The 72089-nt window shown below is 38.7% G+C and overlaps 1 protein-coding gene, 1 long non-coding RNA gene and 1 pseudogene across 2 annotated transcripts; 1 reads left to right on the forward strand and 2 right to left on the reverse strand.

Moving 5' to 3' along the window:
* Positions 1–4466: 4466 nt before the first annotated feature.
* LOC118720175 lies at positions 4467–9829 on the forward strand (annotated as a pseudogene).
* Positions 9830–12608: 2779 nt separating this feature from the next.
* Positions 12609–12981, reverse strand: LOC123652446. Its single transcript, XR_006741801.1, has 2 exons — positions 12924–12981; positions 12609–12679 (listed from the first exon to the last, which is right to left on the reverse strand). It is a non-coding gene; the product is annotated as an uncharacterized LOC123652446 (long non-coding RNA).
* An 18916-nt stretch (positions 12982–31897) lies between these two features.
* On the reverse strand, positions 31898–33673 carry LOC118720176 (DDB1- and CUL4-associated factor 8-like). Its single transcript, XM_036440094.1, has one exon. It carries the CDS (start codon positions 33671–33673, stop codon positions 31898–31900), a length of 1776 nt encoding a protein of 591 aa, XP_036295987.1.
* Positions 33674–72089: the final 38416 nt, after the last annotated feature.

Consider the following 72089-nt stretch of genomic DNA (forward strand, 5'->3'; position numbering starts at 1 on the left):
GGCCAGCAGTGCCTTCACTGCTTCCCTCTGCCAGCACCGCATCACTGACGCCCACCATCCCCGTTGACCAGCGCAGGTCATAGCAAGCAGTCAAGCACCCGTTATCCTGGTTGAACTCCGCCTCCCTTCAGTTGAACGACTACCCAAGGGGACAATTTGCATATTAGACTTTTATTATATAGGATGCCACACAAATGAATTCAAAAATATTTCAAAAACAAAACAGATGAGATTTTTTTCTTCAATTTTGTTCTGTATCCTAAGAGCTGTGTTCATGACCAATTGAAATATTTTCTCTGGTCTCCACCTTCTGGAAGGTGCATTACTGGGTGCACCTGGCTGCCAGTCAAAAGAGGGAAGTTTCAAGTGTCTCTTTGTCTGTTCTCAGGGGAGTTTGTTATAATGGAACTCAGCCCATAAGGGGCCTTTGTCATCTAAACCTTCCTTACTTGTTAGTGCTGAAAAAATCCCATTTCATTAACGCCTGCCCAGTGCCACAAATTAGTGCTGTTGTGGCTGGAGTCAGTTCACATTTTGTGGTAGACAAGAAACACAGTATGTACCCATAATATCCTGGTTATCTGTGTAAGGAAGGTCTGTACTTTTTCTGATATTTTTGGAAGTGAACTTTTGGATCTATGATGGACAAATCTTTTGCATTATCTTTGTGGAAATGTTTTTGCTTCCTTAATTAAGTTGTAAAAGGCTTATTGATTAAGTTGTTATAAAATCTTACCATCACTGGCCATACAGTGGCTGTTTTGAATTGAACAAAATTTCTAAAATGAAAAATTTAAAGAGCTCTCATTTTGGTATTATAGGCAGCCATTAAGATACCTTTAATAAGCCAGATTGGCATGGTTCATTTGTTGAGCATCAACCTATGAACCAGAGGTCAAGATTAGATTCCTCATCAGGGTAGTGCTTGGGTTGCAGGCTTGAACTCTTGTATGGGCTATGCAGGAGGCATCTGATCAATGATTCTTATTATTGATGTTTCTCATTATTGATGTTTCTATCTCTCTCTCCCTCTCCCTCCATCTCTGAAATCAATAAAGATATATATATTTTTAAAAGACACCTTCAATAAGATGGAAGGACAGAAATTAAAACAAAAATCAACATCCAATCAGAACCCTTCCTATTTACCTTTAGGTATTTACAGATACTGTGAAAAATTTAAACATTGGAAGTACAATAGTCCCACACTTTAAAAATAATAGATACCCAGGACTATAGATAGTCTTAAGACTTTTAAGTTTGTGATTTAACTTTTAGGGTTTTACAGATATTAATTGGGTTAATTAACAAGATATATATATATATATATATATATATATATATATATATATATATATGTATTTTTTTTTAAATATATTTTATTGATTTTGTACAGAGAGGAAGGGAGAGAGATAGTTAGAAACATCGATGAGAGAGAGTCATAGATCAGCTGCCTCTTGCACACCCCCTACTGGGGATATGCCCGCAACCAAGGTACATGCCCTTGACCAGAATCGAACCCGGGACCTTTCAGTCCCCAAGCCGACGCTCTATCCATTGAGCCAAACCGGTTTCGGCAACAAGATATTTTTAAGAAAAAGCAGAAGGGCTAACCAGTACATTTCCTAACAAGGTATAAATTTTAAAAGGTTAGTGAGATGTAAGATTTATGAGAATTGGTATATTTGAAAACTTTTTAAAGGATTTATTAACTGATCAGAAATTTGACAAATTGGAAGCTGATTTTTCAAAGTCTAATAGGAATATTTTGAAAGTCTCAAGAGGTCTTCCTGCCAGATCATCAGAAATGTAAACTGAGCTCACTACTGAGTTAAATGAAGGAAAAAAAGAGCCTGCCACTTTAAAAAAAACACAACTGGTTAATGTCTACTATGCCTGACATCTCCCCTCATCCTTAAAAATTGTGAAGGGCAAATGAAAAATATTGTGTCTTGACCAGCCCTTGTGGTTCAGTGGTTGAGTGTCAACCTATGAACCAGGAGGTCAAGATTTAAAAATATATATATTTTATTGATTTTTTACAGAGAGGAAGAGAGAGTTAGAAACATCAATGAGAGAGAAACATCCATCAGCTGTCTTTTGCACACTCCCTACTGGAGTTATGCCCGCAACCAAGGTACATGCCCTTGACCGGAATTGAACCTGGGACATTTTAGTCTGCAGGCTGACGCTCTAGCCACTGAGCCAAACCAGTTTCAGCAGGAGGTCAAGATTTGATTCCAGGTCAGAGCACATGCTCAGGTAGTGGGCTCAATCCCCAGTGTGGGATGTGCAGGAGGCAGCTAATCATCATTGATGTTTATATTTCTCTCTTTTCTCCCTCTCCCTTTCTCTCTAAAATCAATATATATATATATATATATATATATATATATATATATATATATATATATATATATATATTAAATATTGTCTTCTCTACAATTACAAGTGATTTTGTTTATGTTTTGATCTATTTGTGAGATGTGCTTATTTATATACTAGAGGCACGATGCATGAAGATTCATGCAAGAATGGACCTTCCTTCCACTTGCTGCCCTCACTGTCTTCCCTCCAGCTCAAAGCTGCCTTTCTACCTTCCCAAGATGCCCAGAGGCCCATAGTGGCTGGGGTGGTACAGAATGCATGGTGCCTGCATATGCAAATTAACACACCATCTTTGTTGGGTTAGTTTACATATTCACTCCTAAATGGGCAGTCGACATCCCTCTCACAATCCAGGACTGCTGGCTCCCAACTGCTCACCTGCCTGCCTTCCTGATTGTCCCTAACCGCCTCTGCCTGCCAGCCTCATTATCCCCTAACCACTCCCCTGCCTATCTGTTTGCCCCTATCTTCTCTCCCCTGCAGGCCTGGTCACCCCTAACTGCCCTCCCCTGCAGGCCTGGTCACCCCTAACTGCCCTCCTCTGCAGGCCTGGTCTCCCCTAACTGCCCACTCCTGCAAGCCTGGTCCCCACCACAACTGCCTTTCCCTTCAGGTCCTGTTGGCCCCAACTTCCTTCCTCTGCCGGTCTGGTCACCCCTAACTTTCCTTCCCTGCAGGCTTGATCACCCCCACTGCCCTTCCTTGTAAGCCTAGTGCCTCTCTACAGCCCCCCCCCCCCCCGCTTGCTGGCCTGATTGCCCACAACTGCTCTCCCTTGCAGACTGGGTCCCTCCCAACTACCCTCCCCTGCTGACCATCTTGTGGTGGCCATCTTGTGTCCACATTGGGGTAGCCATCTCGTGTGTTGTTATGACACTCAATTTGCATATTATCCTTTTATTAGATAGGATTAGATAGAATAGAGGCCTGGTACATGGGTGGGAGCCAACTGGTTTGCCCTGAAGAGTGTCTCATATAAGGGTTGGGGTCCCTTGGGGCATGGGGAAGCCTGTGCAAGGGGCCTGTGGTGGTTTGCAGGCTGGCCATGTCCCCTGGCTACTTAAGGGGAGGCCCTGGTATCTGGGATGTATTTATCTTCTATAATTGAAACTTTGTAGCCTTGAATGGAGGCCATGGCCCACTAGGGCAAGCAGAAAGCTTGGCTTTTTCCATTGCCAGGGAAACCCAAGCCTCCCTCTTGCTCTCTGTGGCCAAAGCCATCTTGATTGGATTTATTTGCATATTTGCTCCTCATTGGCTGGTGGGCAATGGCTTGTGGGTATAGTGGAGTGATGGTTAATTTGCACATTACTCTTTTATTAGATAGGATTTCTATTATAATGTCTTAATCAATTCCCTGATTACTTATGAAAATAATCCTCTCAGTCCTAAGAACTGAAGTTTGCTAACTCATGTTTGTTTAATACTTTGGTTGTCACTTTGAGTAAATGAATAATTTAATATTTTTTACAAATATATATGATCTTTGAATAAAGTGTGGTTTTTTTAGTATGTATTTTTATTGATTTCAGAGGAAGGAAGAGGTAGAGACAGAAACATCAAGAATGAGAGAGAGTCATTGAGGTCTGGTGGTCATCTTTATTTGTGATAGAAAAAGGTTGCCCTTCCAATGTTCCATCTCTATCAGTCTTGCCCAGGAAAATCAGGGCCAGAATCGAGTCAATGTCCAGAAATCATGTGCCATATTAAAGTCTAGTTCAGTCCAATATTTGGAGGGCCCAGCTTGTGTTCCCAGCTACAATCCAGTGCTGTGCTGCACTATCCAGGCTCCTTCAGAAGCCTGTGTTTGGAGTCTATGCAGCCATTGGAGAGCGTGGGTCACCAAGTGAGAGAGAAACAGAGAACAGAGTTATTTTGTTTACTTGAAATCATGTATTTTCAGGCTTGGGAGGAACCAGAAATTTATTCAAAGTAACTAATCAGCTTTCCAATCTTTCATGGGCTTCAGATGGGATCCAACCTCTAGAGCAGGGGGTGGGGAACCTTTTTTCAGCCAACAGCCATTTGGATATTTATAACATCATTTGTGGGCCATACAAAATTATCAATTTAAAAATTACCCTGCTGGTGGCCTGATAGAGCCTGAACCAGAGACCACAACTATTGAAGTTCCTGCCAGGCATGTACTCAGTGCCTGGGAACTCGTAGCCACCTCCGCTGGCGGCCCCAGAAGCTGCCCCAGCACTCGGCTGCCCCAAGGACTTCCGACCCTACCTACCGCTCCGCGGCCCAGGCCTAGCAGCTGTGGCCCAGGCCTAGTGGCTGTGCCTGGGACGTGCAGAGCTCTGGTAGCTGCTGGCGGAGTCAGAGCGTGCCTAGGCAGTTTGGTGGCCTCCAAACAGAGACCAAAAGAGACGTTCGTTGAGTTGAAGACTCCTGCGGGACAATTCTAGCAGACCATGGCTTTTCAGAGCAGGGTTGCCAGTGGCTGCACCCTGAGGAGGCATTGTATTTCCTGGAGTGTGAAGCTTACCAGTTATTGCTGACTGAAGACGCTGACTTTTCTGCAGGATCGGGTCTTCTGCCATCTCAAGAGCCTGGGCTCTGTGGTTCCACGTTTCCAATCAAGCTCTATTCTGTCCCCTTAGGAGCCACAGCTGAACTTGAACAGCAATGCCCAGCGGGTGGGGGATGGGAATGGCAAGAGGAAGAGGAGGAGCTCAAGCTCTGGGTCCATTAATAAGAAGCCCACGCCGAAACCGGTTTGGCTCAGTGGATAGAGTGTCGGCCTTCAGACTGAAAGATCCCAGGTTTGATTCCGGTCAAGGGCATGATATTGGTTGTGGGCACATCCTCAGTGGGTGGTGTGCAAGAGGCAGCTGATCAATGTTTCTCATCAATGTTTCTAGCTCTCCGTCTCTCTCTTCCTTTCTGTAAAAAATCAATAAAATATATTTTTCCCTCTTTTTTACATTTTTTTTATTAATTTATTATCTGTGAACATATTTTAACATTTCCCCCCTCCCTCCCAAACACACCCTCCCTCCCCAGAGTTTTGTGTCCATAGGTTGTACTTATATGCATGTATACAAGTCCTTCGGTTGATCTATTATCTCCCCCAGATCTTCCTCCCCTCCCCACTGTAATTTGACAGTCTACTTGTTGATACACTGTCTCTATATCTATCTTTTGGTTCATCAGTTTATAATGTTCTTTATTATCCATAATTGAGTGAGGTCATGTGGTGTTTCTCTTTCAGTGACTGGCTTATTTCACTCAGCATGATGTTCTCCAATTCCATCCAGGTTGCTGCAAATGATGAGCATTCTTTTTTATGACAGCATAATATTCCATTGTGTAGATGTACCATTGTTTTTTGATCCAATCTTCTTCTGAGGGGCACCTGGGCTGTTTCCAAATTCTGGCTATTGTAGATTGTGCTGCTATGAACATAGGGGTGCATATATCCTTTCTGATTGGTGTTACTAGATTCTTGGGATATATTCCTAGGAGTGGGATTACTGGGTCAAATGGGAGTTCCATTTTCAGTTTTTTGAGGAAACTCCACACTGTTCTCCACAGTGGTTGCACCAGTCTGCATTCCCACCAGCAGTGCATGAGGGTTCCTTTTTCTCCACAACCTCGCCAACACTTGTCGTTTGTTGATTTGTTGATGACAGGTGTGAGATGGTACCGCATTGTTGTTTTGATTTGCATCTCTCAGATAATTAGGGACTTTGAGCATGTTTTCATGTGCCTCTTAGCCTTCCTTCTGTCTTCTTTTGAAAATATTCTATTTAGGTCCATTGCCCATTTTTTAATTGGATCATTCATCTTCCTTTTGTTTAGTTGTATAAGCTGTCTGTAGATGTTGGAGATTAAACCTTTATCAGTGGTAACATTTGCAAATATCTTCTCCCACACAGTGGGCTTTCTTATTGTTTTGTTGATGGTTTCTTTTGCTGTAAAAAAGCTTTTTAGTTTGATGTAGTCCCATTTGTTTATTTTCTCTTTAGCTTCCATTGCCCTGGGGCAGTATCAGTGAAGAAGTTCTTTTGCCATATGTCTGAGATTTTGCTGCCTTTGGATGCTTCTAGTATTTTTATGGTCCTATAGATTGCTTTAGGAAGTATGGACATTTTGATGATGTTGATTCTAACAATCCATGAACATGGTATGTTCTTCCATCTGTTTACATCTCCCTCTATCTCTTTTTTTTCAGTGTCCTGTAGTTTTCCACATATAGGTCCTTTACTTCCTTAGTTAAATTTATTCCTAGGTATCTTAATTTTTTTGGTGTGATGGTAAACAGAATTGCTTTTTTAGTCTCTGTTTCTGTAATTCCACTGTTGGTGTATAGAAATGCCATGGATTTCTTGGCATTAATTTTGTATCCTGCTACATTGCCAAATTCATTTATTAAGTCAATTAGTTTTTAATGGAGTCTTTTGGTTTTTTTATGTACAATATCATGTCATCTGCAAATAAGGATAACTTTACTTCTTCTTTTCCAATTTGGATGCCTTTTATTTCCTCTTCTTGTCTAATTGCAATGGCTAGTACTTCCAGTACTATGTCAAAGAGGAGTGGCGATAGTGGGCATCCCTATCTTTTTCCTGTTCTTAGAGGGAATGGTTTTAGTTTTTGCTCATTGAGTATGATGTTGGCTGTGGGTTTATCATATATAGCTTTTATTATGTTGAGGTATGATCCTTGTACTCCCACCTTGTTAAGAGTTTTTATCAGGAAAGGGTGTTGGATTTTATCAAATGCTTTTTCTGCATCAATTGATATGACTATATGATTTTTATCTTTCAATTTGTTTATGTGATGTATCATGTTTATTGATTTGTGGATATTGTACCATCCTTGCATTCCCAGAATAAATCCTACTTGGTCATGGTGTATGATCTTTGTGATGTTCTGCTGGAGCCGATTTGCTAGAATTTTGTTGAGGATTTTGGCATCTATGTTCATGAAGGATATTGGCCTATAATTCTCTTTCATTGAGTTATCTTTATCTGGTTTTGGTATTAGGGTGATGCTGGCTTCATAGAAGGAGTTTGGAAGTATTCCTTCTTCTTGAATTTTTTGGAATAGTCTGAGGAGGATAGGTTTTAGTTCTTCCTTGAATGTTTGGTAAAACTGTCCTGTGAAGCCATCTGGCCCTGGGCTTTTGTGTGCTGGAAGCTTTTGATGACTGTTTCAATTTCTTCTCAAGTCACTGGTCTATTGAGATTTTTAGATTTTTCCTGATTGAGTTTTGGAAGTTTGTATTTTTCTAGGAATATGTCCATTTCTTCCAGGTTGTTCTGTTTGTTGGAATAGAGTTGTTCGTAGTATTTTGTAACAATATGTTGTATTTTGGTGGGATCTGTTGTTATTTCACCTCTTTCATTTCTGATTTTGTTTATTTGTGTCCTCTCTGTTTCTTGGTTAGCCTGGCTAGAGGTTCATCTATCTTGTTTATCCTTTCAAAGAACCAGCTCTTGGTTTTGTTGATCTTATGTATTGTTTCTTTGGTCTCTATGTCATTTATCTCCACTCTGATTTTTGTTATTTCATTCCTTCTGCTTACACTGGGGTTTTCTTGTTGCTCTTTTTCTAACTCTTTGAGTTGTACAGTTAGATAATTTGTTACCATTTTTTCTTGTTTTATGCAATAGGCTTGTAGGGATATGAACTTCCCTCTCAAAACTGCTTTTGCTGTGTCCCATAGATTTTGGATTGTTGTGTTTTCCTTGTCATTTGTTTCCAGGATGTTTTTAATTTCTTCCTTGATTTCTCTGGTAACCCAGTCCTTGTTTAATAACATGCTGTTTAGTCTCCATGTGTTTGAATTCTTTGGGTTATTTTTATTGTAGTTAATTTCCAGTTTTATGCCACTATGATCTGAGAAGATGCTTGGTATGATTTCTATCTTGAACTTGAAGAGACTTTGCCTATGTCCCAACATGTGGTCTATCTTTGAGAATGTCCCATGTGCACTTGAGAAGAATGTATATTCTGTGGCTTTGGGGTGGAATGTTCTGAAGATGTCGATTAATTCCATCTGGTCTAGTGAGTCATTTAGGATTGATATTTCTTTGCTGATTTTTTGTTTAGATGATTTGTCCAAGGGTGGCAGTGGGGTATTAAAATCTCCTACTATGATTGTATTGCTATTAATTTCTTAAAAAATATATATATTTTTTAAATAAGAAGCCCAAGACCCTGGAGAATCCCCTAAAAGGAGTGTGCCTGGAAGACCCCAGAGCCTGGCAACCTCTATCCCACCTCGCCACAACCACAACAGCCAGTATCCAGAAAAGAAACCCTAGGAATGAAGCTCTGTAAATGGCCCGGGGTGGGAGGGGGCAGGGGAGGCTCAGCCTTTGGGTTCCCTGTATCCCTGCCCTGGCCTGGCCAGGGAGGTGGTGGGATGCAACCAGGAAAGTGGCAAAGTGGAGAATGGGGTCAAGGGGGCTCAGCAGCCACACTGGAACTTTGAACAGATCTTCCCCATCATGGCCACAGATAGTCGCCACACCCTCCTGCTTACCCTAGCCCCAGAGCTGCTCCAGGCCAATGTCGCAGGGCAGGAGACAGATGCTGAGTCCTGGTGCCAGCGGAAGGAGAAGCTCTGGAGACACCAGCTGGAGGATGTAATGGCGGATCCCGAGAATCAGCGCTGCTCCAGCTGGCAGGAGTACAAACAGCTGCTGCGGAGACCCAGAGCCACACCCACCCCCCCAACACCTGTGGGACCAGTCTGTCACTCCTTTGCTGAGTCCCAGCCTGGCACACTCCCCAGCCACAGTCTTTCAACATACCTCTGTGCTGCAGACGGCAAACGTCGTTGATGGAGACGCCAGGCTGCCACAGAAGTCTGGGCACTTGGAGATCAGCTTCGATGTTTACCAGGCTGACGCTGTGGCCACGTTCTGAAAGCATAGCCGTGGCAAACTCTACGCCTGGATGTGCATCAGTGGATTTGACGAGCCAGTCCAAGACCTCTGCACCCTCAGGCCATTGTCCTACCAGAGTGGGGCTGTTCCTATGATATTTGCCCTGGTGGATTATGGAGACCTCTCCTTCCACAGCTTCAGGGACTTCCCACTGACCAGGGATCTGGGATACTGACCAGTTCTGGCAGGACCTGGGGCCTACTTAGGGGGCTTGGAGGGGCTTGGTCTGTCTACTCTCAGTGACCATGGCAGCTGCCTCCTATACACCCTTGTAGCTGCAGGGATTAGTCTGGGCCTTGGCCCTGGGTATCTGATGCTTGCAGAAGAGCCAATCTGAGCTCTGTCCCCCTACCTGGCTGCTGCAGCGTTTCCAAGCTCCAGGACTGCCTCCGCTGCTTTGCAGTGATTTCTTTGGAGCTCAGCAATGAATTCAAGAGACCCGGCGAAGTGGGACAGAAGAGGGAACTCTGTGCCTTTAAATGAGAGGGTGCCTGCTTCATATGATAAAGCCTAATGCCATAGCTATTAAAAAATAGACCCTTTTTCTTCAAAAAAATATTAGCCTGCTATATTTGGTCAAACATTGAATTAACTCACCCCTAATGCTTTGACAGGGCCAAATCAAAGGATTTCATGGGCCTTATATGGCCCACAGGTCAGACGTTCCCCACCCCTGCCCTAAACAATGATCTTTTTCCCAGGTTAGACTGACAATCCTCTATGGTTCAACACCTACCCCTGCACCATTTTTGCTTTATTGCACATGTGTTTACCCCACCTTTTGTTCTATCCTTTCCCCCAGTGATCTGTGCAGACTGGACTGGTGGTTCCCTGGAGTGTGTGTGGGGGGGGGGGGGGGGAGTGTGAACCTGTTCTTATCCTGGAAATGGCTTTGGGTTATACCAAAGGACAGCCAGAATATGCAAGATTTTTTTCTCTCTTCTAATAAAAAAAACAACAACTTTTAAGCTAATTAGGCCTTTTTGATATCCTGAAGTTACACAGAAGTTTTGTCAAATAAAGAAATAATAATTTTGTTCTATTTGTATACATATATTTTTATCATGGAAGTGGATGTTCCAGATAATGTATGAAAATCTCCAAGAGTCTACAAAGGTATGATATATTTACATTGTAATTCTAATTTTCTTGGAATATTACACGTTTTAGAAAAGCAAAAGGCTTTTAATTGCATTATAATCAGATGTCCCTTGGTTCTGTGTATATCGTCTTTGGAGAAGTGTTTTAGGTCCTTTGCCCATTTTTTAATTGGACTGTTTGTCTTTCTTTTATTAAGTTGTATGAGTTTCTTATATGTTTTGGATATTAACCCTTTATCAGATGTATCATTGGCATATATGTTCTCTCATGCAGTGGGCTTTCTTTTCGTTTGGTTGATGGTTTCTTTTGCTGTACAAAAGCTTTTTATTTTGATGTGGTCCCATTTATTTATTTTCTCTTATTTTCCTTTGCCTTAGGTCATAAGGCTTAGGAGATGTAGCTATAAACATATTGCTATGAAAGATGTCTGAGATTTTGCTGCCGATGGTTTCTTCTGGTTTGGATTTTTATGGTTTTAGGATTTACATTTAAATCTTTTATCCGTTTTGAGTTTATTCTTGTGTATGGTGTAAGTTGGTGGTCTAGTTTCACTTTTTTGCATGTATCTGTCCAATTTTCCCAGCACCATTATTGAAGAGACTCTCTTAACTTCATTGTATGCTCTTTCCTCCTTTGTCAAATATTAATATAGCGTAATGGCTTGGGTTGATTTCTGGGTTCTCTATTCTGTTCCATTGATATATATGCCTGTTCTTGTGCCAGTACCAGGCTGTTCTAATTACAGTGGCTTTGTGGTATAACTTAATATCTGGTAATGTGAACCCTCTAATTTTGTTCTTCTTTCTCAAGATTATTGTGCCTATCTGGGGTCTTTTTTTGTTCCATATAAATTTTTGAATTGTTTGTTCAAGATCTGAATTATGCTGTTGGTATTTTAATAGGGATTAATTGAACTCCTAGATTGCTTTTGGTAGTATGGGTATTTTAATGTTATTGATTCTACCAATCCATGAATACAGTATATTCTTTCACTGATTGGTGTTTCTGTATATTCTTTCACTTGTTTATATATACCTTTATCTCTTTTTTTCCAGAGTCATGTAGTATTCTGATTACAGTTCTTTTATCTCCTTGGCTAAGTTTATGCCTAAGTATCTTAATTTTTTGGTTACTATGGTAAATATGATTGTTTAGTTTATCTTTCTGAGAATTTATTATTGGTGTATGAAAAACCATTGACTTTGGGGTGTTGACTTTATATCCTGCTACATTGCCAAATTCATTTATTAAATCTAGTAGTTTTGGGGTGGAGTCTTTAAGATTTTCTATATATAATATTTATTATGTCATCCAGGAATAATGAGAGTTTTACTTCCTCTTTTCCAATTTGGATGCATTTTCTTTCTTCTTATCTGATTGCTGTGGCTAGGACTTCCAGTACAATGTCGAATAAGAGTGATAAAAGCAGACATCATTGTCTTGTTCCTGTTCTTAGGGGAAATGGTTTGAGTTTTTGCCCATTGAATATGATGTTCAATATAGGTTTGTCATATATGGCCTTTATTATGTTGAGATATGCTCCCTCTATTCCCACTTGGCTGAGATTTTTAAATAAAAAATGGGTGTTAGGCTCTGGCTGGTTTGGCTCATTGCATCCTAGGCACTGAAGGGTTCCAAGGTTCAATTCCAGTCAAGGGCATATGCCTGGGTTGTGGGCTCTGTCCCCAGTAGGGGGGCATGAAGGGGGCAACCAACCAATAATTTTAATCATTAATGTTTCAATCTCTCTCTCCTTTTTCTTTCCTCTCTGAAATCAATAAAAACATACATTTTAAAATGGGTGTTGAATTTTGTAGAATGCTTTTTCTGCATCTATTGATATGATCATGTGATTTTTGTCTCTCAATTTGTTTATGTGATATATCAAGTATTGTACCAGCCTTGCATCCTTGGAGTAAATCGCACTTGTCATGGTGTATGATTTTTAAAAATATATTGCTGGACCCAATTTGCTAATATTTTATTGAGAGTTGTAGCATCTATGTCATCAAGGACATTGGCCTCTTTCTTTGTAGTGTCTTTATCTGGTTTTGGAATTAAGATAATGCTTGCCTCATAAAAAGACTTTAGAAGTGTTCCTTCCTCTTAGATTTTTTGAAACAGTTTGAGGAGCATAGATGTTTTTCTTTGAATGTTTGATAAAACTACCCTGTGAAGCCATCCAGACCTGGACTTTTGTTTGCTGGGAGTTTCTTTTTTATTACTGTTTCTACTTCATCAGTTATTATTGGCCTATTCATAATTTCTGATTCCTCCTGATTCTGTTTTTGGAGATTGTATTTTTCTTTTCTTTCTTTTTTTAGTATATTTTATTGATATTTTTTTAACAGAGAGAAAGGGAGAGCGATAGAGAGCTAGAAATGTCCATGGGAGAGAAACATCGACCAGCTGCCTATTGCACCCCCCCCACCAGGGATGTGCCCACAGCCAATGTACATATCCTTGACCTGAATCGAACCTGGGACCTTTCAGTCCACAGACTGACGCTCTACCACTGAGCCAAACCAGTTTCGGCGGGAGATTGTATTTTTCTAGGAATTTTTCCATTTCATCCAAATTGTCCAGCTTGTTGATATGTAGTTGTTCATAGTATTTCTTTTTTTTTAGAATCCTTTGTAATTCTGTGGTGTGAGTGGTTACTTCTCCACTTTTGTTTATGATTTTATTTATTTGGATCCTATCTCTTTGTTTGTTGATGAGCCTGGCTAATGGTTCATCAATTTTATTTATCCTTTCAAAGAACCAGCTCTTGGTTTTATTTATTTATTTATTTATTATTCTCTATGTTATTTATTTCTACTCTAATCTTTATTATTTCCTTCCTTCTATTTACCCTGGGCTTTTCTTGTCGTTTTTCTTTCTGGTTCTGTAAGCTGTAGGGTTAAATAGTTTATTGTTGGGTTTTTTTGTTTGTTTGTTTGTTTGTTTTTTAAGAAGGTCTGTAGTGCTATGAACTTCCTTTTCAGGACTGCTTTTGCTGTGTCCCAGAGATTTGAGGTTGTGTGTTCATTTTCATTTGTTTCCAGGAAATTTTGTCTTTCTTGGTCTCATTGGTAACCCATTCATCCTATATAATAAATAGTTACTATGCTAATTAGACAGAACAGTAGAACAACCACATGGAAGATTTTCTGGATGACACAGATGAAGCCAGACCCAGCCAAGGCAGCCAGGGCTTTGAGGGCTGAGCCCCTTGCATGAATTTTGTGCATCAGGCCTCTAGATGTTTAATGACATGCTATTTAGTCTCCAGGTGTTTGAATGTTTGGGGTGTTTTCACTGTAGTTGATTTTTTTATTTAAATATATATTTTATTGATTTTGTACAGAGAGGAAAGGAGAGAGATGAGAGTTAGAAACATCTATGAGAGAGAGTCATCGATCAGCTGCCTCTTGCACAACCCCTACTGGGGATATGCCCGCAACCAAGGTACATGCCGTTGACCGGAATCAAACCCAGGACCTTTCAGTCCCCAAGCCAACACTCTATCCACTGAGCCAAGCCGGTTTCGGCTGTAGTTGATTTTTAATTTCATTCTACTGCGACCTAAAAATATACTTGATTTTGTTTCAATATTCTTGAACCTGTAGAGACTTTTTTTGTGTCCTAATATGTGGTTTATCATTGTGAATAATCCATTTGACTTTGAGAAGAATGTATGTTCTGCTGCTGTGGGGTGAAATGTTCTAAAAATGTCAATTAAATCCATCTTAGCCAGCGTGTCCTTTAGAGTCACTGCTTCCTTGTTAAGTTTTTGTCTGGAAGATCTGTCTAGTGAAGTCATTGGGGTGTTAAAGTCTCCTACTATGATTGTATTGTTGCCAATCTCTCTGTTAAAGTCCTCTAGAAGTTTTTTTTTTTTTTTTAATATATTTAAATGCTCCTATATTGAGTGTATATGTTTACTAGGTTTATATCCTTTTGTTGGATTGATCCCTTTAGTATTAGGTTATCTCTCATGATGGCCTTCATTTTGAAATTTAAATTGTCGGATATGAGTATTGCTACTTCAGGTTATTTTTCTCTTACATTTGCATGGACAATTTTTTCCATCCCTTCTCTATCATCTTGTGTGTGTCTTTTATTCTGAGGTGAGTATCTTGTAGACAGCATATAGTTGGGTCATGTTTTTGTATACATTCAGCTACCCTATGCATTTTGATTGGAGCATTTAACCCATTTACATTTAGGGTTACTATTTATAGGTACTTATTTATTGCCATTTTAATTCTGCATGCCTATATTTCTCTCTCTGTTTCTTCTCATTACAGCAGTCCCTTTAGCATTTCTTGTAATGCTGGATTAGTCGTGATATATTCCTTTAGCCTTTTCCCACACACCCCCTCCCCAAGGAGGCTCTTTATTTGGCCTTCTATTTTGAATTATAGCCTTGCTGTATATAGTAATCTTGATTTCACATCCTTGCTTTCCATTAAATTGTGTACTTCATGCCATTCCCTTCTGGCCTATAGAGTTTCTGATGAGAAATCAGGTGTCAGCTTTATGGGAACTCCTTTGTAGGTAACGGTTTTCTTTTCTCTTATTGCCTTTAAGATTCTTTCTTTGTCTTTAATTTTTGGCATTTTAATTATGATGTATCTGAGTGTGGGTCTATTTGGATTCTTCTTGTTTGGAGTTCTTTGTGCCTCCTGAACTTGTGTGACTTTTTCCTTTACCAGGTTAAGAATGTTTTCTGCATTATTTTTTCAAACATGCTCTCTATCTCTTTCTCTCTTTCTGTCTCTTCTTGAACACTTGGTATTCTAATATTGTTACATTTCATGTTGTCCCACATCTCCCTTAAACTATCTTCTTGTCTTTTCTTTCTCTGATTGAGTGATTTTTTTCAACCCTGTCTTTTAATTTACTGATTTGGTCCTTAGCTTCTCCTAATCTGATGTTATTCCTCCCAATTTGTTCTTTATTTGTTCTATGTTATTCTTTATTTGTTTTCATAGTTACTATATCTTTTCTCAAATCTGAACTCTGTTTTAGATAAATTTCTTAACTCTGCTTCATTTATCTCTTCTTCTGGACAATTATCTTGTTCTTTCATTTTGGGGTTGCTCCTTTGTCTCCTTATTTTGGCTGCCTGTTTGGATTCATTACTATGTATTAGATAGATCCTCTATGCCTCTCAATTTCTAGTGCAGGACCATGTGAAATGCTGTTTCTGACTAATTAAATCAGGCAAAAACTCAAAGCCTCCTCATACCACCTGCCTACAGACTGATAGGAATCCTCTTGAATTTCCCCTAGGTATTGTCCTCAGGTGTGGGCAGAATTTCTTTTTTTCTTTCATCAAGGTGGGACAGTACCTTCTGCCTGGAAGCTAATTGTTAATTTTATTTATTTTTTAATTTAATAAATCTTTATTGTTCAGATTATTACAATTGTTTCCTCTTTTTCCCCCCATAGCTCCCCTCCACCTGGTTCCCACTCCACCCTCTGCCCTTATATCCCTCCTACTGTCCTCTTTCATAGGTGTACAATTTTTGTCCAGTCTCTTCTCGCACCCCTCATACCCCTTTCCCCTTGAGAATTTTCAGTCCACTCCCTTTCTATGTCCCTGATTCTATTATATTCACCAATTTATTCTGTTCATCAGATTTTTAATTCACTTGATTTTTAGATTCACTTGTTGATAGATATGTATTTGTTCATAATTTCTCTCTTTAACTTTTTCTTCTTCTTCCTCTTCTTAAAGACTACTTTTCAGCATTTCATATAATACTGGTTTGGTGTTGATGAACTCCTTTAGCTTTTTCTTATCTGTAAAGTTCTTTATCTGACCTTCAATTCTGAATGATAGCTTTGCTAGGTAGAGTAATCTTGGTTGTAGGTTCTTGCTATTCATCACTTTGAATATTTCCGGCCAGTCCCATCTGGCCTGCATAGTTTCTGTTGAGAAATCAGCTGACAATCGTATGGATGCTCCCTTGTAAGTAATTAATTGTTTTTCTCTTGTTGCTTTTAATATTCTCTCTTTCTCTTTTGCCCTTGGCATTGTAATTATGATGTGTCTTGGTGTGGTCCTCTTTGGACATGTAAGTCTATTTCTTGCACCAGGTGGGGGAAGTTTTCAGTCATTATTTCTTCAAATAGATTTTTAATATCTTGCTCTCTGTCTTCTTCTGGCACCTGCATAATTCTGATGTTGGTATGCTTGAAGTTGTCCTAGATGCTTCTTACACTATTTTCATCTTTTTGGATTCTTTTTGCTTTCTGGTTGTTTTTTGCTTCTTTGTATTTCAAATCTTTGACTTGATACTTGCATTCCTCTAGTTTGCTGTTGGGTCTCTGTATAATATGTTTTATTTCAGTCAGTGTATGTTTAATTTTTAGTTGGTCCTTTTTCATATCCTCGAGGGTCTTGCTAAATTTATTGGCCTTTTCTAGGAAATTCTTAAAAAAAAAAACTTTATAACAGTGGTTTTGAACTCTATATCCAGTCTTTTGTTTTCCTACATTTCTTTCACTTGTGATCTGTTTCTTTGTCTCTGCATTTTCACTGATTCCCTGAGCTGGTAGGGTAGCTTTGTGTGCTAGGTGTACTATGTGGCCCAGTGGCTCAACCTCCCCAGTTACCTGAAGTAGACACTCTTGGTGCATCCCTTTGTGGACTGTGTGTACAGCCTTGTTGTAGTTAAGTTTTGATTGTTGTTGATATCACTGGGAGGAATTGACCTCCAGGCCAATTGGCTGTGAGGATCAGCTGTGTCTATGCTAGGAGAACTTCTGTGATGGAGACAGCCTTATGAGACAAGATTTGCAAAATTGCAAAAGCCTCTGTGCTCAACTTGAATGGAGTGGAGTCTCAGGGCTGAGAAGACAGTCTTGGCTTTCTGTAAGCCCTGCCCTCTCATGCCCCTGAGGCTCAGTGTCCCTTGATAATCACTGCAAACACCTCTAAGAGTAAGCCACTTTTGAGTTTTTCTCGCTGACAGACAGTCCAGTTTCTCCCCCAATGAATCTAGATTCCCAGATTCTCACCTGGAACTGGAGTTCAGCTTAGTGGGAGAGCTTCTGTTTCCCACCCACTAGAGAAAGCCAATGGCATTTAGCAGTCAGTCCTCTCTTCTGCCTTTCATGGCTGTCCTGAGTTTCTGCCTGACAGTCCAGATTCCTCCCGTATAAGCCTGGGTCCCCAGGGTCTCACCCAGACCTGGGGTTCACTGTAGTTGGAACTGTGGTTCAGCATAGTGGGGGAGCTTCCATTTTCCAGCCTCTAAAGAAAGTCAGAGGCATTCAGCAATCAGTCCTTTCTCCGCACACTCACCTGTGCCCCTCCAGACTTCTGCCTTTTGTGGCTCCCCTGATTTTCTGCCAGACAGTCCAGATTCCCCCCATATAAGCCTGGGTCCCCAGGGTCTTGCCTGGAACTGAGGTTCAGTGCAGTCAGGAGCTTTTGTCTCCTTCCTGCTAGAGAAAGCCAGCCAGGCACTCAGCTGCCCGAGCACGTATCCCTGTACCTTTGCCTTTTGTAGCTCCTCTGATTATCGTGGTGTGCTTTCTTCTTTCCTTCTAGTTGTAGAATTTCCACTCAGCCAGCTTTCCTGTGGTTCTGGATGATGTTCATTTTGTCTCTTAGTTGTAGTTGTGAAATTGTTGTGTGAGGCAGCCATTTAGGTGTTTACCTATGCCACTATCTTGGTTTCTGTGTCCTAATAGTTAATTTTAATCTCTGAAGTGGCCTCAGGGCAAGGTGTTTTCCAGTATTGTGGGTCAATAGTATTCCCCCCAGACAAGGCAAATGTCGGTGTGGGAAAGATGTCCTCTGCTGTATGAGGGAATGACTCAGCACAGGTAACTGGAGTGTCTGCCTTTTGAGCTCTGACCCCTGAGTTCCCAATCCTGACTTCTGCTCACATAGCTCCAGTCTACTCTGCCCTCCCTCTGCTGGAGCACAAAGGTGCATGGCTCCACAGGGAGTTTTGTATGTTGGCCCTTTAAGAGAGTGCCTGGCCGAAACCGGTTTGGCTCAGTGGCTAGAACGTTGGCCTGTGGACTGTAGGGTCCTGGGTTTGATTCTGGTCAATGGCATGTACCTTGGTTGCAGGCACATCCCCAGTGGGGGGGGTGTGCAGGATACAGCCGATCGATGTTTCTCTCATTGTTTCTAACTCTCTATCGCTCTCCTTTCCTCTCTGTAAAAAATCAATAAAATATATATTTTTAAAAATAAAAAAGAAGGTGCCTGAATTTCCTGCCATTGCTCCCTGGCAGGCAGCAACCTCATTGCTTTTCATAGCCAGGTGTTATGTGGGTACCCTTCTCAGTTCTGGTGCTCTCTGCTTGGAGACCCAGTGTGGTTCAGATCCCAGAGTTCTCAGTGGCAATCCTCCGCAGCTATCTCTCTGGAACTTCAGTTGCTGTCTTTGTGCACCTGACAAGCTCTTTCTCACCTCTACCCCTCCTACCAGTCTCTATGTGGTCTCCACTTTCAGTTTTCAGGTATCAGGGTTCTCTCCAGTGAGACTTCCATTGATTATTCAGGAAGTTTTTCTGTATTTTTTAATTGTAATTCCAGTTTTTTCCTGGGAGCATGTCTGTGCAGCATCCACTTATTCTGCCGCCATTTTTCTAGTCTAATTTTTAAAATATTTTTTGTTTTCCAGATATAAGTAAACTTGTTTTTCTTGGAGCAATTTGGTAAATTATACATTTGTAAGCAACATTGAAGCATTTATGTCTTCTCCCTACCTGATTCCTCCATAATTTAGAAACACTTATTGAGTATTACTATTTTCATAGCAAGGTGGTTGTTTGTATGAAATCAATAAAAATCTATTCTTTTTATATCAGGACACAGTTGGAAACTGCTTTTATTAAACACGATTTTGGAATGTCATGTTTGAGAGAGACATGCATCAACTCTGGATGTCACCAGAAAGCTTTAAGAAATTAAGATTGATTTTGGAAGCTGATATAAGCCCCTTGGGAAAATAGCCACCTGATATCTTGCTTATTTTCATGGATCACAGTAGCTTTCCGGGTAAGGAACAGAAATTGCTTTCGTGGGAGATGGCAAAGAAAGCACCTCAAGACATTTTTGGGGATCTCAAGAATTTCAAGAATTTATCCAAACCTATTGGTTAGTGCAGGAAAATCCTGATGGCAACTGTCTAGCTTGGCTTTTTTGCCCTGAGAAGCAAATTAAAGTTCAATGTGGAGATTCCTTATAAGATTCAGCAAAGCAGATTTAAGAAAGCCTGTATGATCAATTGCTATTCTTGTTGCATTTATGTGAATAATCAAGCCAATTTATTGAAACTAGATTTATGCAGTAAATAGTCTTAATTTGACTATATTTAAAAAATTAGGGTGGTTTTAGGGAGAGAAATTGTGCTTCCAAAGAATCTGTAGTATGCAGTTGTAGATATTAGAATACAGTTCATTGTCTTTCAGGTTTTGTTTTTTTACCTCAAATTGTGACAGGGTCCTGAATTTTTCTGGTTTCCTTAAATACCTGGTTACAATTCTTCAAACTAATGTTTAATTTCTCTCCAGTTACTTTGAGTTGGGATCTAAAAAGTTTCCTCTCCTGAGCCTTACAATCGCTAAATGACATGAGGTGAACTTGAGAAATATCAGGACAGCTCATTCTGAAATAATATCAGTGACAGGCTGATGCTGTATAAGCCATGTAGAATTTTCCTGAACACTGATGACATGCCTAGACATTCAACTGCAGACTAGGAGACGATCAGGTAGTCACTGCCTGCCTTCATTTCAGCAAAAGAAACTCAACAATTGAACTCAACAGTTGAACCGAACTGACTTATTCTTAGAACTGGATGATTGGATCAATTAAATATGGAGCAATCTAACAACTTAGCTTCTGGAATGTGAAACTTTAAACAATAAAGTTTTAAAGTCAAAGACTGAAGGGACCACTTGAAGCTGCTTTTTGGGATATTGATCTTGAGCTATTTATTAATCACAAAGGACTCAGAAATAACCTTTGGCTCTAACCCCTCTCCTGCCAAACAGATTCAAGCAGAGATGCCTGCTTCAGGAGATGGAGAGTTTAGGATGTCCTCTTACCCTATTTTGAATTAAGTATGATAAACAGCAGGGCTTCATGCAAATGCCTGTTAGATAGATACAGCTGGTGTCCCATTGTTTCTGAGTGGCCTAGCAAAGATTTGCCTGCCATGAGTGTTCCTCTCTTCCTCAGCTACCTGAAAATCAACCATTGTCACTTCTAAAATCTAATAACCCATTTCCTCTCCCAGATCTCCTTTGTACAAAAATGTTTTAGATGCCCAATGTTGCCTCACTGTCTTGGGAATTTTCATACCTATGTGAATTCCCATGTGCATGTAACAAACTTTTATTTTCTCCTGATAACCAGTTTCTGTTAATTTGGTCATTAGTCCAGTGTAGAAGAACTTACAAGGTGGGAGGGAAACTATTAATATTTTTTAGCCCTCACACTTATGAATCTCAAATTCAAAGCATACCTTAGCTTGAATGATTGGTTCTTTTGATTACTCTGCTAAAAAGTTATAATGACCCTGAGATTCTAGGGACTGTCTTACAACACTGTGAGGGATTAAAACCCATATAGATAACTATTAAGATCTTGGATCACATAAGGAAGCCTATTTTTTCTGCAGTGAGCCACTCTCTAATGGTCAAGATTCTAGCCTTAGGTGTTAACCTCTTAAGGTTAATAAGTGGTAATTGATAGTCACATTCATGAATATTTTTAAAGCTTGCAATTATGAATTTTTAGTGAAAAGGAGTAACTGTATAATTTTCATATGTTTTTAGAAATGTGGAAATAAACATACTTTAACATCAACACATAGAACTAAATATTTGGGGGTGGGGAGATGATTTTGTTCCACATGCTTCCCATAAGAGTTCCTTCTCAAGAATAAAAATGTTTGCAGAATTTTAGGGTGATGGAACTACTCTGTATGGTTCTGGAGTGGTGGATACATGAATCAGTGCATCTGTCAAAATTCATGGAGTTGTACATCAAAAATAATGAGCTTTAATATATGCAAACTAAAAAAATTTTAACCGGGATGTCAGGGGATCTCAGAATCAAATACACACTATGACAAATGAATCTAAGTCTATTATAAATGTATGATACAACCTCACTGAAGCAGGTGGGATAAAAAGAAGCTGACTAAATAACTTTGTCAAATCCTGTTTTGAAGGGCAACCGTAAGGGTAAAGGCAGAACAAACTGTATGTAGAAAAAGTACTCTATTGGAAAATTAGTTTCTCTTGAGGATTTGGGTTAAGTAATAACTTTCAACTGGCTTTACATATATGTCTTGGCTAGATTAAATAGAAAAATGGATGATGGATAGTGAGAACCAGGTGTTTTACTGTCAGAGAGAGAAATTATAGGTAATCAACTAGGGAAGTCTAGATGAACCTTGCTGTACTAAATTGGAATTGGAAATACCAGTATTAATGTCCAATTAGGTTAACATGATAGATAGATAGATAGATAGATAGATAGATAGATAGATGATAGAGGCAGGAATAATTATATATATGTGTGTATACATGGGTTAGTATACTGATGTGTATTTCATAGCACTCTCCACTGAGAAGCCCTGGGAAGAATGACACCCCAGTGCTAATAAGTACCCCAAGAACCCAGATATTGGTTTCTCATACAATTCTCCAGTGAAGGGAAACAGGGATCCTTGGAGAAATGTGTGATTCTAGTGTTGGGCTGGAGAATATACAAGATAAACCCTGAGCATCTTGCAGTTCCAGATAGTAAGGAAGTGGGATGAAAATATATCAAAAGGAGACATGAAAACTTAGTTCCCAATGGCCAAAACTGGAACAATTTCACCAGCCCTCCCAAATAATGTGTCATCACATATGACCTACAGAATTAAATATTCATCAATCCATCCTGGTATAAATACATAAATAAACATAAACAAACAAACAAACAAACATACCAATGTAAAGTAAGATGTTAACATTAGGGAAAATTGAGTAAGGGTTATGTGGGAATTCTTTGTATTATCATTGGAACTTTTCTATAAATCTAAAATTATTTCAAAATAATAAAAAATGCGTTACGTTTTAAAAATCCATGGTAATGTTTATTGTGTCAGTAGAAATCATTCAGTTCCCTCAGTTTGTGAAGTCTCTGCTTGTTTTGTGATTCATGCTGAGTAACTTTCATTATTTGTGACCTTTTGAAAATGTTCTTTCTTTCATCATTTCTTTATTTTGCTCAATGATGTGCTTTTGGAAAGTGGTTTCCAATAAAAGTTCAGTAAAAAGTGTAAATTGAAATAAAGATGAAATTTTAAAGGACAACATTTAGTAAATTCTTAAAGGGAAAAAAATTCTTAAAGGAACATATTACACCAAACTAAACTGTAGAGTTCTTAGTATTTAGGAACAGTACAAAATATTCTTGCATAGCTGCTTTCTTTAAAGCACTGATCATTTAACAGGAAACTTTGCAGTAAGTAAAATTGTGTAGACATCTTAGAGCAGAGGTGGAGTTGAGCTGGATTTGTATTGGTTGAAGGGGTTTTTAAGAGTGGAGCATGTGAAATGGTGAGTGTAGGCAAGTCTTTTCAGATGTTTGGCTATGAAGAGGAAAAGAAAAAAAGAGTGACAGCTGGAGTGAGATGTAGAATTAAGGGATCATTGTTATACTTAATTTTTTTAAAAAATATGTTTTTTATTGATTTCAGAGAGGAAGGGAGAGGGAGAGAGAGAAACATTAATGATGAGAGAAAATCATTGATTGGCCACCTCCTACATACCCCACACTAGGGATAGAGCCTGCAACCGGCCATGTACCCCAACTGGGAAGAGAACTGTGACCTCCTGAGTCATAGGTTGACACTCTACCACTGAGCCATGTTGCCTGGGCTATTTTTAAGATAAAGGACATTAGAAATATATAGATTGTAAACATCTAGGTGTGAGAAAGAAATAAATTATATAGGAAATTGAAGAAAATATCAGGATTCAAGCCCTTGAGGAGGTGTGATCTAGAAACCAGTGGAACAATGTCCTTTCCTATGATCAGACCAGATAGTATGAATTCTGTCAGAAAATTCACAGGTTTGGTGGTGGGAAGATAGGCGTGGGGAGCCTGTTGTTATTGCTTTGACATTGTGGCCTATAAAATATGAGGTAAGGCCACCATGTTAGACTCATAGGATAGGGAATTTTGTAGATTTAAAAAGAGAATATAATTGAACCTCATTTTCTCAGAAAGTAAGACAATAAACTTTCTAGAGCAGTAGTCGGCAAACTCGTTAGTCAACAGAGCCAAACATCAACAGTACAAGGATTTAAATTTCTTTTGAGATCCAAATTTTTAAACTTAAACTTCTTCTAATGCCACTTATTCAAAATAGACTCACCCAGGCCCTGGTATTTTGTGGAAGAGCCACACTCAAGGGGCCAAAGAGCCTCTTGTGGCTTGAGAGCTACAGTATGCTGACCACAGTCCTAGGGAATATATATAATTTTTTTCAAGGAACATAGATTTGTAAATTTGCCTTGGCCATCACATTACTGACATTTTATTTGAAATCCAGATGTGGCATGGAAGTGGATAGTAAAGATGTGTGGCAAAACCTTGCTTCACTGGAGATAAAGGAGGTGCTCCTGGGTGAACTAGATAACAGACATTATTACAACATCCATGATTTCTGTGGAAGTCAGGTCAATTTCATTTAAAGTCTTCTAATCTGGAATTTGCACTTACCACCAAATGCTCATACGTTTTCAGTTGCCCTGGCTGGGTGACTCAGTTGCTTGGAACATCATCCTGTACATCAAAAGTTTGCAGGTTCGATTCCCAGTAAAGGCACATACCTAGATTCTGGAAGCATACAGGAGGCAACTGATGGACGTTTGTGGCTCACATCGATGTTCCTCTCTCTCTCTCTCTCTCTCTCTCTCTCTCTCTCTCTCTCTCTCTCTCTCTCTCTCCTCCCTTTCTTTCTCTCTTAAAGCAATAAAAACAGATTGTCAGGCGAGGATTAAAATAAAAAATTTTCTGTTGATCATGCCTATGCATATACAAGGAGAATGCTCACAACTTCAGTATAATACAAATCAAGGCCCATCGTAGGGTTAACAGGGAAGATGCTTCCTTAGAGCCCTATAGAGGAGAGGCATATTCTCATACTCTTTCAGAAACTCAGTTTCTGAAACCTGGACTAAAACCTGAGAAATCTCTGTAATGAGAATCAGATGCCTTGACATGAGGAAACAAATATCCCAACATGGTCCAGGATGGTGTATAAAGAAAAAAAAAATCAGCCCTAGCCGGTTTGGCTCAGTGGATAGAGTGTCGGCCTGTGGACTGAAGGGTCCTAGATTCGATTCCATTAAAGGGCACATGCACATGTTGTGGGCTTGATCCCTAGTGGCGGGCATTCAGGAGGCAGCCAATTAATGATTCTCTCTCATCATTGATGTTTCTATCTTCCTCTCCCTCTCCCTCTCTCTTCCTCTCTGAAATCAATAAAAATATATATAAAAAAAGAAAAAAATCAGCAGTTTTTTTAAATTTCAAAATGAGCACAGACATGTTTTAAAATACTGAGGGGGATCTATTGGGATCAATATTAAAGGTTGAAATTGCCAACTGAAATCAGAAGCCACCTTATGGCAGATGCTATATTAGAGCAAACCCAATAAGGCACTGTTCTTAAGTTTTAGTGCAGTAATCACACATGAGCTTTTTGTAAATGGTCACTTTGTTCAATTCTCATATTAATTAGTTCTTATTAATGAGATGCTCTCAGATTGCCCATATGTCTTATCATCGACAATCAGTTACCCTTAAATGTATTTTGCAGTCACCGTACCTCTTACTTCTCCATCATTCCCTGCATTTGCTGGGATCTCCTGAACAACTTTAATTTGAATGTAGTGCTTTTAGTGCACATTCTTGTTTGTTCTTTTTAAAAATATATTTTTATTGATTTTTTTACAGAGAGGAAGGGAGAGGGATAGAGAGTTAGAAACATTGATGGGAGAGAAACATCGATCCACTGCCCCCTGCATGCCCCTTACTGGGGATCAAGCCTGCAACCAAGGTACATGCCCTCAACTGAAATCTAACCCTGGACCTTTCAGTCCATGGCCCAACATTCTATCCACTGAGCCAAACTGTTCAGGGCTCTTATTTGTTCTTAATGTTAATTGGGAATGCTTCTGTTTCGGCGAAAAAAGCTTTGATTTCTTACCTCCCACCTTTTTAAATTATTCTATGTTGAGTTAATAACCAAATTAAAAGTGACAGATGAACAGGAGAAAAATCAGTCTTTAATAAATGTGCATGAGGAATTCACATTGGCATAAAAATTTCAAAGACATTAGATTTCAGAAGTAAGAATGGGTGATCTTCAGGTAGTTAAGGAGCAGTAGGACACACTCTTGCAAGGAGATTCAGACACAGTGGGACACAGGGGGTATCCAGCTAACAGGCAGCTGCCTGAAGCCCTCTTGTTTACCATACTTAACACAAATTGTGTTAAGGAGACATCCTAAACTCACCAAACTGAAGCAGGATTCTCTGTCTGAATCTCTTGGTCAGGAAAAGGGGGAGGGTCAAAGGTTATTTCTAAGTTTTGTTTCTTATTAAACAGCTTAAATCAACATTCCCAAAAGCAGCCCAGCTGGCATGGCTCAGTAGTTGAGAGCTGACCTACGAACCAGTAGGTCACAGTTCTATTCCTGGTCAGGGCACATGCCCAGGTTGTGGACTCCATTCCCAGTGTGGGGTGTGCAGGAGGCAACCAATCCATGATTCTCTTTCATCATTGATGTTTCTTTCTCTCTTCCTTCCTCTTTGGAGTAATAAAAATATTTAAAAAAGAAATATCCCCCAAAACAGCTTCAGGGTGGCAGAATTTTGGTCCGTCCACTAGCAAAAATATTTTCAGTCAATGTCATCCAAATCAATGTGTAGCTGAAGCTACAGGTACTGACACTACCCCAGAATTTATTGTTTTCATATTTGTAATTTTTTTTTTACTGGATCATTGTTGTTGTTTTGGTCATTCTCCTCAGAGGCCTACAATTCAATTTCAGGGACTTGGGCTGCTAACATGTCTGTCACACAGCTGACAGAAGCCCAAAGTGAGACTACAGCCACCTTAATAGGTGAAAGGTGACTTTTAAATGTCATGATTTTTAGTGTGGTTTATGTATAATATCAAAGAAAGACTATTTAAAACTTGAAAAATATCATGAAAGAATCTTGAGACTTGGGGTCCCAATTTCTATTGTCACCTAAGTCCAATTACCACACACCAAAACAATCTTGCTATGTTCCGCTATATGATGGATTAATTTAGTAGCAAATTCTATTTGATCCTCTAATTTATACCTTCTTAGCTAATGACTTTGGAAAGTTACCTTCACTGAACTTCAGTTTTCTGTTCTCCATTTTAAGGTTTATTTTGAAGAATTATTAAGACAATACATTTTGAATATACTTGCTAGTATCTGATTTCCATAGACGTTTGCTTATATAATAATAGGCTTAGAGATAAAGAGGCTGCCGAAGTTACAGGGGGCTGGGGGGAGATAAATATTGTACTTTGTGCAAAACACCAGGACAGGGAACTTCCCAATGCTTTTATAGTGAAAACATCCCAAACTCCCCAATTCTCCCCAGGACACAGCCTGTAGTAAGTTCCTTCTCATATACCCATCTCTCAACACATTGTCCACTAAAGAAATATGCATTAAGTGCTCCATAAGGTTCTGAGAATGAAACCTGAAAATCTAAACTTCTCATTTTACTATGGAAGATACTGAAATAAGGGCAAATTAAGTTAGTTAGTAAAGTTTACAGATGTTGATCACCCGTTAGGTACAATCCAGTCTGTTGTAAATTTCTTGCATCATGCTTTTGGCTCACATGGTAGAAGGAGCAATGCTGAAAGTCACTGCTGGACAAATAGAACTCACTGCAAAATTTTGGCCTGCCATTTAGCAATTAGGCTCCTTTATATGTTTTTCCCCCATCTGTGGTCTTTTCCACACCTGTCCTTTTAAGGAATGGCTGCCAGAAGATGTCTTTTTTAAAAGTATAGTTTGGCATCTATCACAGCACTATGCCGTTAAAATCTGTGCATAATTAGGACATAATTATAATATTGCATAAAGGACATGAGAGCCTACACAGAATTGTCCTATAGATATTCCATTATGAAATGAAAATAATTGGTGTTGAAAAATTAAATTTGAAGGTGAAATTTTGCCTGCTTATGTGATAGGACTGTTAGCTTTGCCCACCACCTCATGGTAAGTTGGTTGTAATATTTATTGTTCTCTTCCATATACTAACAGACCACATTAACATTTACATAAATTAATCTGGTAACATTCCTTTCATTTTCCTGGACCTATACCACCAGTTTGGTTTTCACCTATTATCATAACTTTACTTTTCAAATTAGTTTTTGGATTCCATAATCTCTCTCTTCCTCTCTCTCCCCATCTATCTCTATATCTACTCATCTATCTGTCCATTTATATGGATCAAGTCAAATGTCTCTCTTAAGAGGAATTTCCTCTTCCAAATGGAAAATTGTCTACACAGTCTGGTGCCTTACTCAATCCAAAGTGCATGGGGATGGTTGCCTCCCTCAGGGTTCAAAGAGGAACAGAAACACTGGAGGTGATACCCTTATAGGAGGGGACTTGTAATGGGGACCTGATGGTATGTGATTGCAGGATCTGCATCAGCAGCCTCCATGAGGCTTTTGTCTCTGCTTCAGGTGCCAGAGCCTGAGGGCAGCATAGCATTCAGGGAGGAGAGAGGGATGAGAAGTGGGGAAGCAGGAAAGACTGGAATCCCTAAGGAACAGATGAAACCTGAGAGGACAGTCTGAAAACCCTGCTGATCTTTCACAGCCCCCAAACCTCCAACCATGGGGACCAGAGGGCTGGGCAGAAGTGGGTCCTCACTCTTTCTTAGGGAGCTGCTGAGGATGAAGGAACTCAGGGGGAGCCGCTGTAGCTATGGGCCTGGCTGCTGCCTCACACTAAGGTAAGCCAGTAGAGGAGTGCCAATGTGCCTCTGTCCCTTCTGTCTGAGCATAAATCAAACAGGGCTGGCTCCTACTTGCCTTCCAAACCTCACTCTAAGTGGCTCTCTGTTTTTTTATTTTGTTTTTTTATCTTTATTGTTGAAAGTATTACATATGTCCCATTCCACCCCTTGACCTCTTCCAGGCTGCCCCCCTTCCATCCCAGTGCCTGTTTTTGTAGAATCTCAGAGCGAAGCAGGGAACTCTGAAGAAGGCTTTAGTTCAGAGTACAAACCCCCAATGACAGAGGTGCTTCCAAAGAGCAGGTGAATAAAGAACTGAGTCATAATTAGCTCTTGCCACTGTTCTCACTGCCAGAATGTGTCAGTGGAAATTCCAAAAGGTTTTTTATTTGTTGATTGTATTCCTAGTATACACCTCAGACAATTGTGCAAGGTAGCTCTACACTTGGGATTCAGGTTTATAACTGGTCTCCTTATATCCTTTATTAAACCAGTGTTAGTTCAGATTCACTATATTTTTTTCAAATTTCAATAAAATATTTACTGTTGAAAGTATTATATATGTTCCCCTTCTCCCCCATTGACTCCCTCTAGCCTGCCTCTATCCTCTGCCCCAGGCATTACCACCATATTTTCACTGTCCATGGGTTATGCATAAATGCATATAAGTTCTTTGATTTATCTCTTCCCACCCAAATACCCCCTGCCCCGTCCCAACACACACACACACACACACACACACACACACACACACACTCACACACACACACATATTTTAGGTCCTTTGCTGACAGCAGTCCTTGGGAGGGGCTACCCATGGCCACAGATACCTAGGAAGTTGTCCATAACTTTGAATCTCAATGAGCAGAAATGTTGGTCAATAACTTTCCATTCTAAAATCTAATCTCATTATTTACATGCCTCCACCTGCTTTCAAGGGGCCAGAGATAACAGGCATTTTAAGGAACATTATTGAAGAAAAGCCTTTGTTAGGGCACAGGATGTTTTATCACATCCTTCTTTACTGACAAACGTCTGAAAAGAAGGATGTTACACTTCGCAGAGGTGTTGGGGCCAAGGAGGCCTCTGCATCCCTCACACGAATGTTTATAAAACAAAAACATTACTACTGAGCTATAATTGGACATATGCCCCACATATACATTAAAGAAGGCTTAGAACAAAATATTTTTAAAAGCAATTTAGCCTCTTAAAGAGTCAGAGAGAATCTTGAGCAACGCAGAGATGCCTAATGAGATATTTATTCCAAAGTTATCACACACTTATCTGTCAGTATAAACAACTCTTTATTGCAACATGAATTCATTCTTCAAAAGAGTTTCAAATACATACTTTCAAATATTAGGCATTCTTATATTCTTGGCTGGTATCTTTTAGGAGATGTTTGTCCCAGGAGAACTTCTTGGAAAGTAATCTGTTGGGAGTTCTCAGCCATGAAACTGCATAAGAATTCAAAGTACAGAGTAAACAATATCGTGTAATTAAATTTCATCCTTACCAGTCCCTCTACTCAAATTAATCAATATTATCACGAGCATTCATAAAATGGAAACAACACAAAGTTATTAATTCTAAACAGACAAAATATCTTGCTAGGAATTCATCTAACCACCTTTTCTTCCATTTTCTTTTCTGTTCCATTTTCTATTCTGTTTTAAATGACAGTGTTAGTTGAGACTCACTGTGTTCTTTTGTGATATTCAATGGCTTTTCCTGACAGCAGACCTTGGAAGCAGCTACCCCTGGGCCCCAGATACCCATGAAGTTGTTCCTAACTTATCCCTCCCCCTTCCTCTCTGAAATAAATAAAATATATTAATTTTAATTCTAAAGTCTAATCTCATAATATAAAATTCTCCATCTGCTCTCAAGGGGCCAGAGATAATATGCATGACTGAAGAAAAGCATTTGTTAGGGCACAGAATGTTTGATCACATCCTCTTTACCAACAAACTTTGGAAAAGAATGGTGTTGGGGCCAAGGAGGACTCTGCTTCACTTACACAAATAATGTTTGAAAACCAAAAACATTATTACTGAATGGTAATTGGACATTTTGTCCCACGTTTATAATAAATAAGGCTTAAAACAAAATATTTTTAAAAACAATTTAACCTCATGAAATGAGCCAAAGAGAATGTTGAGCAACACCTAAATGTTTAATGAGATACTTATTCTAATATCAAAGTTATCTATTCATATTAACAACTCTTTATTGCAATATGAAGTTATTTGGAAATCAGTTGAAAAATATACTTTCAAATATGAGGAATTCTTATGTACTTGGCTGGTATCTTTTAGGAGATGTTTGTCTCAGGAGAACTTCTTGGAAAGTAATCTTTTGGGAGTTCTCAGCCATGAAACTGCATGAGAATTCAAAGTACAGAGTAAACAATATCGTGTAATTAAATTTCATCCTTACTAGTCCCTCTAGTCAAATTAATCAATATTAATACGTGCATTCATAAAACGGGAACAACACAAAGTTATCAATTCTAGACGAATAAATTATCTTGCTGGGAATTTATCTAACCACCTTTTCTTCAATTTCCTTTTCTGTTTTAAACCACAGTGTTAGTTCTGACTCACTGTGTTCTTTTATGACATTTATGGTCTTTTCCTGACAGCAGACCTTGGGAGGGGCTGCCCATGGGCCCCAGATATCTAGAAAGTTGCCCTTAACTTTGAATCTCTGGGCATAAAGTTTAATCTCATTATATAAGTTTCTCTACCTGCTCTTAAGGGGCCAGAGACATATGCATTTTAAGGAGCATTATTGAAGAAAAGCCTCTGTTAGGCCACAGGATGTTTTATCACATCCTTCTTCACCAACAAACATCTGACAAGAAGGGTATTATCATTCACAGGGGTGTTGGTGGCCATGTCTCTCTCTCTCTCAATTGCTCTTTGAGAGTGACTGTGTGAGTATGCAGGACTATGTATGTATGTACATACACACTTTTTATTTAATTTTTAAGAATAAACACATTTAACTTTTTTTAAGCTCAACTTAAAACCTTAATATTATCTACTAAAGATGAAAAAAAAGTAATTTTTCCAAGTGTCAGAAATGAGAATATAGATTCAATGAAACCATCAGTATTTCCTTCTGAATTAGGAACCTTTAGAAGTCAATCATAAGAAGACAAAAGCAAAAGGGCACGAATAAATGGCTTACACATTCCCGTAGAAATAAGGAGCAAAGAAACCAAGTGAAAGAAAAGGAATGAGTAAAGAAAAACGTCATAGAGGAAGAAAAGATAGTACAGGCAACAGATGAAAGAAGGTTTTCATAGTGGGAAGTAACAGGCAAAAGACAAATCTAACAGGTAAACTGAATTGCAAACTTCAAAGTCCTACTGGGGTGACCTCTAGCTGGAGCAGGAATCAGGCATTCAGGATGGCGGGATCCACTGACCATCTTAGTTTTCTTCCTCCTGGGATGTATCTGAGGAACCAGAAGACTCTTCTGACTCAACATCCAGGACTCTACCTTCAAGAGGTGCCCTGCGCAGCCGTGGACCAGAATGATTTCCATGTGTGAAGTGATGCATGAGGAATGAAAGCATGTTATTGTCATACAAGTGGTTGTGGCCCGAGCCATCTTTATCTCGATCCTGCTTGTTCTTCTTAATTACATCATGTAACCCAATAAGCTTAGTGGTGGCCTTGGCTGTGGGTGCCCAGATCTTGGGATCATGGTCTAGGCCACTGGTCGCCATCACAGGGAGGTAAGGATGGGGCTCAAGACAATTGATGTTCCCCGCCCTGTCCCCCTCCATGAACTGGATGATCTGACAGGAGGATTTCTCCCAGAGGAAGATGTGGCCACAGTCACTACCACTCATCACAAACTCGCTTTGGGGCCCATAGAAATTGACCCCCTTGACCGTGGCATTATTTCTGTGCCCCTTGTATCTCTTCACATACTGGGCCCCATCGGCGTGGGAGGACTGGAAGAGGTAAATATCTTCGTCGTTGTAACTGACCAGGAGCTCGGTGCCATCGTGGCTGTACACCAGGCAGGTGATGAAGGACTTGGAGTCGCAGTTGACCAGGTGGTGAGGACAGAACTTCTTGAGCAGCCCGTAGTTGTGGGTCTCGTTGATTTTCCTCTGGTCGTAGATCCTCACAAACTGGTCCCGTCCCCCCACGGCAAACTGGTAGGTGTTGGCAGGATTGATGAAGACCGTGTACAGCCCCACCCTCCTCTCGTTCTCCTTGGTGACCACCACCCTGGACGCGGGGCTGTCCTGCCTGAGGTCGATGGCGAAGACCACCGCGTCCTCCCCCGCGGTGAGGAACTTGACGGGGGAGTCGGGCTCCAGGGCCAGCTTGTGGCAGGCCCCCCGGTGCTGGGCCACGCGCCTGGACACCCTGCTGAGCGAGATGGCTGGCAGCTGGGCGATGCGCACCTGCCCGTCGCGGGCACAAGTGGCCAGCGTGGAGTCGCCGCAGTTGGGCAGGAACTTGGCCTGGAAGACATTGTTCCTGTGGCCCGTGTTGAAGGCCATGACGGCGCGCTGGCGCACCCAGTCCCACACGATGACCGTGAGGTCGTCGCTGCTGCTGGCCAGCCAGGTGCCGCGCTGGTTGAAGTGGACGCTGTTGACACAGCCGCTGTGGCCCTCCAGCCCGTACTGCAGGCGGAAGCGCTGCACGAAGAGCCCAGCCCCGCAGGCCTCGTACACGAAGCGGCCGCGGGAGCCCAGCTGGCGGTCGCGCAGGGCCCTGAGCACCTGCCAGCGGGGCCGGGGCAGCGCCGAGGTCTCCGAGGCCACCCACTCCTGCAGGGCCGCCTCCTCATCGGGCACGGACACGGGCCAGCGGCGGCTGGCCTCCCTGCTCTGGCCCTGGAGCTGCTCTGCTGCTGCCACCTCCTGCTCCTCTCCCCCTTTCTCTTCCTCCTCTGCCCCATCCTCTTCCTCCCCTTCTTCTCTGGGCTCATGGTCTGAGTACTCGCCTGTGGCTTCTGCTCTGTCCTCCGGGATCACGGAGATGATGCCCGTGTCAGTGCTCTGGCTCTCCACGCTGGCCAGGAGGGGGGCCCCGGCATCCCCGCTGCCGCCTGGGTGCCTGGCCGCCCACCAGAGCCGCTGAGGCTGAGAACTCAGGTGCAGGCCCCGGGCTGTCCCCACGCTGCCCTCCGGCTCCGAGTGCTCCCCGGAGCCATCTGTGCTGTCCCCGTAGCCAGACATGTCTGCTGTGCTCACGCACCGTGACCCCGCTTTGGTGGGAAAGTTCTAGAAGCCTGGGGAAGGCAGCGGGACAGCCACGGGTCGCCACGGGTCAGCAGACAACAAGGGAGGCCTCGGGCTGGACAGCACTGGGATCAGCCAAGGTGTGAAGGGCGACTTCCGGTTCGTGGGGAGGCAGGTATGGGAGCCGGTGAGGGTGAAAAGACCTCTGCCATCCGGGGTCTCGCGAGGCTTCAGGGCAGCACAGAGTTCCACCCATAGCCCCGCCCGCAGCCACTGACCCTGCATCCTCAGGGCAGGCTGTTCCTCCAAGATGGAAACTTGTTGCTCCTTGGCAACATTCTTACCAGGAAGCGGGCAACAAAACATCCCGCTCAGGTAAACACTTACCTCAGACTCTCGTGCTGTGCTTGAAGGTAATGTCCCCCATGTAATGAAGAAGCCAATGCGATGAACGACTGCCAAGGCCCGCACAGCTAGTGAGTTCCTCAAAAACAGACACTGTCTTCAGCAAATCCAGCCGCTTAAAGGACACCTGGAGAGCTCAAATGGGTAGGAAGCCCTAGGGTTGACTGATAAAATATACAATGCCTAGTTAATTGCATTTGAGATTTTTAAAATGAGGATATTTCAGAATAAATAGTTCCCAAATATTGCAGTTGACATGACTTCTACTAAAGATATTTATTATTTATTTGAAATGCAAATTTCACTGTGTTTTCTCCATTTTTATTTGTTATACCTGGCAATCTTGTTTAGTGAGCAGTGTAATTTTGTCCCTCAGTGTAATCAAGGCTGAAATCACTGGGTCAATTTCAAGTAGACACTGAAATGAGTAACTGTGTCAGGTATTTGAAAGAGAAGCACGTTTATATTTTCTTTTTTTCACCTGAGATTCTGTGTGTTTATTTGGCGTTTGTTCAGTTTAACTTAATTTCATGAGAAAGAAATTCTGCTGTGATGTTATAAAACTACCAATTTATTTAAAGTAAAACCCCAGCCGAAACCTGTTTGGCTCAGTGGATAGAGCGTCGGCTTGGGGACTGAAGGGTCCCGGGTTCGATTCCGGTCCAGGGCATGTACCTTGGTTGTGGGCATATCCCCAGTAGAGGGTGTGCAAGAGGCAGCTGATCGATGACTCTCTCTCATCGATGTTTCTAACTCTCTATCCCTCTCTCTTCCTCTCTGTACAAAATCAATAAAAAATATATTTAAAATAAAATAAAATAAAGCCCAGCTTGATAAGAGGCTTGAATGTGGGTGCTTTTAGGAGAAGAACGTTCTTTGGAGACAGACAGTTCACTGGAAGTGCTGGGTTAACTTCAGAGCTTTTCAAAATGAATTATCTCTGGTGATGTCAGTCAGTTTTCCAAGGCCTCAGTAAACTGCTGACCAAGAAGGTGGAAAACAAGACTTCCCTCAGAATAATTGCAAGATCAATGCAAAGTTGATTAAACATATTGTAGAATTATAAAATTTTCTAAAGGGAGAAAATGGTTCCAAGTCAGACAGTAACAGAAAGACATGTAAAAGGATATTTATAGTGATTTGTAAAGAGTAGCACAGTATACCAAAAACCATCTGAAAGCCTGTCAAGAGTAACATGGAGAAATATTTTAACATACATTTCTATAATGGAATCATGTACAAAAATCATACTTAATGAATTAAAATTGAATACAGCTCTGGCAGTGAATCATAACACTGATGAGGAAACCACAAATGAGAGAGGAATCACTGATGATGTCATTTTGATGCAGATCATCATAGTTTTCCTATGCAGATTTGAAGCGGCAAGGAAATAATTAACTCAGAATTTAGTATAACTATTAGGGGAGGAGCATGTTAAAATCTGGGAGAGAGAAAACTTAGAAAAATCTTGGTAATACTAATAGTTCATCAGGAAATAGGTATGTTGTTGTTCTCCTTGCTATCTATTGTCTGTCATTTACATTTACATACTCTTTTCTATGTATTATACATGGCATAGTAGTGTGTTGTTGTTTCCAGATAATGTTCTTGAACAAGTGGTCTTGCTCTGGTATGGACCACAAAATACAAAAACCAAAGAAAACAAAAATATTACATGATAACCAGAGCATTAAACCCTATTATGCCCATGCAGACATCTTGCAGGTGAGGAATCCCTATTAGTTGACTTGGAAATAAGTCTAGTCCCATTCCAAGGAAGAGTTCCACTGTTAGAAGTAAAATCAGCTTATTTTAATGTGATGCTATTGAATTTACCTGCTCATTAAGTAAACTATGAATTGAATTTTCACTTAAGTTTGCATTTCATTAAGTTTTTCCATTTGATATATTTTTATTCCCATTCATTCATTCATTCACCACAAATTTATATAAAGCTTCTAAGTAAATGCCACATGCTGTTCTAGCTTCTGAGAGTAGTAGTGAACAAAAGTGGTAATCCCTTTGCTCACTGGGAAAAGGAAACAGACAAGTGAATATATAGATCCTGTGAGGCAGAGATGAGTAATTTGGAGAGAAATAAAGCTGTTGAAGTAGAAATATACTAGAGGATGTTACTTTAAATAGTGCGTTCAAAGATGGTCTCATTGTAAGGATGACTTAAGCAGAGGGCTGAAAGAAAGGAGAGATGGAGCATGCAAATATCTAGGATGACAATGATCCCTGTAAAGTTATGTTGTGGGCAAATGCTCTGAAATATTGGCACAATATGCGTGTCCATGGAACTTGAAGGAGGCCCCTATGACTGAAGCATCACAAGTAAGCATACAGAGAGTGTCAGGCAAGGGGATTAGGAGAAGCAAAGGCCATCTCAACAGAGCCTTTTTGACTGACCACCATGAGGAATTTTTATTTTTATTTCATTCTATGTGTGGTGAAAAGCCTTTAGAAGCTTGTGAGCAGGGCAAAGGCATCATCAGACTTACTTCTTGAGAAGGGGACACTGACTGCTGTGTGAATAGAATGGGGTAGAAAGAGAGAGCAGAAGTACTAAGCTATTGCTCTCACCCAGATGAGAAATGACGGTGGCTTCAACTAGCATGAGGATGGTACAGTTGGTGAAAACGGGTTATATTTGGAATATATTGTGAAAGTGGATATGATAACCTTTACTCATAAGTTGAGGATGTATCAGGTAGATTAGTCAAAACCCTGGCTTGGTACGCCTTTCACCTGGGCAGTTTGAAACAGTTTCTCAGTGGGATTTGTTCAACATTGAGAGAAGACTGTAGAGAAATCACAAAGGAAAAGTCAGGAGGACCTTAGGCCTATAATAACCAGGAAGACATTATGCCTCTAGGCCTAAAGGTGGGGAAGAAAGAGAGCAGTTGCCAAAACCTGAGTCAGAAAGGACAGTGTAGAGAGTCTGACCTGATTGGACAGGAGTGATCACTAGCCCTAGGTCAGTGAGCTCATAGGGAGGGAGCTAGAGAGACAACTTCCCCCAATTCATTATTCTCTCTCTGCTCCCCTGCTGGTACTTCCCACTGAGTCATTTGAAGAAGGTAGAATTTTATATTCTGTAACTCTCCTGAATTTATTAATTCTACCGTGTGTGTGTGTGTGTGTGTGTGTGTGTGTGTGAGTGTGTAAGCTTTACTGTTTTCCATATATAAGATAATGTCATCTGCAAACATTAACTTTTACTTCTGCCTTTCCAATTTGGAAGCCTTTTACTTATTTATTTTCATTCATAATTTCTTTTGCTAAAAGTTCCAGTACTGTGTAGACTGGAGAAGTCAAGGACAGAAATCCTGGCCTTTCTGGATCTTTAAAACAAAATAAAAGGACAACTGAAAAGCTTTCAGTTTTTCACTGTGTAGTATGATGTTAGCTGTAGGCTTGTGATGTTGAGGCAAATTCTGTCTATACCTAGCTTGTTAAGAATTTCTCTCATGGAAAAGTACTTAATTTTGTCAAATTTTTGCACTTATTGTGATGATCATGTGATTATTTTATTTTCTTTTTTTAAATTATTATCTAAAGTATTACATGTATAATAGTTTTACATATGTCCCCTTTCCCCCCATTGAGCTCTCCTTGGCCACCCTCCAGGCTCCCAGTGCATGCCCTCACCCCCCTAGTGTCTGCATCCATGGGTTATGCTTATATGCTTGCATACAAGTCGTTTGGTTGATCTCTTACCTCCACCCACGGCCCCTTCCCTATCCCCCCCAACATCCCTTCTGATGTTGAAGTTCTTTTTGATGCTTCTCTGTCTCTAGATCTATTTTTGTCACTTTACGTTGTTCATTATATTCCACAAATGAGTGAGATAATGTGATAGTTATCTTTTTCTGACTTGCCTATTTCTTTTAGTATAATGCTCCCCATGTTCATCCATGATGTTACAAATGGTAAGAGTTATTTCCTTTTTAGCAACAGCATAGTATTCTATTGTGTAGATGTACCATAGTTTCCTAATCCAGTCATCTGCTGACAGGCACTTAGGCTGTTTCCAAATCTTAGCTATTGCAAATTGTGCTGCTATGAGTATAGCGATGCATAGATCATGTGAATTTATCTTTCATTCTGTTAAAGTGGTGTACCACTTTGATGATTTACTTATGTTGATACATCCCAGGAATAGAGCCCAAATGGTCATGGTGTATTGTCCTTTTTAAAATATATATATATATATTTTATTGATTTTTTACAGAGAGGAATGGAGAGGGATAGACAGTTAGAAACATAGATGAGAGAGAAACATCAGTCAGCTGCCTCCTGCACACCCCCCACTGGGGATGCACCCGAAATCAAGGTACATGCCCTTGACTAGAATCGAACCTGGGACCTTTCAGTCCGCAGACTGACACTCTATCCACTGAGCCAAACTGGTTTTGGTTGTATTGTCCTTTCAATGTGCTACAGAATTTGGTTTGCTAATTTTCTTGGTTAAGGATTTTTGCATCTCTATTCATCAGGACTATTGGCCTACAGATTTCTTGTAGTGTTTTTGTCTGTTTTTGGATTCAGGGGACTAACAATCAACTATTCAAACGGCAATTAAGAAAACAATCCCATACACAATAGCACAAAAAACAATAAAATACTTAAGAATAGATTTAACCAATGAAGTAAAAGACTTATACAGTGGAAACTACCAAACATCAATGAAAAATATTAATGAAGACACAAATAAATGGAAAGATATCCAGTGCCCATGGTTTGGAACACTTAATATTATTAAAATGTCCACACTACCCAAGAACTACAGATAAAATGCAATTCTGGTCAGAAGGGGAAATGCAGTCAAGATAATCGTTTTTAATCTGGATCACCACTGGATATTATATGTTAGTGACAATGACTTAGTAATAAGGGTAAAAACTGATCATGCAAGGGAGATACAAGTTTTAGGAAGAATGTTTTGAGTAGGCAGAAGGCATAGGATTCCATGCATAGGTAGAGGAATTGTAACAGGAAGGCAGATACAATATTTAGCACAGAGGCAAGTAGGTTGTTAGCTTTGTTGGTGGAAGAATGTGTATACTCCCTTCTAATTGCTTCCATTTTCCCAGTGAAAAAGGAAGGAAGAATATCAGCCATGAATGAGGAAGAGGAAAGTCATGCTGGATCTTGGAGGCAGAAAAAGATGTGGGATATTGAACTCAGTGAATGGGAGAATGAGTCCAATAGGGGAATGGAGAATTGTTGCCTAGAAGCAGAGAGGGTCCATTTGCAGTTGTACAGCATAAAAGGGAAATGAGACAGCATGGTCATTTGTGTTTCTCTATTTCAGATACTTGAAAACAGGAGTGGGATTGGCTAACTCACAGATTAAATTAAAATCCAAAGTTTTTTGCTAGTTGAGGATAATGGAGAGTTTGGGGGCAGGGTGCTTAGACCCTAGATCACATGTGTCAAACACAAGGCCCGCGGACCAAATCCGTCCCGCCAGGCCTTGCAATGTGGCCCGCACCGCGCTGTCATCACTGCACTCCGCTGTGTTTCCATCACAATGACAGTTTATGACTGTTCAGTAAACCATTCGGCCCGCGATTTAGGCTGGATTTTAGATTTTGGCCCCTTCTCTGATTGAGTTTGACACCCCTACCCTAGATAATAAAAATTTTTATAATAAGAAACCATGAGGCTGGCTGGTGTGACTCAGTGTTTGAGCAACCCAGAGGTCATGGATTGATTCTTGGTCAGGGCACATGGTTCAATTCCTGGTCAGGGCACATGCCCAGGTTGTGGGCTCCATTCCCTGTAGGGGGCATGCATGAGGGGGCTGATCAATGATTATCTCTTATTTTTGACATTTCTATTGCTCTCTTCCTCTCCCTTCCTCTCTCTGAATTCAATAAGCATATATTTTAAAAAATGAGGAACCATGAATTGAACTATCAAAAAGGATATTAAGTACAATAGGGAAAGATAAAGAGGTCAAATTTGATAGGATCATTGGATTGGAAGTCCCAGTGGAGTCACCTTTTGCTGTGATCAGCAGGTGTGTTCATCCAGAGAGGAAGTAGAGTTCCTTTTTGCTTCACTTCCTCTTGGCCTGTAAGTATATATGACGCTTAGGAGGGCAGGATGACCCAGAACACTATAATCTGTACCCAAGCTATTAAAGCAAAAGCAATTTGATTAAAAGAGTAAAGTAATTCACTCTAAGACATGGCTGACTGATAAGCTTAATTTTCCCAGAAGCTATTTCCTTAATCTAAGAGGAATTTCCTAGTCTAGGAAGGAGATTTTTTTAGAAGAAACCTTCCAGAGCCACTTGAATGTCTCAGGACATCACTATAACCAGGTTTTTAAAAAAGGACTGGTCTTGGAGCCATCTGCCTTTGTCTATTAGAATGGTTTTAAAATTGGCTCATACAGAGGTTTTGAAACAATTTCCCTGATTTTTATTTTCCCATCCCCCAAATGCCACCCTTTGGCAGTCATCAGCCTGTTCTCTACACTGAATGGGTCTGTTTCTGTTCTGTTTTGTTTGTTTATTTGTTCTGTTTTGTTTTTCTGGATTCCACTTAGAAGTGAAATCATGCAGTATTTGTCTTTTTCTGCACATGCTCTAAATATTCTTACAGGCCAGAGAGATTTTTGTCTGATTGCCTCAGTGTGTTTGAGGATTCAAGAGAATCTTTTCTGACATATTATCCTACCTCACTTATGTAATGGGCTTGCCTCATTTTCATCCTTCACAGAAAGAACACCACAGACTTGTAAACCAGTCACTATCATGACATGAACTGCATACTAAGATCAGTAAAAGATTTTTGTGGACATTTTATAAGGTGTTGGCAAAATGTACATTTATATTCACTTCCTGGATTTGAGAAACACCTACTCAAATTTCTAGGAACCTCAGAAACTTCAGGAGGCCATTTGGATACAAAAGAGATAGAAAATTTGTTATATTCTAGAACTACACTGAGTGGCCAGATTATTATGACCACCCCATCAGTACTTCGGTGGGCCACCTTTTGCCTTCAGTACTGCGGCAATTATTCTTGGCATTGACTTCAGAAGATGTTGAAAGGTGATGGGAGGAATCTGACACCATGCCTGATGGATAGCACTGTCCAATTCTGTGGTATCTGATGGTTGTGGAACCAGCTGCCTGATGGCTCTTTTTAACAATCCCAAATGCTCAGTTAGATTAAGATCTGGTGATTGTGGGAGTCACCTAAGCAAGATAAAGTCTCCCTCATGTTCTTGAAACCACGCCTGCACAATATGAGTACCGTGGCATGGCACATTGTCTTGTTGGAAGAAGCCATATCCATTGGGATATGCCATCAACATGATCGGGTGAACTTGATCAGCAAAGTTACTTAGGTATGTTGCGCTATTCAGACATTGTTCCACATGAATTAATGGGCCCAAATCATGCCAAGAAAACATGCCCCAAACTATAACACTGCCCCCACCAGCTCGAAGGGTTGTACTCATGCATGTAGGGTGCATACTTCCATGCTGTTTCTGCAAAATTCTCACTCTGCCATCTGCATGATGCAACTGGAAACGTGATTCATCAGACCACATGACTTTTTTCCTCTGCTCAACTGTCCAATCCTTGTGTTCTTGTGTGAATTGGAGACGTTTTATCTTGGTAACTGCAGACAGCAAAGGTGTTCGAACAGGCCTTCGGCTTCCATATCTCATAAGATGCAGTGTATGTCTAATTTGCCTACAAACATCAGGTGGCCATAATTATCTGGCCACTCATTGTATTTTCTTTTTGAATAAATAATTGAAATAGCAAAATATACTGGTATGTTTCTTTAATTACTTACAAATGGTTACCTGGGAAAGAGAGTGACAAGAGAAACTCTTTTGTGGTATACATAGGGCTTAGATGGGCTTCCAGAAAAAAAAAAATCTTTGAGAATAATATCACTAAAGGAGGAACAACAGAGCAGCAGAGCCAACTAAGCGGAATTGTTTTCTGAGCTCTTGGATATGCATGCCCACATTCCTCTACCTCACCCTAATTCAGCCTTTGTCCCATGTGTGTGGGGTTAGGTGGGGTGAGAAGCCAACAGATATGAATACACGGTATGTGACAGGAGAGAAGAGACAGCAACCTCATGACACATTCTGGAAAATAGAAAAGTCTCAGTATGATTGGAGTGCAGAGTAAATGTAAACAGCAGTCTGAGACAAGGCCAGCCTGTAACTTGTAATCCTTTATTGCAGAAGTCCTCAAATTTTTTGGTCTTAGGACTCCCTTGGCATTCTGAAAAACTATTGAGAATCCCAAAATACTTATATTGATATGGTTTGCATCTCCTTATATTTGCCACCCTAGACATTAAAGTGGAAAAAATATTTAAATAGTTATTAATTTGTTTTGAGAAAGAATAATAAATCCCAATGCATGTTAACATAAATGTTTTCTAAAGGCTATTTCCACCCAAACAGATTGAATTCCACAATACTGCCTATTTTTTATTATCTGCTTTAATAAAAGACATCTGGATTCTCATGTCTGCTTCTTCAAGCAATCATGGAATATAAAAAGTTATGCAGTGTATGGATTACTTGCCTGTGCATTTGTAAGAGAATGAGGGTGAAAAAGACACATAACATTTTAAGATGATCATGAACATGATATTGACATTTCAGACCCTGTAAAGGGTCTCAGAGAACCCTGTCCCTCCCCACAGGTCCCAAGCACACTTTAAGAACTGCTGATTTCTTATAAAGGCATATAGAGAACAAGTTGGATTCTATCCAGTTGATGATACACAGATTCCTCAATAATTTAATAGTTGGACAGAGGCAGGATTAGATGTTTGGAAACGAAATTCAAATAATTTCTCACTATCTGGAAGGACAGTTTTTGCAGACATGTATATAATACAGTGAATACATTTTTTCGTGTGCCTAGTTACTTGGAAAAATAAGTTACTTGGAAGTAGATACTGCTTTTGATTTATCTTTATAGCTCTAAATTTTTGTAGAGAGTACAGAGTAAGTACCAAGTAAAGACCTGTTGGAATAAGTGAAGGACCAAGTAAATGGCTATCAGAATATTCAGATAAATGACGGCCCAGTCTTGAACTTAATGGCAGTGGCAATATAGATAGAGAAGATTCAGGATATGTACTGAATTCACTGTTGATTGACTATAAATGCTGTTGACCTACTTACTTGGTAAGTACTATGAAAGAAAAGACAAGTAACACCACTATTTCAACCTTTTGTGGCCCTGGTTCAGGAAAAATAGGAAGGACAGAATGGGCGGGGTTTGAAGGGATGATTTCTGGTTTCATTTTGCATATGATGAATTTCAGGTGCTTGTGGGATTTGAGCCTCTCCTAGCACTTTAGGCTGTTTCAAAATTACATAGGGTCTTATCTATTATAACTAAGCTCTCAGTCTATTTCAATATTTGTTTTCAATTCTTTAATATTTTAGTATTTGTTTTTAATCCATTTGATGTTTCAGTGTTTATTTTTAATGTCTTCGTATTTTAAATGTTTAATCAGAATTCTTGGATTTTTTTTTCTGTCCTAACTTTCCAATTCTATTAGTGGATGCCAATTTGTTGTCAGCCGAGTGGGATAAATTTGGCTGTTACACAGTGGCTCATTTTCAAATTCACTACTTTTACGTTCCATCCATAATGTGGGAATTGAATTATCCCTATAACTCTGGGAAGAAATCTGCTAACCCCACTCTTAATATGGATATGTGGTAGAAAGTAGGGAACATAGCATTTGACTTATTTATAGAAACTGACCAAATCTTCTGCCAGCATCCTCCTACATCTGAAGCCCTTTCTAGGGTTCATGGCACATTTATAAGTATGACTATCAGTAAGAACGGATTTTCATAGCTCACAATTCATTAAATAGACACCATGTAATTAAAAAAAGCAAAGCATTGCCGGGACTGGTTTGGCTCAAGTGGATAGAGCATTGGCCTGGGGACTGAAAGGTCCCAGGTTCGATTCCAGTCAAGGGCATGTACCTTGGTTGCGGGCATATCCCCAGTAGGGGGTGTGCAAGAGGCAGCTGATCGATGATTCTCTCTCATCAGTGTTTCTAACTCTCTATCCCTCTCTCTTCCTCTCTGTGAAAAATCAATAAAATATATTATAAAAAAATAATAATAATAAAATAAAAAATAAATAAATAAATAAAAAAGCAAAGCATTATGTGAAAAGTGTGTTGTGAACAACCTAAAATAAGTTCAGAAGTGAACAAAGTCTGGCTTTATGTTTTCAAGAAAGTAGCCCCAACAAAAGAAAGAATACTTTAAGTACTAAAGGGAATCAGTTCCCATGTACTTTATTGTCACTCATCTTTCCATGTGGCCAGAATCTCTCTTTTATCCCATTCTTCCATATTGAGTGCCATTCTGTCTTTATATGTTGTTTCTATTGTTACCCTGTCCCAGGAGGACATGAATAATTTTAAAGTTAGTAAGAGTAGCATCTGCACCAATAGAATATACTTGTCATCTATAATAATAAAAGCATAATATGCTAATTAGACTGGATGTCCTTCTGGACATTCTTCTGGACAACCTTCTGGATGAAGGAGGGGCTAGGAGAGAAGACCAGGTCCCAGGTGCCAGAGGGAAGTCAGTGCCAGCAGCCAGGGGAAGGAAGGCCTATTCTTGCACATATTTCATGCAGCAGGCCTCTAGTTTCATTATAATTAGTCTATTTGTCTTTTTTATTTATGCCAAAAATGTATCAATATATCCAAAGAATGCCTACCACCTTCTTAAAAGCTGAATACAGCCTCCAACTCTAATTATTTTCATTGCTTTAAATTTAAAAAAAAAATTATGTTTGTGAAAGTTTGAGCTCTTAGTACGTATCATACATTTCTATTGGTTGTATAATTCAATGAGTTACAGAAATTGTACCATTGAAGAAAAATGAAAATATCGTTTTGAAAACAGATTTTTTATTTATTTTCATCAATTATTAATCTTGCATGTAATAAAGCACATAGTGAGCATAAAAACCTGAATATTCATGAATATCACTAGAGATATTGATGTATTTAAGCAAATAAGAGAACATTATTTCTAGGGGTATGTGAGATGGATAGTCATGGTAGTGTGTGAAATAAAGATATAAAACTGAAATATTCGATACAAAAAAAAGATTCTGCCATAATACAATGGAATGTTTACCATCCCCACCCCATAGAATTAAACACATTAGACTTAAAAGTAAGTAAAAGTCTATATTTTTAAAAACATCTATTATTGGGAGTAGTGCCTCTATTTCTTTATCCTTTCGTTTATATGCAGAAGGAAATTTCTGCTTTTCCCCATTTTTGGAATAGTTTTGTTTTGTTTTGTTTTGTTTTGTTTTACTCTTAATGTGATATGTCAGACTTTGAAATATGGCATTTCACTATTGAGCTCATGTGTGACACATACCCTTGCTCTATTGCCCACAATTTCCCCTCAATGTTCAAACATGGTTGGTCCTTTGGGCTTCTTGTCAATTTGCAGTATGTGTATTTGGACAGTGCCCAGATCCTGCCTTTATTTTTTTTTAATAATACCCCTACCTCCCCCAAGTCTTCACTACCCTATTGCCTCTGTCCATGGGCTATGCCTATCTATAATAATAAAATTGTAATATGCTAATTAGACTGGACAGCTGAACAACCCTCTGGACATCATTCTGGATGTACTTCTAGATGAAGCCATGGTGGCAGGGGCTGAGGCAGAGGAGGTTAGGGGTGGTCAGGCAGGCAGGCAAGCAGTTAGGGGAGAGCAGGCATGCAGGCAGGCAGGCAAGTGGTTAAGGGCAATCAGAGAGGCAGGGAGAGTGGTTAGGGGCGATCAGGCAGGCAGGCAAGTGCACCATTAGGAGCCAGCGGTCCGAGCCCCCCCCCCCCCAATGCATGAATTTTGTGCACTGGGCCTATAGTAAGTATATAAGTTCTTTAACTTATCTCTTCTCATCCCCCCAACCCCACATAAAGTTATAGTAAAAGTGCTGGCCATCCTTCTTGCTGGTGCTGTCTTTTACCACTGAATCTGGTAGTGAGATGAACTTGACATCCTTTTCTGTGCGCTATTTTGGCACATACATTGACTGTTCTACAGATCACATCAACTCTCTGTGTATATGTTTTTTCCTTCAGTCTTTCTCTTCCCTTCCCCTTTCATTGCCTCCCCTCCCCCATCCCTGCCATCCTACCAACTAAATTACTGTCCACATTTAGATTTTAGGTGAGTTAGGTGATCCCTACTTCAGCTCCTGACTTTAACCATGTTTTTCAGTCTAGCTCTTACTGAAGAATGTTATTGCTTGTGGGGAGAAAGTGAATTAGGAAAGTGGGAAGTGATGGTTATAAATTGCTTTAAAAATCAATGAATCCACTTGATGGGAAAAGGGGTGAATAGTAGGATTTGGTTTCTCAGATTTAGTTTCATAAAATGCAAATGAATGGGTTAAAATGCATGATTAATTTTAAGGGCTAATTTTAGTCAAATGCAAGTTGACTCTATGATGCAACATGGCTGATTCTCTTATATGGCTTCTAAATAAACCTTAAAGCCAATTTCAAAAAATGAGACTACAAATGTAGTATGAGAAGTATTATGCTTGTTGGAATAAAATGCATGAATTTCCATAGTGAGTACTTTGAAAGGTTGTACTCATTTGGAAGAGAAAAGATTTAGTTAGTTTGTTAAAAATTAGTGATATTGTCATTCATTTTAGTTTTATCATTTACATCCCAAAGGGAAGTCATTCAAATAGTAAGCTGTAAAGACAGTTATAACCAAAGAGAGTCAACATAGGGAGGGCTCCCAAAGGTATGCCAGGCATCCTCAAACTTTTTAAAGTGGGGGCCAGATCACGGTCCCTCAGAGAGCTGGAGGGCCGGACTATATGAACTACTAATTCCTACTGTAACACCTCGGCTGCGCTCACTGCCCAAAAAACCTGGCGGGCCAGATCAGACTCCTCTGCAGGCCGAATGTGGCCCGCGGGCCGTAGTTTGAAGACGCCTGGACAGTTGAGGAAACAAAGAGTTGGAAGATAGAGACCAGCTAAACAACTGACAAGAGGAAGAGGAAGAGTCCTGGCAAAATTAAAAAGGGCTTGGGATTAAGACTCCACAACACTTGTTGCTTTTAGAATATGAACAGATACATTTTCACCTGATGATTCATATATAAGAACTGTAATAAAAAACCATTTTGCCTGGCTCGCATGGCTCAGTGGTTGAACCTATGAACCAGGAAGTTACGGTTGTATTCTATGTCAGGGCACATGCCTGGGTTACAGGCTCCACGTCCAGTAGGGAGTGTGCTGGAGGCAGCCAATCAATGATTCTCTATCATCACTGGTGTTTCTATCTCTCTCCCTCTCCTTCCTGTCTGAGATCAATAAAAATATTTTTTAAAAACCCAGCCATTTAAAGAAAAGATTGTCCATTGTTTGTTAAAAATTCTTAAAGGTGTAGGGAAACAGTGCCCTGTTAATCAACAGAAATGTTTTAAGTACATGACTTAAGAACATGATTTTACGAGTGAAAATTTAATCCTCATATAAACAGGAGAATTGTGGTAGGCAGAATAATGACCATCTTCCCAAACCTGTGAATATGTTAATTTACCTGGTAAAAGGGAATCTGCTTATGTGGTTAAATTAAAGAGCTTGAGCTGGGGAGCTGATCCTTGACTATCTAGATCACATGTGTCAAACACAAGGCCCGCGGGCCAAATCTGTCCCGCCAGGCCTTGCAATGTGGCCGGCACTGCGCTGTCATCACTGCACTCTGCTGCGTTTCCATCACAATGACAGTTTATGACTGTTCAGTAAACCATTCGGCCCGCGATTTAGGCTGGATTTTAGATTTTGGCCCCTTCTCTGATTGAGTTCGACACCCCTAATCTAGATAGTCCCAATCCTAGCTAATAAAGAGGGAATATGCAAATTGACTGTCATGTCATCACAAAGGTTGTGGCATCCAGTCCTTTCAGCCCAGTCAGCGAGGGCAGCAGCACCCTGGATCTGCCCTCAGCAACCTCCCCCCTGCCACCTAGGGTGGGCCCAAGGTGCAGGCAAGTCTCAGATAGTGGCTACCCAGCCTCCCAGGGCCACCTGAGACTCAGGTAACCAGGGCTGGCCAAGGCTTGCACTGCTGGCAGTGGCAACAGCAGAGGTATGATGGAGGCACCACCTTCCCCTGATTGTTGGGTTGCCTCCCACCCCTGAGGGCTCCTGGACTGTGAGAGGGGGCAGGCCGGGCTGAGAGACCCCCCTCCAGTCATGAATTCTCATGCACTGGGCCACTTTTAGTGTAATCATAGCATCCTTGTAAAAGGAGTAAGGCAGGAGGGTCAGAGTCAGAGGAGACATGATGATGGAAGCAGAGGTCAGAGTGATGTGAGGTCTTGAGGTAGCATCCTAAAGGTGAAAAGGGAGGATAAACATAATCTCCCCTAGGGCCTCTGGAAGAAATGTAGCCCTGCTTCCCTATTTTAGTCTTCTGACCTACAGAACTGTAATATAATAAGTTTGTGTTGTTTTCAGCCATTAATTTGTGGTAATTTATTACAGCAGTAATACAAAACTAATATGGGAGTATTAATCTGAGCAAGGCACTCCACAGTACCTTTAAAATATTTCTAAGCCAAGATTTGGGAGTTAAGACTATGCAACAATGGTTGCAGCCAGATTCAAAATGGCCACAATAGATATGATCAAAACATGAGTTTTAAAAACATAGTATTCAGAGCCTGGGTTTGAATCTTTTTTTTTTTTTAAATATATTTTATTGATTTTGTACAGAGAGGAAGGGAGAGAGATAGAGAGCTAGAAACATCGATAAGAGAGAGTCATCGATCAGCTGCCTCTTGCACACCCCCTACTGGGGATATGCCTGCAACCAAGGTACATGCCCTTGACCGGAATCGAACCCGGGACCCTTCAGTCCCCAAGCCGATGCTCTATCCATTGAGCCAAACCGGTCTCGGCCTGGGTTTGAATCTTAACCCTACCTTATATACTAGTAATTGTGGGCAAGCTCTTTGACATTTCTGTGCTTCTGTGACTCTATATGTAAAGTGCAATTAATTATTACAACTGTCTCAGAGAGAATATTGTGTGATAAAAATAAATTCAAATGAATAATTAATTACTATTACATAAATTAATATTTTTGAATTGTTTAGAGTATTTCCTGGAACATAATGAACACTGCATAAAGGTTAGCTGTCATTATTAGTAGTGCCAGACAAAAGTAAATTATGTGGTCACAGGTTCAAGGTTCTGTACTTGATTTTAAACATTTTAATATTTGTAGCAATGGCTTGAATAATGACATTAAAGCCTGGAGGAATAAAATTGAGAGCTACAGATAAAAAACCGCTAAAGCCAATGGAATGAATATATTCAGGCTCCACACACACACACAATAAAAACAAAGGTTTATGTACCAAATATTTGCCAGCATTATGATTTATTTACTTTAAATATATGACTAGCATGTTATGATCTGTTCTACAGATTGAATTGTAAATACAGTTAAACAAACTTTAGGGTTTTTTGTTTTTGTTTTTGTTTTTAAGAAAAAATAGTCCTAGCTGGTTTGGCTCAGTGAATAGAGCATTGGCCTTCAGACTGAAGGGTCCCGGGTTTCATTCCAGTCAAGGGCACATGCCCTGGGTTGCAGGTTCCATCCCTAGTAAGGGGTGTGCAAGAGGCAGCTGATCAATGATTCTCTCTCATCACTGGTGATTTTCCCTCTCTATCTCCCTTCCTGTCTAAAATAAATAAAAAAGCATGTATTAAAAAATGAAAGAAAAGTATATGTGATTTTGTATATCACAAGACTAAATTAGCTGAACACCAATATCTTTCGTCATGCCCTAACTATTACTGGCCCACTTCCACGCCAGGGAATGGCTTTGCCCCTGCACAGTCCAGGAGTTTTTGTATGTCAGGTGACCTCCCCATCCTTAACTCACCCAGGAAAATTGGAGTGAGAATAAATCAAGTTTTATTCAGGTAGAGAAAAAGTAATAGGCCATGTTATGAGTGCTATGGTGCAATAAGCGAAAAATGTGTGTCCAAGTGGATGTGGGCAAGCTTGAGAGTGCGTTCTGTGTATGGTCAGTTAGTTCTTGGGATTATATGTTTGGGAGGGTGGGTGGGGGTTGTTTCCAAGCTTTATGGTGGAATTCTGACTGCCTTCTGGTTGAGACGAGGCATGGTTCCTAACATGGTCTGTTTTGAAATTGTCTTGGCATTTATTCCCCTTAGCTCCCCTTCTACTTGTGGTGTCAGTTTTCATTATAATGATGGTATAATTACCTTTGGGTTCAGTCTCTGGTCAATCTTTTCTCCATCTTAGAATGATCTGGTTCTAGCCAGTCCTTTTTGTTGTTGATCTCTACAACCATAACAGGGGTTTTTCTGCCATAAACTATAATATTTTATCTTTATTTTTTAATATATATTTTTATTAATCTCAGATGTTGTTTTATAAATACATATGATCTCTTGGTCAAGTATGTTTCATTTTTTTTTAAATTTTTTATTGATTTCAGAGAGAAAGGGAGAGGTAGAGAGAGATAGAAACATCAATGATGAGAGAGAATAATTGATGGGCTGCCTCCCACACACCCCCTACTGGGGATGAAGCCTGCAACTCAGGCATGTGTTCTGACAGGAAATTGAGCTCTAACCTCCAGGTTCATAGGTTGACACTCAAGCATTGAGCCATGCCGACTGAGCAACTATTGTAGTTTCTCTTTAATCAAACCCAGAGTTAGGGGCTCTTTTGAGAGGTTGGGGGCTCCTACTTCCTTATCCCACTAGTTGGAATCTTCCCCTAACTTCTTTCTTTCCTGCCTCATAACCACCCCCTCACATGTTCATTTTGTTGAAAACATATATGACTTAGAGACCTAAATGTTGTCAGGTGTCATTGGGAGTAAGGTTCAATCCAACTTCTAAATCCAAATAAGGATTACCTGAATTCTTTAATGTTTTGTCTTATCACTTCCACATAAAGATGTTTTTTAACAACTAATCTTACATTATTTCTTTGTTAAAAATATATATTCTATTGATTTTTTACAGAGAGGAAGGGAGAGGGAGAGAGAGTTAGAAACATCAATGAGAGAAGAAACATCAATCAGCTGCCTCCTGCACACCTCCTACTGGGGATGTGCCCACAATCAAGGTACATGCCCTTGACCGAAATCGAACCTAGGACCCTTGAGTCTGCAGGCAACGCTCTATCCACTGAGCCAAACCAGTTAGGGCTAATCTTGCATTCTTATAGTCAGTCACTACAAAGCTATCAATTATTTTGGGTATCCATGAATATACTTCTTAGGGCTCAGTATTTTCATCCCATGCCCAGCCAGGAATACAGCAACAAAATTGGTTTAGGCCCAGCCAGCAGGTCATGGTTCCATTCATGGTCAGGGCACATGTCCGGGTTGCAGGCTCTATCCCCAGTAGGGGGAGTGCAAGAGGCAGTTGATCAATGATTCTCTCTCATCAATGTTTCTCTCCCTCCCTCTCCCTTCCTCACTGAAATTAATAAAAATATATGTATTTTTTAAAAAAGTTGGTTTAGGATAGTGATAGTCATTGCTTGCCTAGAGCTGGAATCATGGGAGAGGACTGCATACAAAGCATGAGGGAAATTTGGGGAGATGATGGAGATCACCTGCATCATGATTGCCATGGTGGTTATGTCAAAAGTCCAGAAATAATAGAAGCGAAACCAATGAATCACTAAAGTAGTAATTGGTAAAAGTCTATTGTGCACCCCCAAAAAGACATTTGGACGCACTCAAATCAAAACACAGAATGAGGGTCAAGTGTTTATTGTTAGAAAGAAGCTATATATGCCTTAACTGGTTTGGCTCAGTGGATAGAGCATCTGCCTGTGGACTGAAAGGTCCCAGGATTGCTTCTGATCAGGGGCATGTACCTTGGTTGCGAGCATATACCCAGTGGGGAGTGTGCAGGAGGCAGCTGATCGATGTTTCTCTCATTGATGTTTCTAACTCTCTATCCCTCTTCCTTCCTCCCTATAAAAAAATCAGTAAAATATATTTTTTTAAAAGAAGCTATATAGTGAGAGAGCAGTGACTGTTTATTCTTCAGAATGATTGGATATAATATTACAATGTTCAGTGGTTACCTCATATCAACCTTGGAAAATTGTTCAAGTTTTGCTTCTGATTTCCAGAGGCATAAGCAATAAATGACCTGAATCAAGTTAGTCTTGAAAAATAAGCTAAATTAAGCTTTGTTTGTGTGACTGTTGCTGGTAAAATGGAGTCCTTAACAGCATTGTGAGGTTGAAATTTTGTGGTAAGGTTTATTGGTATTGAAATGGAATGTTCCCCTTGTCTCATCTCCATACATCTGCTGTGAAGGAAGTCCAGCCTTGTCTTCATCAAGCCCAGGAGAAAGGCCAGGGTCCATAGATTCTGTGCCATTGGGTTCAGTCCATTTCAATCCCAGTTTGTATCCAGCTAGCTTAGTCTGTGTTCCTGGCTACACCCCAGCTGGCTCAATGTCCAGACCTGTACTTGGAGCCCACATGGCTGCAGGCTGTGTGGCTGCTAGGACCACATGGCTTCATGGATAGAGAACACAAGAGCAAACATGACAAGTGAGTGTGAATGAGTGAGCTTTGTTAGCTTGGATTACATTATCTTGGGCTTGTTAATCTCACTAGCTGATACATCTATTATAATAAAAGCATAATATGCTAATTAGACTGGACAGCTGAACTACCTTCCAGACGAAGCCAGGGCTGTGAGGCCCCAGGCAAGCCACCACGGCTGTGAGGGCTGAGGCCCTTGCACAAATTTAGTGCATCAGGCCTCTAGTATTATATAATATTTATAGCAGTTGTTGCAGTAAGCATTTTGTCCTTTTCCTAATTTTAACTGGAACACCTGCAATGTATCATGAATAAAATATTTGTTTGGGAAACATTATAGTGAATTATCTGCTGAATCCTATTTTATCAAGGTATTTTTGTTTTGTTTTAAGAAGAAATAGGTTTGACTCCAGTCTAAATACTGTTTCAACATTTTAAAAAATCAGTCAGATTAAGTTGCATTGAATTGCATCAGTGATCTGCCTTAGTGAGAGATAGTGAGAATTTATTGCATTTTGTCATTTTCTCTTATTGTGCTTTTATTCTGGTTGTGGATAACATATTGCTCACACTTCATAAAAATAATTTTGAGGAACTCCTTCTTTATATGCACTTTCATATAGGTGAATTATCATCAGAATTATCTGTTCTTTGTGGATTTGGTACGATTTCATATGACACCATCTGAACTTGGTGTTATTTATAGGTCGGAGGTTATTTGATTTGCAAATCTCCAGTTCTCCACTTCCTCATCTGTTAATGATTGTAGATTTTATTTTTCTAGAGTTCTATCCATTTCATTTAGATTTTTTTATATAAGATGACTTAAAACATCTTATAAATGTTTTTCAAAATTCCATTAGTGATTTTGATTATTTATCCATATTTTTCTAATTTTGTGTTCTTAAGGATGCTGATAATTTATTAATATTTTTTGCTCCATGATTTAATATGAAACGTAGACAAATTAAGTGAGCTATGTCCACTTGGATTTATTTAAATATGTTTAGTGTTTTGTAGTTACTTTTAAAGCTTAGGATTTTAAAAATATCTTTGTTTTAGTGGTACCATTAAACCTATACTTTTATATAATATCCTTAGTCTTCTTTTCTTTAGGCAGTTTTATTATGAGCAACAGTGAAATTAATTAGCTTGTAAGTTCTCTTTTTTTTTTCTCCTCCCATTTCCAATTTGTTCAATAGTATTACCTTTTTTCATATTACCACCATTATTTTGAAATTATACTGTAAGACTCAGACAGAAAAAAGTAAAATTAAATGAATGGATGAATAAACAAAAGGCACATAATTTGATTTGTAAATAAAAAAGTAAAACTATATTTGCTCATTATCTGATTATGTATGCAGAAAACTATAAAATAATTTTCTAGGAAAGTTATAATTAATGAGTACATTTAGCAAAGTTGCAATTTACAAGATCAGCACACAAAATTTGATTGAATTATATAAAATGAAAATTTATATTTAATAAATAATATTTAAAACATACAAAATATAAACTATTTAGAAATGCATTTAATAAAATACATTCCAGGTCTGAACACTGAGAAAAATTATAAAATATTCATTTATGAGGTTAAATTAAAGAACACATACATACATGTTCATTAATTAGAAGACTCAATGTTGTTAGGATGTCAATTCTTTACCAATTGATATATATAGATTCAATGCAATCCCAGTCAAACTGATAGGTTGATTATATCAACTACACGAAAATAAAAAAATTGGTGATAGCTTAAACAGCTTTGATTTAAAAAAAAAATAACATTTGGAAACTTATATTACCTGATTAAAGACTTACTATAATGTTAAAATAATTAATGTAGTGTGATATTGGCATAATGAAAGACATCAAGTTAATGAAACAGAATCAAGATTTCATAAGTAGACCTGCATACTATATATGGTCAATTGGTTTTCAGGATAGGTGTTAAGGAATTGAATGGGGAAAGGATACTCTTTTCAGTGTTACTGGAATAATTGGATATCTGCATGATAAAAAATAAATAATAACTGACTTCACATCAGGTACATAATTTAGCTCAAAATGAATGATAGACAAAAATGTTAGATACAGATATAAAATTTCATGAAGAAAACATAGGGTATAATATTTATCTTATTGGCTTTCATGAAGTTGCTTCAAAAGGACAAAAAGCATTGACCCATAAGGGACAAAATATATTATTGTTCTTTGATAGACATGGTTAAGAAAATCTAATTGCCTGCCACAGAATAGGAGATAATATTTACAAGTTTTGTATTTGAAAAAAGCCTTATATTCAGAAAATATTAAGAATAAATTTAGCTCGGCTGCTGTGCCTCAATGATTGAGCACCAACCTATAAACCTGGAGGTCATGGTTTGATTCTGGTCAGGGCACATGCCTGGGTTTCCAGCTTTATCCCAGTATGGGGCGTGCAGGAGGCAACTGATCAATAATTCTCAGCATTGATGTTCCTATCTCTCTCTCCCTCTCCCTTGCTCTCCCTTCCTCTCCAAAATCAATAAAAATGTATTTTAAAAAAGAATAAATTTAACTCAATATTAAGAAAAAATCAAAAATTTTAAATGGGCAAAATAATTGAAGTGATATTAAACAAAAGAAGATATATGTGTGGCCTCTAATCACATGAAAAGATGCTTGATATCACTAGTCAACAGAGAAAGTCATATGAAAATTTTAATGATACACTGGAATTGCTAAAATCTAAAAATAAACAACTACCTATAATACTAAGTTTTGACAGGATATGAAGCAACTTTATTGCTGATGTGGATGCAAAATGGTACAATCATTTTGAGGAAAAATCATTTTTGTCTGTTAAACATTCACATTAAACATGCAATTATCTCATGACCTTGCAATCTCGTATCTATGTATTTGCCCAGGATATTTTTTTAAAAAAAAAATAGGTCAACATAAAGACTTTTTATTGCTGAAACCGGTTTGGCTCAGTGGATAGAGTGTTGGCTTGGGGACTGAAGGGTCCTGAGTTCGATTCCAGTCAAGGGCATGTACCTTGGTTATGGGCATATCCCCAGTAGGGGGTGTGCAAGAGGCAGCTGATCGATTACTCTCTCTCATCGATGTTTCTGACTCGCTATCTCTCTCCCTTCCTCTCTGTACAAAATCAATAAAATATATTTTTAAAACAAGACTTTTTATTAACATGGATTCTCCAGAGAAGTAGAATCATTTGGATGGATGTATGTATTCTATATATGTGTGTATGTATGTAGAGGATAGATGATAAATAGATAGATAGGTATGTAGATAGATAGATAGATAGATATAGATTAGATAGAGATAGAGATAGAGATAGAGATAGAGATAGAGATAGATAGAGATACTATTATAAGGTATTGGCTTGTGTGATTTCAAAGACTAAAAAGTCCCAAGATCTGCAGTTGGCAAGCTAGAGACATAGGAGAGCCAAGTTCCAGTTGAAAAACTTTCAGACTTGAGAATCAAGAAGACCTCATGCTTCAGTCAGAGTCTGAAGGCTGGAAAGGGTCAATGATCCAACTCAATCAGTCAGGCAGGCAGAGTTCTCTCTTATTTAAGAGAGGGTGAGGCTTTTTTGTTCCACTCAGACCTTCAGCTGATTGGGTGAGGGTCACGGACATAGGGAAGAAAATCTGCCTTACTCATTCTACCATTTAAACGTTAGTCTCATCCACAAACGTCCTCACAGACACACCCAGAATAATATTTCACCAAATATCTGGGCATCACAAAACCAATCAAGTTGACACATAAAATTTCCCATCGCAGTCTATGCGCAAATTTTCAAAGTAACATTATTTATATTAACCCCACAGCAGAAAAAACGAACACTCAAATATCACATAATTGGTGAATAAATAAACAAATTGTGGTATGTCCATATTCTGGAATACTACTAAGTAATAAAAGGAAAGATATTGATATACACATATACATGGATTAATCTCAAAATCATGATGCTAAATTAGATAGTGAAACATAAAGGAGTACATAGTATATGATTCCATTTTTATGGAATTCTAAAAAATGCAAAATTATAGTAACATAAAGCAGAGCAGTGGTTTCTTGAGGCAGAGGATGAGGGGAATAAATGCAAAGAGTCACTAGGGAACTTTCTGGGTTGTTTTTAAAGTTCTATATAATGTTCATGGGAATGGCTACACAAATATATAAATGTCAAAATTTATCAAACTGTACCCTAAAACTGGATTGGTTTTATTGTATTTCTCAATGAAACTGGGGAAAAGAGGTTGTTAATTTATTTTATAATAGAGAAATGATTATATTTTGATTGAATAAAATAGTATGCACTTGCAAAAATGATGGAATTGAAAATGTAATTGGACTCATAAGTGGTTGATATGATGTGACTGAAATGACTTTTTTTTAAATCACACACATTTTAATAAACACTTAAAAAAAGAAACTATGGGCATTTATAATAATTGTTTCAAGAAAAAAAATATATATATATGTTGAATTTTTATTTAAATTGTTGTAAGAATAAATGCAGTCCTTAAAACAAAATAAAATAATTGGGTAGCACAAGTTCCACAGTCTCAGATATATACATGTAGTGTCAGTCCCCCATTTACCAAACTTAATGACAAATTTCCCAAAGGACCTTATAGTAAGGGTTGGAAAGCCAGTAATACAGAGACTGTGGTATTATTTTAAATTCTTAAAAAGTGAAAATTTTATAAATATGAGGAAGATGATGATATATAAGGAAAAGGCTTTTAAATTTATTTCCATTTTATTCATGTCTCATTTTATGACACACTTTCTCTTTGTACTTTTATTTTTTTTAAATATACTTTTATTGATTTTGTACAGAGAGGAAGGGAGAGAGATAGAGAGTTAGAAACATCAATGAGAGAGAGTCATTGATCAGCTGCCTCTTGCACACCGCCTACTGGAGATATGCCCGCAGCCAAGGTACATGCCCTTGACCGGAATCAAAGCAGGGACCTTTCAGTCCCCAAGTCAACGCTCTATCCATTGAGCCAAACCGGTTTTGGCTCTGTGCTTTTCAATTGCTTTGTATCTTTCATGACATTTCAGAACTAATGCGCAAAATTTTCGCATCTGACACTAAGTAATATTCAAGCACTTTTATTGGGTTCACTACTACCCTGTTTCCCCGAAAATAAGACAGTGTCTTATATTAATTTTTTTCTCCCAAAGTTGCGCTAGGTCTTATTTTCAGGGGATGTCTTATCTTTCCATGCGCTAGGTCTTATTTTCGGAGGATGTCTTATTTTCAGGGAAACATGGTATTTGTGATGCCCTTTCAGTTAGATCAGTGTTTTTCAACCTTTTTTGGGCAAAGGCACACTTGTTTCATGAAAAAAATCACGAGGCACACCACCATTAGAAAATGTTAAAAAAATTAACTCTGTGCCTATATTGACTATATATAAAGTAATTCTCTTGAATAGGAATCAAATAAACACAAAGAAAGTATTTTATAATTACTTTATTATGAAATATTAAGTAAACAAAATAGTGAAAAATTATAAAATTCTTGTCTTGTCTGCACCTACGGCACACCAGGCAACATCTCTAGTGTGCCGCGGAACAGCGGTTGAAAAACGTTGAGTTAGATTCTCCTTGTGCCTAAATCATTCTCTGTTAATGACTTAGGCACTGAAAACACATTAAAGCTTTAACCACTACGTAATCACAGGTCTTTTAGGAAATTGCCACTGTCATGCATAATTTGGTACTCATGGCACTCACCTGTGCCTGAAGCAATTAGTGATTTCCCCACTGATTCCACAATATTCGAAAGAGTTAATAGACCTCTCTTTTAGTGTAATTTCCTAACAGGATGAAATAAATTGTTTCATTACAAGTCTAATCACATTTCTTAATAAAAATAAAAAGTAACCAAGCAAGTTATTGGCATTCAGTTTACCTGATGCCCATGAAGAGAGACCATAGCACATTTAAGTTTAAGGTTATGGAATATGTGGTTCAAAACTGTTCTATAATAATGTTAAAAGCTCTGAGATGGAAAAGCAAAACTATTTCTATCCATTCTGAAGAGAGAGATATAATTATGCTAGCATTAGGCATCTTAGAAAGTCTGGTTGTACTTGTAGCTAAAGTGGTTGAGGCAGAAATGACCTGGGAATAAAAATACAAGTGTGAATTCCCCTACTCTTTGGTCTTATTATTGCATAGCTTGAGATATTGATGCCCTGAATTATTTTCCTGTGTCTATTCCTCTTGTATCAATAACTTCCCCTCACACATATTTTTTATTTAACTGATTTGTGCCAGGTTCTATTCTAAGTTTTTGACAAATATTAAAATATTATTCCTTTGCATAGCCAGCATGTGTCAGTAGTTGAGTGTTGACCTATGAACCAGGAGGTCACAGTTCAATTCTCGGTCATGGCATATGCCCGGGTTGTGGGCTTCATCCCAGTTTGGGGTGTGTGGGAGGCAGCTAATCAATGATTCTCTCATCATTGATGATTCTATCTCTTTCTCTTTCTCTTCCTCTCTGAAATCAGTAAAAAAATATATTTAAAAAAATAAAATACTACTCCTTGTAATAATCCAATTAAGTGGGTACTTTTTATGTCTCTGTCTTATATATAAGAAACCATAGAACCAGAGACATCAAGTAACTCTCCCACACTTCTGAATCTGGATCCTGCCTCTGTATTCTTAACCAATGAGTTAAAGTGCCTTCATATTTTATTGCTTTTTTCCAAATTCTATCCAGATATCAAGAATACATTTGATATTGGATATTTATGACTCCTCTTTCCCCCATATATCTTATTTTCCTTAGGAATTATGAAATATTGTGACTCATGGAGTGGAAAAATATATTGGTATCACAATAAAAGCATCTTAAGTCTCTAGGATGGAGGTGAGAAGCTATTTTCAGAAAATTTGATCTGCACCCAGAAATATATGCCTTGAAAGTTTAAAAAGTTTTAAAATCTATGTTTTTCTACTTTAAATATGTTTTATTATAAGGTGCCTGTGGGCTTTTTTACCCATAATACTGAGATAATATTGCCTCCAACCCATTAGAATCCAGGATACCATCATTGCATTAACCTCAACATTTAAAGGACTAGTGTAGGAAAGCAAGTTGTAAAGATCTTGTCAGTATATCCAATCTCTCAAAAAACATGATGTTCTTAAATATCTGTATCCTCACTGCTATTGTTTTTACAAGCTCCATAATTTATAGCATCTTGTTGGCTGCCAAAAAAAGTAGTCCTTCACCAAAATAAAATGGCTTTAAAATTTTAGTGATGCTGAAACAGTCATTTTATACAATAGAAATAAGCATTTCTCTACTAAACTAAGCATACATAGAGAAAAAGTCTTCAGAGTTGAAAACAAATGGCTAGGAAAGGAACTGCTAAGCAGGCTTTTTTGTCTTTGTAGGATATACAAATTTAAGAAAAAGAAGTGTTAGGTGCATTTTTACAACAGTCTCCAATGAGGAAAAAAGAGCAATGGGTGAGCATTTTATTGGTTTGGTACAATTACTGGTTAAAATAGTTCCAACAGCTTGACTTCTTAGACCAGTGGTTCTCAACTTTTCTAATGCCACAACCCTTTAATACAGTTCCTCATGTTGTGGTGGCCCCCAACCATAAAATTATTTTCGTTGCTACTTCATAAGTATAATTAATGAATCATACTGTAAATATCTGTGTTTTCTGATGGTCTTAGGCTCTATAGCAGCGGTTCTCAACCTTTCTAATGTCCCAACCCACAGGTTGAGAACCGATAGCAGGGTCGCCTAAGAGCATCGGAAAACACAAAAACACAGATATTTACATTACGATTCATTAACAGTAACAAAATTATAGTTATGAAGTAGCAACGAAAATAATTTTATGGTTGGGGGTCACCCCAACATGAGGAACTGTATTAAAGGGTTTAGGCATTAGAAAGGTTGAGAACCACTATCTTAGACCAATATATCTCTTAAACCATTTAATAAATAAAAAGCAGAATTTAGGGTTATGGCAGACCCCCTTAAAACATATTATTTTGTATTTTCCTCTCTTTCACCTAGTATAAAATGAACTTACTTTCTATGAGGTAAACTGAAAACAAAGCTTTCATATATTAATGGTATTAAATACCATCACTGGGTCACCATCAATGTTTCCCTTATACTACTTAGGCTCTCAGTAGGTTTCCAGGCCAGAGACAGCCCAAATCACTGTCATTTTATTGAAATATCGGGTCTAGTAATAGTTAATGTCATTTTTAAACATTCGTTTAAAATCTTGCTTGGCGTTGACTTGTATTGACATAACCTTCAAACACGTGGTATCTACAGAACGTGTGAAGTGCAATTAACAAGTTTTGCTTGTAAAAGTTTGTGTTTGGTTTGGTTTTTGTTGCAAAACTAGGGCTAAGAAGATGGCAGATGAAGAGCATATTCGGCACTGCATGCTTTACGAGTTCCAATTAGGAAGAAAAGCAAGTGAGGCTGCAAAAAACATCTGTAGTGCTCTTGGTCAAGATGCAGTTAGCGCCAGAAAATGCCAGCGTTGGTTTGAGAAATTTCGCGAGGGAAATTTTTCGTTAGATGACAAGAGTGGTCGAGGCCGGGTGTCCAAGCTCTTTTGGTGCAAAATCCTCAAATTACCCAACAAGAGCTTGCGACAACTTTAAATTGTTCACAAAAAACAATTTCCAATCAATTGCGTGCACATGGCAAAGTCCAAAAGTTTGGAAAATGGGTTCCTCATGAGTTGACCTACAACTACCATAATCAAAGAGTCACAATTTGCAGTTCGCTCCTCTCTCGTCAAAACTGTTTGCCGTTTTTAGAGCAAATTGTTACCGGAGATGAAGAATGGGTGCTGTATGTTAATTTGAAAAGGCGGCCTCAATGGTTGGACAAAAATGAGGCTCCACAGCCCACGCCAAAACCTGACTTGCATGCGAAAAAAGTGATGTTGTGTGTTTGGTGGAATTTTAAAGGAATTCTTCATTATGAACTTTTACCATCTAACCAAACCATTACAAGTGCAGTGTATAGTGCCCAATTGGAAAGGTTAGCCCAAGCTTTAAGAGAAAAAGAACCCGCGCTGATTAATAGGAAGGGCGTAATTCTTCACCACGATAACGCAGGACCGCATACTGCAAGAATCACTGCTGAAAAACTGCGCCAGTTGGAATGGGAAGTTCTCCCTCAACCTGCATATTCTCCTGATATTGCCCCTTTCGATTACCATTTGTTTCGTTCTTTGCAAAACTTTCTTCTTGGAAAAAAATTTAATAATGAAGAATGCCTCAAAAATGCATTGACCGAATTTTTTGCATCAAAATCACAAGAATTTTAGAACAGAGGGATTAAAATGCTTCCTGAGCGTTGGGCACAAGTAGTAGAAAACAATGGCAACTATATTGTTGATTAAATTTTGTTGTATTGTTTAAATAAATTCGATTTAAAAAAGTATTAGAAAACGACATTAATTATTACTAGAACTAATATAAATAAATGTCAATATTAAAGTAGATGTGGACTTCCTCAATTGATTAAAATCAGTATATACAGTAATTATAAACTATTATAATTAGCATGGGTGAAGAATATACTAAAAACATATACTAATATAGCTAACAGATTTCTGACAAGAGTCACAGGAATCAAGTAAGAAATAAGCATATTCCATCATCATGCCTCCAGATAAGCCACTCAGCCCCATCCTCAGCTTCTTTGTGAGGTAGGAGGCAAGAGGCATTACTTTTTTTAAATATATTTTATTGATTATTAACAGAGAGGAAGGGAGAGGGATAGAGAGTTAGAAACACTGATGGGAGAGAAACATCGATTAGCTGCCTCCTACACACCTCCTACTGGGGATGAGCCTGCAACCAAGGTACATGCCCTTGACTGGAATCGAACCTGGGACCTATCAATCCACAGGCTGACGCTCTATCCACTGAGCCAAACCATTTAGGGCGAGGCATTATTTTTTAAAGGACTTTCTGTAATGGCAATGTAAGTCAGATTTACTTATAGTTGCCATATTTGCCACTAGTTAGTTCCTGTCTAATATTGAAACTATCGATAATACAGAGGAAATTAGAGCTTAGATGTGGAGAAAAATTATACAGTGATCTAAGATACTCATTTACCATTTTGATAAAGCCATAGTCATGATTAACAAACAACCTTATAAACAGATAAAAGACATTTTCAAGGAGAAAGTGGTGATTTTGCTTCTGGTAACCAGGCTCTGATGGTTCTATTGTTGAATCCAAACTAACATTTAAGAAAGAAATGGTACTCATCACAAACAGTTGCAGAAAATAGAAGGGAAGGGAACACTTCCCATACTCAGTTTATGAGGCCAGCGTTATCCTGATGCCAAAACAACATGATATTGTAAGAAAACTACAGATCAATATGCGTTATCAATTTAGATGCAAAATCATAAACAAAATATAGTACGTCTACTTTAGCAGTATATAAAAAAGATGATATACGATGGCTACATAGTTTCTATCTCTGGAATGCAAGTTTTATATAAAATTTAAAAAGTTAATGTAATTCAAAACATATTAAGAAAACAAAGAAGAAAACCATATCACTATTTCAAGAAATGCAAAAAAAACCCAACACTACAAACATTTGTTCATGAAAAAAAATATTTATCATTCTAGAAAAATAACATTCTCATTTTGATAAATGACATCAACAAAACAAAAAAGCCCAGATTCTAACATCCTATTTAATGGTGAAAGAGTGGGTGCTTTCCCCTAAGATCAGAAATAAAACAAAGACCCCTTTCACCACTTCTGTTAAACTTTAGGTTGGAGGCCCTAGCCATCGCAATGAGGAAAGAAAAAAATAAGTTAGTCATAAAGATGTTAAAGGAAAAACTGTTTCTACATGTAGGTGGCATGACTGTTTAATAATAGAAGAATCTAGAGGAATGTAGAAATGACTACTAGGGAAAAAAATCAATGAATTTATCAAAGACATGGGATAGAAAATGAATATACAAGAAACAATAAAATTTAAAAGATTACTTTTATAACAGTGCTCAATATCACCACATAACTAGGAATGCATTTAACAAAATATGAGCAAGACACAAAAATTAAAACTAGAGAACACTGACAAGGAAATAAGTGAGTATTTAAATGAATTAAGAAATATACTATAATCCTGGATTGGAAGACTCAAAATAGATAATGTGCCAATTATACTCAAAATTAACTATATTTTCAACAAAATTCCCAGGTGTTTTTTGGTAGAAATTGACAAGGTGGCAGCTAATGTTTAATTGTATTTAGTAAAAGATAAACAAAAAATAACAGAATAATTAATAAACTAGTTGTAAAATTTATGTTTGACTTGTTTCAGTACAATTGGTTTATAGAGTTTCTGAAATACATTACAATCCTCCTACCCTGCAATTAGTATACAAGTTTAGCTGGGCACTAAAAAATACTTATTGAAAAGTATATAAAATATATGCATATCTAATTTGTCATACATTATTGGACATTATTGTCATTTCCTCAACCCTTAAAGCTATCAGCAAACATAAAGTCTATACATATCCAGACTTCTAGTTTTGAGGGAAAGAAATATATTAATGGTAGAAAATGCTATACAATACAAATATTAAAGTTGACTTAAGTAGATTTATATTAGTATTTATTTAATAGCTTCTGCATATATTTATCACATCTACAAAGTCCTTTCTATCAATAGGCCTTTTCTCTGACTAGTGCAAAATTGTGACCTCAGTTTATTTTGCTGGATTATTTTTAGCCAAAAAGAACTGCCATTCAGCTTTTAACCAAGTAAGTGGGGTTAGGTCAGGTTAAGAGAATATTGTATACATTTTTTAAAAGAAAATATTTTCAAACTCTGTTGCACAGGAGGTGCTGGCCTCCTCAACCTCTTATGACCCGATAAACTGATAATGCCAGATTGAGCTTCCCAATTTAGTTGTGGAAATTTTTTTTTAGATATTATTCATTCTATACAAGGGGGAAAAGCTACTACTTCTAAAGGACGCAAGGTTTGCCAACTTGACTCTAAAGGTCTTCCCTGCCATTGTGTTCTGTGTCTAGACTGCCCTATGGAGTCTATTTAAAGAGAGATTCAAGAATCAAACTCACTGACAGTTTCTCAGAAAGATTTACTATTGTACTTGACAGGATGTGGCTTATCAGTCATCTGGAGGCCTTTTTGTTTGGAAAACTAGTGTTTAGGAGGAAAAGTAAAGCACATCTTGACAGCCATTTGCTCATAACTTGTCTGTGTTAATATGCCTTAAAGTATTTCTTCTTGTTAAAGAACATTTTTATATGTCCTCTTTCGACATATAGAAATCTTCTTTAACAAAAAGAAATATGTAAGGTGAGGATGTGGAGAAAAAGAAACCCCCGTGCACTGCTGGTGGGAATGTAGACTGGTGCAGCCACTGTGGAGAACAGTATGGAGTTTCCTCAACAACTTAAAAATGGAACTCCCATTTGACCCAGTAATCCCACTTCTAGGACTATATCCCAATAAACCAGAAACACCAATCAGAAAGGGTATAAGAACCCCTATGCTCATAGCAGCCCAATTTACAGTAGCTAAGATTTGGAAACAGCCTAAGTGCCCATCAGCAGCTGAGTGGATTAAAAAACTGTGGCACGTCTATACAATGGAATACTATGCCTCTATAAAAAAGAAGGGACTTTTACCATTTGCAACAGCATGGATGGAATGCTAAGTGAAATAAGCCAGTTGGAGAAAGATAAATATCTCATGATCTCACTCATTTGTGGGATATAATGATCAACATAATTTGATGAACAAGAATAGAACCAGAGACAAATGGTAGGGGTGGGGGTGGGGGTAGAGAGCAACCAAAGGATTTATATGCATGCATATTAGCATAACCAATGGAGCCAGACACTGGGACGGTGGGGGCTTGCCCGGGGTGGGAATGGCTGGGGGGAGAGGGTCAATTGGGGGGAAATGAGAAATATGTAAAACTTTAGACAATGAAAAAAAGAAAGTTTCTATATAGATTTTGATCAACTGAAACTATTTCTTAAATGGTAAATTTCAGGACTTAAAACACAAAAAGTCTTGTTAAGGTATCCAGTCTAAATCCTCTTTTTTATTGAAAAACATATGGCCAACTAAGGTGAAGTATCTTGTCCAAGGCCCCACAGCTAGTTAGAGTCAGTCTTGGCCTTTTCTCTGACTATTCTTTCTGGTATGCTATCCAGTTCTTTACATTGCAATTTTGGCAACAATGTTAGGCTACTCATATTGAATTGTAAAAATTCACATTTACATGCAAATTCAAATGTAAGCTATAAAATGGAATATTTGAAATTTGAATCATAGTTCCTGAAAATAAGCTGAGAGCTTCCTTATAAAGTCTTACATATAGGCATTAAATTATGTTAATCAGGACAAATGTTGATTACTGTCTTAATTATAGAGAAGGCTTAATGTTTCTAATATTTACTGATTATATTATATACCAGGCACTAAAGATATTTGACCCTGAAAAAGTAGGTACTGTAATACATATATTTTAGATGAAGACATTGACACTCAAAAAGGTAAAGGACATCTAAAGGACACTTATTTAATTAATGACAAAAGACTGATTCCATTTCAGATCTGTTTGATTTCAAAACCTAAGCTCTTATCCATTTTGATAAGTCAAAAATGCCATACTCTGTAGCCCATATCAATAGTGAATTGAAACTATTTCTCTTCTCCTTTAATTTAAAATTTGTCTATATAATTTGGTTTTCTATTAGCAAGAAATGTTGCTCTGCATAAACTGCTACTTATTATCATAAATCCACCCTGCAAAATTAACAACATTCATAAAAAATGGTCCTTTGGTCATTCCTTAGTCTTCTCTTAATTAAACATCATTTTTAAAATTATTTTATTTCTTTGTTAAGGTATTACATATGTGTCATTATCTCCCCATAACCCCCCCCTCTTTCCCTCACCCCCCTAGTGTCTGTGTCCATTGGTTATGCTTTATATGCATGCATATAAGTCCTTTGGTTGATCTCTCCCTCTTACCCCTACACTCCCCTGCCTTCCCTCTGAGGTTTGATGGTCTGATCCATGCTTCTCTGTCTCTGGATCTGTTTTTGTTCATCAGTTTACGTGGTTTATTATATTCCACAAATGAGAGAGATCATGTGATATTTACCGTATTTTTCGGACCATAAGACGCTCTGGACCATAAGACGCACCAGTTTTTAGAGAAGGGAAATGAAGAAAAAAAGATTCTGAAACAAATAGTGTCCTAAAATATTTTATGTGCATTAAAACCCAACATCACAGTCATAAACACATGTAATCAACCCTGTAAAGTAAACAGCAGCATTTAGAACCATTTTAGAGCCGGGCAAGCACACAGAGACCACACAGAGCCGGGCAAGTAAAAACACTTTTTTTTTTAAAGTATATGTGTAGGCTATATTTGGACCATAAGACGCAGGGACTTTCCCCCCCCCCCCCACTTCTGGGGGGAAAAAAGTGCGTCTTATGGTCCAAAAAATACTGTATATTTTATACCAAGAAAGATCCCTATGCCCTGTCCTGTATAGCACAGTGGTTAGAGCATCATCCTGTGCATGGAAGGGTAGCAGGTTCTATTCCCGGCCAAGGGCAGGTACCTGGGTTGCAAGTTTGCACCTGGGCCCTGGTCAGGATGTATATAGGAGGCAACCAGTTGGTGTGTGTCTCTCATATAGATGCTTCTCTCTCTCTCTCTTTCTCTCTCTTTCCCTCTCTCTCTCTCTCTCTCTCTCTCTCTCTCTCTCTCTCTCTCTCTCTCTCTCTCTCTCTCTTTCTCTCTCTTCCTCCCTCCCTCACACAGAGCCAAACCAGCTAGGGATACATTGCAATTTTCATACCAATATTAGCCTACTCATATTGAATTGTAAAAATTCACATTTACATGCAAATTCAAATGTAAATTATAGAATGGAATATTTGAAATTGGAATCATAGTTCCTGAAATAAGCAGAAGAACTTCCGTATAAAGTCTTACATGCTTGCTACATGCAAAAAGACTTTATAAGGAGGTTTAATTTGCATATATGTTAGCAACTTCAAAAGGATCCTCTGGAATATCTATTTATTTATTTATTTATTTATGTGGTTAAGTTACTTGGTTTATTTTTTTAAAATCTTTATTGTTGGAAGGGGGAGGACGGAAGCAGGCTGGAAGAGGTTAATGGGGGAAAAGGAGAACCTATGTAATACTTTCAATAATAAAGAGGGCCAGGTCTGAACACCAAATCTTCAAACTTTTTGTCAGCGCTGTATGCTGTGCAAAACTGGTGTGGCTGAGGTTGGAAAGGAGAAAAAAAAACCAATGTGTAACCCATTATGTAGGCTGAGGTCCTTCCTGAATAAAAATGCCCTAAGTATAGCTGGAATGTCATTATACTAGCTGTGTTTACATTTCAGGTACAGTCATTTTTCTATTGTCATAATAATGAGAAACAAGGCTAGCATGGGATGTCTTAAACCTGATATATACCTGACAAGAAATAATGTACCGTATTTTTCGGACCATAAGACGCACTTTTCTTCCCCCAGAAGTGGGGGGGGAAAGTCCCTGCGTCTTATGGTCCAAATATAGCCTACACATATACTTAAAAAAAAAAGTTTTTTTACTTGCCCGGCTCTGTGTGGTCTCTGTGTGCTTGCCCGGCTCTAAAATGGTTCTAAATGCTGCTGTTTACTTTACAGGATTGATTACATGTGTTTATGACTGTGATGTTGGGTTTTAATGCATATAAAATATTTTAGGACACTATTTGTTTCAAAATCTTTTTTTCTTCATTTCCCTTCTCTAAAAACTGGTGCGTCTTATGGTCCGGAGCGTCTTATGGTCCGAAAAATACGGTATGTGGCTATTTCCAATCTAGTTGATCTCTGAACACCTGAAAGTTTTCAGTCGAACATTACTTTAAAATTTGGGTTTGTTTTCCATTAATATCAATAGAATTATTGATGCACAAAAAGGAAAAAAAATAGTGAACCTATCTATAATTAGGTAGACAGAAAGATAATATTTTCTGTTCACATAGTTGAACTTTCTATGTTAATTTATCTATAGCTATTACTTGACATGCTTTAAAGAAACAACAGTTAGTAACTTATCAAGTACACAATTTAATATTAATGCTTTTACACAAGCATTAATATTAAATTGTGTACTTGATAAGTAACATAGCTCATTTGAAATTGTTACCATACAAAAAGATCAGTTTGATAGAAATAATATTTTTAATTTTCAAATAAGTTTAAGCATAGTTAAATGGAGATGTTTAAACACAGAAATAAATGAAAATATAATGATAAACTTGTAGAACAGATTTTATGTGAACAGGAACATAACAAGGGGAGAAACCAAAATAAATTTTTATAGCATTTATTTATTTATTTATTTATTTATTTATTTATTTATTTTTAGAGAGAGGAATACAGAGATAGAAACATCAACAAGAGAGAGTGATTGCCTGCCTCCTGCACAGCTTCCACAGGGGATTGAGCAAATCCATAACCTAGGCATTTACCCTGATCAGGAATTGAACCTGTGACCTCCTGGTTCATGGGTTGACACTCAACTACTGACACCAGGTGGGCCCAAAACAATTTTTTAAAAATATAGTTATTTAACTGGGTTAAAATATAAGGGAATAGAAGTTATACACAGTGAAAATCTAAATGATTCAAATGTGAAGACTTGTAAAATAAATGAGCATGATGACTATAGTTAACATGTTGTATGATAAACACAGAATGGCCAGATTATTAAGATCTCTGAATGCATAATAATCTGTCCACCCAGTGTATATCCTATATAATAAAAGGCTAATATGCAAATTTTCCCCTGGACCAGGAGTTCGAGCAGCAGGCAGACCAACCAACCTCCCATGTCCCCTCCCCTTGGCCAGGCTGGCTGGACCCCACCCATGCACAAATTCATGCACTGGGCCTCTAATATTATATATGGCCAGATTATTATGTGTTCAGAGATCATAATAATCTGGCCACTCAGTATGTAGGGAAGTTGTTAAATGGTTAAGAGAATAGATACTAAAAGTTCCATCACAAGGAGAAATTTCTTCTTTTCTTTTTACTGCATCTATGTGAGATGACAGATGTTAATTAAAATTATTGAGGTAATCATTTCACAATGTATGTAAATCAAACCATATGCAGCATTACCTTGTTCTTATGAGTAATGTATGTCATTTATCAATAAAACTGGGGTGCCAAAACCGGTTTGGCTCAGTGGATAGAGCATTGGCCTGTGGACTGAAAGGTCCCGGGTTCGATTCCGGTCAAGGGTATGTATCTTGGTTGCAGGCACATCTCCAGTAGGGGGTGTGCAAGAAACAGCTGATCGATGACTCACTCTCATCAATGTTTCTAACTCTCTATCCCTCTCTCTTCCTCTCTGTAAAAAATCAATAAAATATATTAAAAAAAAAAAAACTGAGGTCAGGGAGAAAAAATGAATAATCTATGGAGAGCTGGCTTTCCTTTTATCCCAACATTTAATTTTTAGTCATTTCAGATACTCAGACATGCAGTAGTAACTCTATTTGATAATTTCCTGATTTATAGTACAAAATTTCTGCTTATTTGTTAATAGGTTCCATGATTTTACTGATAAAACAAAGCAGGTGGGAGTTTAATTTGCATATATGTTAAGCAACTTCAGAAGGATCCTTTCAAATATCTATGTTAATTTATTTACATAATTATATATGTGGTTAAGTTAATTTGTTTATTTTTTTAAATCTTTATTGTTGTAGAGGAAGATGGGAAGAGGCTGGAAGAGGTTAATGGGGGAAAGAAGGACCTATGTAATACTTTCAATGAAAAAGATTTTTAAAAATAATAAAATCTTTATTGTTGAGAGTATTATAGATGTCCCTTTTTTCCACCCCATTGCTCTACTCCACCCCATTCCTGCCATGCCCCAGGACTTCACAACCTTATTGTCTATCCATAGGTAATGCATCTGTGCATATAAATTCTTTGGTTAATCTCTTCCTGCCCCCCTCTCCCAATTTCCCTCTAAGATTTGTCATGTTCCATGTGTTCAGGCCTCTGGGTTTTTTTGTGGTTTTTCTTTAAATTTCTTTATTGATTAAGGTATTACATATATGTCCTTATTCCCCCATTATCCCCCATCTCTCATTCATGTACCAATTCCCTGGTGTCTGTGTCCATTGATTAGGTTTATATGCATGCATATAAATCATTTGATTGATCTCTCCCCCTTACCCCCACTGTCCCCTACCCTCCCTGAGGTTTGATGTTCTGATTGATGTTTCTCTGTCTCTGGATCTATTTTTTTTTTTTAATATATTTTGTTGATTTTTTTACAGAGAGGAGGAGAGAGGGATAAAGAGCTAGAAACGTCGATGAGAGAGAAACATCGACCAGCTGCCTCTTGCACATCCCCTACCGGAGATGTGCCCGCAACCAATATACATGCCCTTGACTAGAATCGAACCTGGGACCTTTCAGTCCGCAGACCGACGCTCTACCACTGAGCCAAACCAATTTCGGCTGGATCTATTTTTGTTCATCAGTTTATGTTGTTCATTATATTCCACAAATGAGTGAGATCATGTGATACTTAATTTTCTATGACTGGCTTATTTTACTTAGCATAATGTTCTCCATCTTTATCCATGTTGTTGCAAATGATGATAAATTCTTTTTTACTGCAGCATAGTATTCCATTGTGTAGATGTACAACAGTTTTTTAATCCACTCATGTACTGATGGGCACTTACGCTTCTGGTTTTTTATTCATCAGTTTATTTTGTTCATCAGACAAAATGTTTGTTTATTTTGATTTTTAGATTCAATTGTTGATGGGTATGTATTTATTGCCATTTTATTGTTCATATTTTAAAATCTCTCTTCTTCTTCTTGCTAACCGTTTTTCTCTTGCTGCCTTTAAGATTCTCTCTTTGTCTTTAGCCCTTGGCATTTTAACTATGATGTGTCAGTGTGGGCCTCTTTGGGACCCTTTTATTTGGGACTCTGTGGTTCCTGGATTTATAAGTCTATTTCTTTCATCAGGTAGGGGAAGTTTTCTGTCATTATTTCTTCAAATAGGTTTTCAATATCTTGCTCTCTCTCTCTTCTCCTTCTGGAACCCATATAATAAGAATATTGGTCCACTTGACATTATCTCAGAGGGCTCCATACACTATCTTCCCATTTTTGGATATTTTTTTTCTCTTCTGATTTGGGTGTTTATTGCTTCCTC

This window comes from Pipistrellus kuhlii, unplaced genomic scaffold (assembly GCF_014108245.1).
Source record: "Pipistrellus kuhlii isolate mPipKuh1 unplaced genomic scaffold, mPipKuh1.p scaffold_m20_p_16, whole genome shotgun sequence".
Classification (NCBI taxonomy): Eukaryota; Metazoa; Chordata; class Mammalia; order Chiroptera; family Vespertilionidae; genus Pipistrellus; species Pipistrellus kuhlii.

Excerpts from the sequence above, each read along its gene's own strand:
- LOC118720176 (XM_036440094.1), bottom strand. The coding sequence starts at position 33,673 with ATGTCTGGCTACGGGGACAGCACAGATGGCTCCGGGGAGCACTCGGAG.